This window comes from Falco punctatus (assembly GCF_963210335.1).
Source record: "Falco punctatus genome assembly, chromosome: Z".
NCBI classification, from domain to species: Eukaryota; Metazoa; Chordata; class Aves; order Falconiformes; family Falconidae; genus Falco; species Falco punctatus.
This window is the reverse complement of record NC_137586.1, coordinates 63,059,996-63,126,147: the sequence shown is the minus strand read 5'-3', so window position 1 is coordinate 63,126,147 and position 66,152 is coordinate 63,059,996. Positions and strand designations below refer to the sequence as shown.

At 46.3% G+C, this 66,152-nt stretch overlaps 2 protein-coding genes across 7 annotated transcripts; one reads left to right on the top strand and one right to left on the bottom strand.

The window, feature by feature from the left end:
- Positions 1-10,643: 10,643 nt before the first annotated feature.
- Positions 10,644-42,025, top strand: LOC308056277 (E3 ubiquitin-protein ligase TRIM36-like). 4 transcript variants are annotated; one of them, XM_080371375.1, is made up of 11 exons: positions 10,644-10,791; positions 19,486-19,711; positions 22,836-22,865; positions 27,277-27,620; positions 30,843-30,989; positions 32,039-32,134; positions 33,043-33,296; positions 33,927-34,051; positions 34,584-34,874; positions 35,178-35,475; positions 37,009-42,025. In XM_080371375.1, the coding sequence occupies exons 1-11, from the start codon at positions 10,729-10,731 to the stop codon at positions 37,361-37,363; spliced, it is 2,229 nt and encodes a 742-aa protein (XP_080227501.1). In that variant the 5' UTR covers positions 10,644-10,728; the 3' UTR covers positions 37,364-42,025. The 4 variants fall into 4 exon arrangements, with proteins under 4 accessions (XP_080227501.1, XP_080227503.1, XP_080227500.1 ...); XM_080371377.1 differs by lacking the exon at positions 10,644-10,791 and adding an exon at positions 17,877-18,640; XM_080371374.1 differs by lacking the exon at positions 10,644-10,791 and having other exon boundaries at positions 18,816-19,711.
- A 6,087-nt stretch (positions 42,026-48,112) lies between these two features.
- LOC308056434 (E3 ubiquitin-protein ligase TRIM36-like) lies at positions 48,113-55,575 on the bottom strand. Of its 3 annotated transcripts, XM_080371819.1 has the most exons (5): positions 55,227-55,575; positions 54,472-54,596; positions 53,649-53,939; positions 53,048-53,345; positions 48,113-51,514 (listed from the first exon to the last, which is right to left on the bottom strand). In XM_080371819.1, the coding sequence occupies exons 1-5, from the start codon at positions 55,346-55,348 to the stop codon at positions 51,160-51,162; spliced, it is 1,191 nt and encodes a 396-aa protein (XP_080227945.1). In that variant the 5' UTR covers positions 55,349-55,575; the 3' UTR covers positions 48,113-51,159. The 3 variants fall into 3 exon arrangements, 2 of the variants coding, with proteins under 2 accessions (XP_080227945.1, XP_080227944.1); XM_080371818.1 differs by having other exon boundaries at positions 54,472-55,355; XR_013924833.1 differs by lacking the exon at positions 48,113-51,514 and adding an exon at positions 51,557-52,775 and having other exon boundaries at positions 52,959-53,345; positions 54,472-55,355.
- Between the last annotated feature and the right edge of the window lie 10,577 nt (positions 55,576-66,152).

The window sequence follows — 66,152 nt, the reverse complement described above, 5'->3', positions numbered from 1 at the left end:
GACCAGGAGCTACCTGGTGCACCAGTTAAACCAAGCACCTTGCATGCTTGCATTCGAGGAGACCATGGAGGCTTCCACAAACGTATTTCTGCAAGAGCCATCCTTGGTTTTCCCTCCAGATGTCTCCCCATGTCCCCTTTGCTACAGCACAAGGGATGGCGGCTCTGCCTCACCCTGGGAGGGAGGATCCCACCTTGTCCTTTTGTGTGAAACCTGCAGAAGCACAATTTGACATGAAAAAGTACAGGATCGAAGTCAAGGCACAGCTTCTGTTGTTTGTCACCCTTCCTGAGTGCTTGTGGGAAAGGCGTGGTGCTTTTGCTGCCTAGAAAGCTAAATAAATTCGGTTTATTTAAAGGTTTTGCTAAGCACAGAGCTTAACCTGTCCAGGAGTACTCATTTAGCAACCTTCCTTAAATGATGACCATGCCCTGCTAAAATAGGCTCACTTTACAAAATTACTTTTTGTTCTTGGAGTCAGTCTCCGTACTGCTTACTACACCACTAAAGCCTCCTTTTACTTCAGACTCATTGTGGAGGAGCATCACACCAAAAGGCATCCTCCTTGTAAACCTGCTGCCCAGGGAGCTTTTGTCGGGTGTGCTCTTTCACAGCAGGTTAACTTGGGAATGACATAGGGACAGCTGATCCTGTCTTGGAGCAGTTTGGTGGCGTCTTAAGGACCAACCTGGATTATTTGTTACAGTTCTTTAGTCCTACTTTAAGATTGCAATGTTTTTAATTTCCGCCCCCCCCCCCCCCCCCGGCCCCCTCCCCAGCCCTCGCACTTGTAAATTAAATGAGGGGAGTTGAGCTGGTGGGATGGTTTAATACCGTGCTGATGTGCAAGGTACAGAGATGGGAATGTGTGTGTGTGTGTTTCTATAAAGCATGAAGATACTTCAGAGGAAATCAGAAATCTTAGAAGGACTGGGCATATTTGCACTCTGGTCCGTATGCTTATACTTTACAGACCAGCTGTCCTCGGGTGGTGCTTGCTGGCCAGCACCCTTCTGAAATAGCCTCTGAAATATGCAGCTCTTTGGTGGGGCCAAGGACAGGATTCTGCTAGAGATGTGCCCGGATGAGGCTTTCCAACACAGCCACAGGGCTCTTCTATATTTTTGTATATGGCTTTATATATAACTCCCAGTGTACGACCAGAGTGAGTGTATCCTACGGAGTGGTGATAACACGTGCCCTCTGTGGCCTCCCGGTTGCTATAGATAGCTTCCTATGCAGACCATGCAAACTGCTACTACCACCAAGCTTTTCTGATGGCTCCGTGCCTTGACATTTGTTGTCAGTGTAAATAAACTCCAACCTCAAGCAGCTTCCTTCTGCAAAATGAGGAGCTGCTGGTTAAGAGTGAAGGCTGCGATGGTGGGCATCTCAAGAAAAGACGTAAACCATGTTAAGAAGGTGACCTTCCCTGGCCATATGCCAAGTCCTGTCCCCTTCCCCGCTGCCACCCCAGGCTTATCCTGGTTTTTATTAAATGCAGATACGAGGGAACAGCAGAGGCATGTGTTCTCAGGTCTGCCCAAGATGCACACCCCTCCCTGATGACGGGGGTTCTGGGCTCTGAGGATGAGGGGAATGGCGGCTATCAGCAGGAAAGCTGTTCTCCAGCCCTGTAAGGGCTGCTGGCATGCTGCTGTGCTCAGTGGCCCTCAGCACCAGACCCTGGCAGACACCAGAGCCTGCGCCCTGCCCTGCGGTGCCCCACACACAGCAATAGGTGTTGGCAACAGGTACGTCACTAGCACATTCCTCCTCCTGTTCCTGGGTGGCCCTGACTCTGCACCTCCTTTACCACCTGCCTGTAACCCCTCTGAACTGTTACAGGCTTTCTCACCCCCTGTGACTCCAAGTAATGGGTCCAGGAGCCACGGAACAGGGAGGCTTCACAGGTCTGCCCGAAACAAAGACAAGCCCGCTGCTTTTGGCTGCAGCGGAAACCTGAGCAAACACACAGACCGGCATTTGAGATGTTGCATAGTTTCTGGTCCCCAGGGAGGGCAGTTTTTAAGCTGAGGATTCCACAGGCCATGAAGAGTAACAGTTCCCACGATGTCCCTTCTATAAAAGGAAATTAAGTCTGCAGCAGCTGTTGATCTGATAGCCAGTCTGAATTGGATCCCCCTCCCATGTCCTTGCTGGCTGCCCAACTTACTCCAGCTACCCATGGACAGCTTTTGCTGTCAGAACAAGCTGAGCTTTCTGGTGCTTTTTGATGCTAACCAGATCTAGAGTGAACAGGAACATAAAGGAAGTTGGTGGCATTTTTTTTTTTCTTTCAAAATTAAGTGCTCCAATATCAGCCACTCTGGTGAAGGTCTGTACACTGCAAACGCTGGCAAAGGGACATTCAGACACTTTGGAGGTGCTTTGTTCTGTGGGCTGAGACAGATCTAGGTTACACACTACTGCTCACCTACTGATACCAGTTGGGAACAGATTGGTCTTGATTGCTTTGAACTAATGGTAAAAGGAAAAAAAAAAAAAAACCAAACCAGGCTGAAACATCATTTTGCCAACATAGTTTATTTCACCCACCCCAGCTCTACATGAAAACAGTAAAAAGGTAATAAATAATGCAGTATTCCTAGCTAGTAGTGATTCAAAGAATCTATCGCCAACATTCGAGTGAGCGGAGGTTATCCTTGTTTGGCAGCGCTGGGTGCATGGGGGATCGCTCCTCCAAAGCCATGCACACCGAGGGAAACTTTCAGCCCCCTCTTTATACAAGTCACTCATGTCTATTCATTAACTGTCTGGGAACTCATTAACATGTCTCACACCTGGACAGTTAGCACACTCCCATTTAGTATATCTTCAAGTTAACAACATTAACATATCTTGTGCCTGGACCACTAGCACACTTCCGTTCAAGGATTTAGTGTATCTTCGAGTTAACAACAAGGGTCTCCTCAGATAAACATGAGCACACCGTTCTTTAAATAAATCACATATGGCCCATTTTTCAGTAGGAGAAGGATTTGTCTGGTCTCTAAGCACTCTGAGACCCTTGGCTGGTGAGTTATCTGGGGAGGATGCTGGGAGGAGCCACCCTTGGCAGACCACCATGGATTTGACTTTCCCCTCCTTCACAGCAGAGCAAAGTGAGCCTGCCTCCTGCCTCTGTGAGGTTAGTGTACTACAGCTGCATCACAGGGAAATCTGTTCCACCCAGCAGGGCTGTTCATCAGGGAGGCCCTTTTAAGTATGCCAAGGAGAGGTACTGAAGTTGTCAAGAAGCCTGTAGAAGGCTTCATTCAAAGGAATGAAAAGAAACTTGCATGGAAACCCAGGGAGATCTCCTTCTCTAGACACTTCAGAATAGCGCCTAAGTGCTTGTCTGCCCATGGTAGGGCCCAGACTCCCATCATCAGGGACCATGCCTCTGCACATCACCATGTGGCAAAAGCAACCAAGTTCGTGCAGCAAGGTTTGTACTAGCTCACTGCACGGCAGCGTGTGTGGGGCAGGAACATCTTCAGAGCAACAGCCAAGTGCTCAGGGCTGTAGATCTCTTACACTGCACTCTGTGATGCTCGGCTTGTCCTGCACTGCAAAGCACACAGGGAACCAAACAGAACCTTGATTTGGGGTTTTTGACCCCAAATACTGATGGCCAGCCTTAGCATCCATCTCACATCTGGGACAGATTGCTGCCCCAGATCCTCTCCATGCTCCACACAAAGGAACCAGGGAGCAGGAATGTCACTGTGCCTCACCCTCGGCTTTTTGTTAACACAAGGAACAATTTGCTTTGTGGTGATGTCAGATAAACTCCCCTAAATTACATTTTTTGGCTTTCTGCAGCGAATGAAGAGATGGGACATAGCTTGATGCAAGCAAGATGTTGATGTATTGTACACAATCACGAGTTTATATATGTTTTCAGAAGCTGCGCGCTTTAAACAGATTGGTTCTTTAAGCTAAGCATTGCATACTAGGCAATCCCCGACTGGTGGTTAACTACGAACAAAGGGCGCTTTAAGTAAGTTTTTACAGTCAACAATTAACAGCAACGTGTTACTTGTCCTTGGCACCATCCATTCCTCGTTCCCTTATCTTTTCCCGGCATGACTCATCCCGTTGGTTGTTATCTATTCACATTCCTTGTCCTCCCAGGGTTTGTGGCCTACAAGCTCGAGCACATTCCTTTCAGCTAACTGACTGCCACTTTATGGTCCTGATTTCCAGGCCCCCTCCTGCAGCCTTCTGCTCTGCACTGCACATCCCTTTACATACATAAGTCAACTTGTCTAAGCCAGCGGCTCTTTCAGGGGTCACCAGCACCTCTGCCAGCCTTCAGAGGGGGAAGCAGATGCAGGAACCCTGGCTAGTGGAGTGCTGCCTGCCCATGCTGGCTGTGACAGGCTCCTGCCCTGCTGCAGGAAGGTACTCCAGCAGCATACCTGCCGAGTCCTGATCCCAGCTGGATACTGGTGTTAAAAGCAGGTTATTAGTGTTAAGGGTCTGGAGAGCCTTGGATGCCTGGAGGACACCAGGTGAAGGGGCAGGCTCATTCTGGTGCAGTGGGTTAGCACTTGTCAGGCTCATGCAGAGCATGGTGTGGTCTGCGCTGGCCTTGCTCTGCGCAAATTCAACCCACAGGGATCTTAATCCACTTTCAGTAGGGATTAAAGACTGTATTAACACACGGGTAAACACAGGGGAAGAGCTTTATTGCAGGAAACACAGGGCATGCCATTTTGGAAAGGAAAGTTAACTCAAACCTAATCCTGGTGTAGTTAAGCTGAAAGAAAAGTGCAGGAACCCAGCTGGTGCATTTAAACCTCAAAGGCATAAATTGTACAAGCTTTGTAGAGTGATGTAATAATCTCTGAATGCCAGCTGAGCCTGAAAAGTTTTCATGTCTGTGCTGCTTTCTTCAGAGCCTTTGCTGTTACAGACCTGCCCTTTCTGCCAAACTCACAAAATCACTAAAACATGGGTTTTAGTTGCATGCAGATCTCACCAGATCTCATCTTTCCTTTATCTTTCCCCGATTTGCATGTCTCTGATTTCTTTATTAAGCACATTCTTTTAAGGAAATTAATAGAATCAGTACATTAATAGACACAAGCCTGCTGTGTTTTGCTCTGTTAATATTTGTTAAAACTCTAGATACTCGAAATTCTCTTTATATTGTCAAACTTGATTAACTGTAGTTGCAACAAAAAAAGGCAATTACATTATGTATTCATGGTATGCATCATTACGTACTTTAGCTGATTCCTTATAAATATCTAATAACTCAATACATCAAATATTAATAGTAGTCTGCATACTTAACCCATATTTCTTAAATGAGCTTGTTCTCAGAGGCATGTGATATTGTGCTAGTGTCACATGGGACAGGCTGGGAGGAAATCATACATAAAGATAATTTTTCACATAGCACAGATGCAGTTTTTACCCTATTTTATGTGTGTTTGTGCCTCACAAATACTGAATGAGTATGTTCACTGCATTTGGGCAGAGATCCTTAAACGGAGCAAGACAGCAAACCTAGAGGTAGACAACTGGTGTCAAAAAGGTCTAATCACAATAGAACAAAAAGTCTGGCTCCAAAATATTGTGGATCTGAAATTCACCTTTTATCTTTATTACATTTGCCTTTGCCAGAGGACCTAAAGCCAGAAGTAAGGGAAATGAGAGGTACAGGCTAAGGGCGAAACTCTTTCTTCTGGCTGTTAGCAGAGGATGATGTTGACTTAGCCACAGAGCAGCAGCAGAACTGCTTTAGAATCTCTTGTCGATTGTTGCTGTTTGTTTGCCATATTCAGTGTCATGGGTTTAGTGATCTTTTTGTTTTTGCCAATATATATTAGAACCAAGTATATAAAAATAAATAAAACCCTGTTTCAGTGTGGGGTGATGGGGAGTAAAAAATTGATCATTAAGGAAAGCTAGAGATATTGAGGAGGCAAAAGTCAAATTTTCCAACAGAAAGTGAAGATGTGAATTGGCAGCTGCATCACAGAGAGAGATCTGGAGATCCCAGGGAGTCACAGGCTAAATCTGAATCCTGAGCGCGATTTATTAACACAGCTGTCAGGGAGAAGGTGCAGGCGTTTGTCTGCTTGAGGTGGCCTTGGTGGGGCCTCAGCTGAATGGGGAAGAGAAGCAGAAGCAGATGGTTCCCTGACCCCTCATCAAAGGACTGCAGATGGTTGTGCTCCTTTTTCTTCTTCAGAGCAGCACAGGTGAGAATGGGGAGGTTGGGATGTGGGTGGGCGCGTGGAATCCCCCTGTGGTGCTGAAAGAAATAGAGGGGACAGGGTTTGTTGCAGGGAGAGGTTTACATCTGCATGCAGGTACTTTGAGCTTTGAAATACAGCTTGCTCTCATTTGTCCTGTTTGTAAAACCTTTCCAGCCATCAGAAGGTCTCATCTGTTTTGTGGCAAATTTTTTTTCTGCTAGTGACAATTCCCATATATATATTACTGCCAGTGGAAGGAAGCAGTTTATATAAAATTCATAAACTATTTACATGAATTCTCTTTAGTATTGCTGAAGGTGGATCCAGGCCCTTAAACACTATTAGGAGAATAAAAGCGGGTTGCAATCCTTACCAGAGGCATGCACGCTTGGGTATGCATTTAAGTGGTGTTATTTTTTCATGATTTCAAATAATTGTTCAAATGTACAATTTAACACTGAAGCAATTCATCCTGAATACCGGCACAGTTTCCCCTACCTTTAACATCAGCTTTCTTGCATCTCCATTGCTCTGGCATTGCAATTGTGAATGAGAGCAGAGTCCTCTGAGATGGGATGGAAGTACATCTATACAGATCCATTTCCCCCATGCATACTATAAAATGAAAGCACTTCTTCCTTCCTCCATACTGAATTATTTGTTAGCCCTTCCCATATCAACACCTGCAGCTGGGTTCAAACACTCTTTAAGTAGATTTCCTCAGGTAATGTACGGGTGCACAGTGGGAGAAGGCCCCCCCTCAGGATGCTAAACGGCTGCCAAGGGTCCATGCTTGAGTGGATTTCCTGTATAATGGAAATTATGGAATAAAGGGAAAATGCCTTACTATTCTAGGGGAGCAGAAAGAAAAGAGCATCTGAGCAGGCTTTACTACTCAGATTCAGTTCAGAAGTAGAAATTAAGATGAAGAAGGAGAGCAACCAGAAAATCTAGAGCTGCCACTGCTGTCCTGGGAGAGTCAACATAATTCACAGGTCAGGAAACACAGATTTCCTTTATATTTCAGTTTCTCTACCAATGTGCAAAGACATAGCACTGTGTTGCGTGACATTTCGGCATTGCAATACAGAGCCAGTTTTTACATTGGTATAAAATTATATCAATTAGTTTACATCTGTTGATAATCTGGCCTGGGATCCTTGCTTTTTTGGAGACCTGCTTCACGTTCAGTTGATAGAAAGCAAATAAAATAATTCTACTGATTCATTTTAACATAATATGACATGCTCTGAGATTGATAATTCCATGACAACCAAAGGTTTGAATCCATTTTCAGACATTCTGCTTCCACATAAATGAACTGACCAGAGTGAAGAAACAAACGGAGGAAAAGTGTGAAAAGCAATTGCATGTTTGAGATTTATGTGCAACAGGTGAGTAGCTCCCAGCTATTTCTGACATACAACCTACCTTGGTAAAGGTTGTGTAAAACACAGTGACTGGTTACCAAGAGGGGTGAAAGTCCCTGGCCTACCAGCTGCAACACAAAGCTTCTCCATCTGTCTCCAGCCTTCCAAGTGCACATTCCCCTGTCAGCCTGTAGCCACTCAAGACAAAGGCTGGCACAAACTGACTTCCATCCAAGAGGAGGTAAACAGCAGCCCTCAGAATGGCTGCAGGAATCAATATCTGCTGCAAAGAATAGTCACAAATTCCTAGGTAGTCTGGATCTATGGACATAGCTTGTGTTAATGATACTGAACCAGCCACAAGGCTCTGGCCAGGCTTGCAGAAATACACTCTTCTGCAGGGCTGGTGGCAGAAAGCGCTGTCATACAGGGGCCAGGATTATCCCAGCAGGAGCTGCTTGGGAGGATGCCATTGCTGAGGCTGTGAAATCAATGCAAATGTGTTTTGTGGCATCCTCCTGCTTGCCTATCACTGGCAGCCACCCGAACCTGGAGTGCTAACAGAGCTAACACTGAAACTAAACCACTCCAAGGAAAGAGCATGAAAGAACCATAAGCTGCTTCTGTCTTCTCCTGTATCCCTCTTGCTCTGGCTGACTTCATGACTTGAGCTACATTTACATGTCTTTACATTTACAGAGCACTCTAGCAAGAACCACAGCACTCCCCGATCTGGAGGACAGCACAGCTCAGGTGTGACTGGGGTGTTGATCCATTTATGGATGCAGGGAATGAGGAGATGGAGGGAAGGGAACCAGGAATCATCCTTTCTGTCACACGTTCTTGAACTTCAGTGCAGGCTGGCCATAACCTACAGCATGTAGTAGAAAGGGCAAGAAGAAAAAAAAAAAAAAAAAAAGAATAAAACCCCACCTAGTCACATTGGCGCAGAAAAAAAGGTAATGAGACAGCAGCCAGAAATTCAGAGCACATAGTTCAAAATGCTGGTGTGATCCACGGCCAAAGAATGCAAGGCAAAAGCGCTGATTCAGACCAGGCGTGTGGTGTGTGCACCAGGGGAGAACCTTGTCTCGCAGGCCTTGGGAGATGGTTGTTGGGGTTCATTTAACATGCACATGACAAAGCTGCAGTGAGATTCAGCTGCAAAGGCGCATCCAGCTCAAAGGGTTCCAGTGGAGTAAGGAGCTGCACATTGTCTTCTTGCACTGCAGAGCATGAAGTGTTGTAAATTCCTTGTCTTTTCACAGTCTGTCATCACTGAGCAGTAAGATCAAAGCTATGTTTGCTGGTTATCATTTGGAGATTCACACCAATATCATGGTACAACCTTCCCTGACACGGGGATGCTGCTGTTGCTTAGGCCACCCCCAGCATGTTGTCCCAGCATGGTGTCCTGCAGATGATTGCTGGACTTGAGCAGCTTGGGAGAAGCGAGGCACTCCCTCAGGCCGTTCATCAACCCAGCCTCAGCCAGCCTTGCTCTCTGACAGCCCTTGACACTGACCCAAAGAAATTACAGTAGTAAAAATTTCCTACACAAGTACCATTTGGTGAGCCAGAATTGGATCAGAGAAGGAAAATATCTCACATTGATACATTGTGCATCGAGGACCTCTCAGCTGTGTGGGTGATGACAGCTGACTGTCCCCTGCACCGATGCCCATTGTTTATTCCTGGGCTGTTTGCACAAAAGCAATACGTGGAGTGCTGAAAGCCTGCCTATATCCCAATAACGAGCTATTTGATTAATGAGTCATCTGATATATATAATTGTACAGTGTCTAGTAACAGAAAAGTCTGGTAGCTATTCATGAGTCCCGTTTCCAGAGAAAGAAAGAGTATATTGTTTCAGTGAGTAACCTGTAGAGAGAATCTGGGATAACATTACTACTGTATCAGTACACTTAGGAAATACAGCCTCCAAGGGGATATATTATACTGTTATAAAACACCCTTTGGTATGTTTTCACTACACAAGGGTGATGTGCTCCACGGGCTACCTGATAGTTGCAGCGCAAGGGTGGCTTGTCCCCTTCTGCCTCTCGGTTTGGGAGGGAGCTGGTGAGAGAGCAGCGGACTGGCCACTCACTGGTCCCTCTCCCCCAGGTCTTGGGAGCAGCTGGGACCTTTGGGTTTGGGACAGTTTGAGACCAGAGGAGGAAGAAATGAGCCAAATGCTGGCTGAAGTGACCTGTGGTGCCTCCACCAGAAGCAAGCTATTGCAGTGACATGGAGTGGAGACAGGCATGGAGCAGGGCTGCAATGCCTGCAAGGTCTCAAACACCATTCCCCCAGCTGCCCTGTGGGGTTCCCTTGCCCACCGTGTCTGGGTGGAGTTCCACAGCGCCTCTCCTGCCAGCTGGCCTTCTTGCCTGGTGTGAACACTTCAGAGGGCCCTGCGGGCTGCCTTCCTCAAGCAGAACAAAGTGCTTGACCTGCTGGGACCAGTTTTTCTGCCACAGTTGTTTACAGGCATTTTGTATCCACCTTGAGTGGCAGCATCAGGCCTGCCTGGGATGCAGAAAAACAGATAAAAGGAGGTGTTGGAGTTACCCCGCAGACATGCCACCAGCCGAGTCAGAACACACGAGACAGATCATACATGTGACTACATACATTACATTAGTAAGTGTTCTCTGCAGATGTGTTTAGACAAACTTTGTCATCTAAACAAAAGCTTGGACTACAAGAAAAGCAGGTGGAGCCCGGGGATAAACGTGTCATGGGGTACCTCGGCGTGCATCCCGCTTGAAGCTGTGCTTTCAAGTCCCTTTGAAAAGATGCATGCCCACCTCGGGCGCTCCCCTGGGCAGACCTGGCTGCGGCATCAGCCTCATGCCGCCGCCCCGTGAAGGCCGAGAGCGGTTTGTACGGTAACACTCAGATTTGGCGAGACCACGGTGGGTGTAACCCGCCGGCTCTCACGCAGCTCTCACGGCCGCAGCATCTGAGCAGGGACGGTGCTCCCGGCACCTCGATGCGCGGTGACAGTCCGCCCGCGCTGCTGGTGGCCGACAGGTCCTCACGCGCGCCGTCGGCGGGGCGGGGAGCGAAGCGAGGGCGGGGTTCCCCGCAGCGCCACGGCCCCCCCGGCGCAGAGCGGCGGACGCGGCGGGACCATGGCGGTGGCCGCGGGCGGCGGCCACTTCGGCTACATCTTGGACCTACTGAAGAGGGACAAGGTAGGGACGGCGGGGGCGGGGGATGCCGGCAGGGGTCCCGGCGGCGGCGGGCCGGTGCGTGCCGTGAGGCGGCCCCGGGGTGCCAGGCCGGTGCCGTCGGGGATGCGCCCGGACCGGGGGGGTCGCTTCCCTCCTTAACGTTTTGTTTGGGGGGTACCTGGCGCCGGGTTTAGAGCTGATGCACTTGGGGGCCCCGCCTCGTATCTGCCAGGCGCTTCCAAGGCTGCTGGATGGAAGAGTTAATACATGCGGTGCCCGATGCCACACAGCGCGACACAGCCCGGCCTCCGGCTCCTGCAAGCGGCAGTTGTCCTGCACGGTGCCGTGCCGTGCCGTGCCGTGCCGTGCCGTGCCGTGCCGTGCCGTGCGGTGCCAGCCCGGCACCGGGGGCTTTTCCTGCTACCCAGGGTTGGGTGGGCTGCGGGAGATGCTGGAGTGAGAAGCGCCGACCCCAGGAAATGATGCAGAGTTTGCGGATATTTTGAGGGGAACTAGCATGTTTTTTGTATGTATCCATCAGTAGCTCACAAATACAAGAAGCTGGATTCCCCCCTCCTTTTTCGAGAATCCAACTTCTTGTATTTGTGAGCTACTGATGCTGATACATACTAAAAACAGTGAGTACTTCTGCTCTTACCAAAAACTCCTGTGGTGGTTTAAAAAAAATAATTAGTAGTAGTCATGGTATTTTTAAACTTAAAAATAAGTGTGGCAAACAATGGTGTCGTTGGAAAAGATTGTTCTGAAGGCATCCTGAAGACCTTCCAGCTCATGTCCAGAGGCTGCCTTCACACCCTGGTTTTCTGCCCGCTCTTCCTCCCACTCCCTCTTCTGAAAGTTGTGGATGGACTTTTATAGCTGGTGAGAGAGGAGTTTCCTGGGTGATTTTCTGCTTCTTCTTGCCCAAGAGTAAACATGCCTGGAGCTCCAAAGGAAAATTCATATGGCCGAGTCTAGTTCCTGTCCTTTTTATGCAATACAAAGGGTTTCAGGCAAGAAGCATCTTTTGCCTGTGATTTGTTTGTGAGAGGGCACTTAGGCCTGCCCCTTATCTCAAAGTTAAACAAACAGCCTGTGCTGATAGCTTGAATCAGACACCCTCTGCAAGAGCATATGGCTTGGCAGGCAGATGATTTAGCACAGTAGAGTGAAACATGCATGTTTATGGAAAACAATGCTGGTGTTTATACATAGGGCATCACATTGCCAAGTTCCATCCTCAGAGGCATTTGATGTATCTGAAGAGAGAAGGAGCAGTAGCAGCTGTGTGACCTTCACAGACTTTCGATAATGGTGGTCACTGCTTGAGGCTTTCTCACGTCGAGCTCTGACACCTCTCACTCTCCATGTTTTCCTTTTGCATTTCTTTACCTCTAGGCAGGGGGTTTAGATTACAGCCTCTTTGTAATTTATTGATGCTTCCCAGCATCTTGGAGGTGTTCTGCTGGGATAATTAAGCTGCTTTCTCAGGTGATGTAAATCATGCCAGCAAAAGGACTCTTCTGCATGGTAAACTGTATTTGCTTAGGGCAGGGGTCCTCAAACTTTTTAACCAGGGGGCCGGCACGGATGCAGTGGCAGGCAGCCATCTGCGGCTGCTTGGTTTCCCCCCCCAACCCCCGGTGGGGGGAGGCGGGGGCGGGGGGTTCTGTAAATACCGGGGGCCAGATTGAGGACCCTGGGGGGCCATATCCAGCCCGCGGGCTGTAGCTTGAGGACCCCTGGATTAGGGGCAAGGTATTACTACTTAGAGGCCCCAAGCACCCCAGTTTTCCCTTTCTCCCACATCAATAAAGCTTTTGCAATGAGGCCTGAGAACATTATCATGCTTTGGCTTTACTGTTAAGCACCTGGTTTTCACTGAACGAAGAACTGTTAGAGAAACAGGACGTTAACAACGATACTTTACACTCCCACTCACCTTTCTCTGCATATGATCCCAGCAGGTGTGATACATCAGCTCTTAGACCCTGGGCATGCGACCTCTTTCAGCAGTTGTGCTGTGTTTCCACTCAGCTTCCAGCCTCTGTCAGGCCTCTCAAACAGGGCAAATCATTATATATAATCATTATATATCGCTTTTCCCTGGGGGAATGTCACTTCAAAAACCTGTTATGTCCTTTAATGATCTGTGCTAATTATTCCCCTATGACTCTGTTTCACACACAGACAACTTGCACATCGTACCTGGAACAGAAAGATGCACGTAACACTTTTAGCCCCAATAAAACAGTCCTTGCATAATCCATATACCCACAACATCTGTTTAGATTCACTGCAACACACTGAGATATCCTGGGCCTCTGAGGCACCTGTCAGAAACGTCACAGCAGCATCTGAGCACTCCAATTGTTAATCTGTGAGACAGATTAACAATTCACTGCATTTTATACCAGAGGTACTGAGGCAGAAGGAATTCCATGACCTTCTTTCAGGACTCTGAAATCCCAGTTCAAATCACAGCAAGGATGGACATTCAACACTCAAAATGACATAGTATTCTAGAAATGGTTCCAGGTTTCTTTTTTCCTCTCTCGTCTCCATTGTCTATAAGTTTCCTTTTGCATCAGTCAAACACATGAACATCCCCACAATTGTTCACCCTCACTCCATTCAAAGTTGTTTAACTTGCATAGATATATGCTCTCTTCAATGGAACGCATCTGCTTCTCTTGTATTATTAACTTCAAAGAATTTTTAAATGCTGTCAAGAAATACTTGTGTCTGATGGGTAACTGATACCATTACTTGTAGTCCATTTTGTAGAACCATTTTCAGGCATTTTTCTGTAAGCAGAATAAATTTAATAAACCAATGTGAATTTCAGAGAGAGGCTAGCAGCACTGACACTATGTTTGTGCACCGTTGATTTTGTTGAAATTAAGCTCTTGGCATACTCCATTTTATAATCAATGCCTCACCCTCTGTTTTATTCCCTCACTCATTTCCTTTGTTTTGCCATCTATTCCTACCATCCCCATGGTTTGCAGAAACTGACAGTTTGTGACTCATAAGGAACAGCTTTAAAACCACTTCTCCAGAAAAAAGCATTTAGAGAAAAAGTTACTACTAAACCCAAAATATAAACCTAATATAATGTGAATACAAGAAATAAAAAAAATAATTTGAAGAGCATTTCAAATCCTGCATGCTCTCCACCTGGCTCCTGTATGTGACACCTGCTTTCTGTCCCTCTCTTCTACCTGGTTTCATATAGTGACTGATGTACAATTCTCTCATGGTAGCATTTCAGCTTTTCTGCTGGTGAACGTAAGGGATAGAGCTACACAGGGATTAAAAAACTGAATCACATGAGAAACTGGAGAAAAGAAATATAGTAAAATTTACTAGCAGCTGTGGGGGCTGGTGGGTTTCTCTGGGCTGCCTGACTTAGCTGGAGTTCTGCTCCTCATCCTTTAGAAGATAAAGCTTTACATATTCCTTGCTTATGTGTAGGAAAGAGCTTGTCTGGGTTTTGGGTCCCTGTGAGGAGAATAGACCTTTACTTGAACAACAACTTTCTTCCATTTACCATGTGTCCAGAAGTGTGCCTGATTACGTCTGCATCGTGAGGGGTATTTGCACAAAAAGGTGACTTGGGTTAAAAGAGCATGTAGAAGATAACTTGTCATTCAGTTTCAGGTAACAGCTGGTTAGACGTTTCAGAGGAGCCAGAATCTGAAATTTAGCTGCTAAGAGAAGTTAAAATCCAGTTTGCCTTCACAGTTTTTAATCTGAGTTAATTAGCTGGGTTAGTCAGCCTGTGTGACAAAGGTGTGTTTCCACAGTTTGGGCATGTCCTCATCACTCCAGCAGTGGGTTCTTTGAAGCACCTACCAGAGCATGGGATGTGACACAGCGAGGGTGAGAGGCTAGCCATGCCCTGCGTGCCAGGGGTAGCTAGAATCTGAAGTGAAGGAGAGAAGGCAGCAGGACAGAATAGCAATTCCCTGTGCGCTGTGTGTGTATTGTTCATGGGTTTTGTGCCATATCTTTACAGTGCCAGAAACTGAGCCTGTGGCTGGTCTTCCTGTAAATTTGATTTAATTTTTTTATTTTAATGTAAACCTCTTATATTCCAAATCCTTTTAAAAATAACCGTTTGTGCTAAACAGTAATAATTTGTTCACCGGTATGAATCTTCCCTAGTTCAGAGATGGAGTGTGTTTTCATTTGTCATGTGTTTTTGGGAAACTTTTTCATTATTATTCCTCCCTTTGCTTGGCAAGGGATTTACTTCTGGAGGGAAACAGCAGTGTGGACTGCTGTCTGTAGCTGCTCTTTGGATGCCCTGCAGCTGCTGCTTTCCAGGTGTCCTGAGCGTGAAGCAGAGTGCTGTACACATAGCAGTAAGTAATAAAAGTAAGGATGTACTGAGCCAGCTCAGCACACTTTGAGATGTGCCAGCTACAAATCCTACCCAAAGCTGATTGCAATCCCAATATTATGGCAGTTCAATGAGGACAGTCTTTATTTGCTCAGTGCTCTGTGCACAGCAGTGTCTCATATGACCTTCCAGACTTGTTTGGTCTAGCCGACCAAGTTATGGGCAGATAAACACCAGAATGAAAGGATGAAGGATTAATATTTTTATGACAAGGGATCTTCAATCATAGTTATTTTCATTTTGAAACACCACGGTCTATAGGCCCTTGCTGGCTGTCCAGGGAGATGCAATGAAGGGTAACCCTCAAGAAGACAAAGATCAGCCTGTATTCCTGAGCCAAACCAGACACATTTCTCTCAGGCACCTTAAAGTCTTGCCTTATTGCTGAGCAAACAATGTGTCTTTCAGCCTGCATGACTGAAAAAATCCTGGGGAAAACAGTCATCTTCAAGGTGCAACTTTTCAAGGCTAACTAGAGAAGCAAACTGCATCACTGACGATGTACAGAGACTGGGATGAGGGCTAAAACCCCACTGCATCCATCCTGGCAGAAAATACTTCCATTGCACAGGGAGAAAAGTGTCTGCCTGCTGCCTCAAGTCCCCAAGACAGTCATGTTAGCTCAGAAGCAAATCTCCCTCTTCACCCTCTGTATCTTTGCTGTGGATGCACTGGCTCTCCTCTGATGCAAACCTAGTGCAAGGCAAGTAGCAGTTCAGTTGGAGTGCAGACCAGCAGAGAACAGGCTCACGCTTGAGCCATGGTGGCAAAGGCAGCATGAAAAAAAAAATGCTTTGGAAAGCTTTGGCCTGAGGACCTGACTGCTGAAGGCAGGGGAACTGTTGCCAGAACCTCCAGCGCGCTTTGGGGCAAGGCTGTGTTTCTTCATGCAGCAGGACCCCAGATGCGCTCTATAACAAGCGTGGGATTTCTATAGCTTGTTGAAAGCCGGTGCCACATCCTTCTTTGAATTGTGCTGAGAGTTAATGCAAAGGAGCGCTTGGGAGACTGCTGCATACCAGTGATTAAATTAGCAAGCCCATTTAAACTGAGGTAGGAGGGAAAATAGGATGACAACCCCCACTCACTCCAGTTTCTCTCTTGTGCTGCTCTCTTGGGAGTGCAAGACGTGCCAGCAATGCCTGGTCAGACCCTGCCTGCTGAGGGGGCAGGAGTGAATTATGAAGGATGTGTTGAACTATCTTGACACTTCCCTTGACACTTCCTCATGTACAAGGAGTCCATCATTAGCAGAACAGGTGCCCAGTCAATGCACGAATGTGGTTGGAAACAAAGCAGAAAGGTAGGTCAGACTTCTGTGGCCACGCTGGTCTTGCTGACTCCTGCAGAGGCTAATGACAGGAGTCTCTTCCTATGGTGGTTTGTACTCTTACCTGTTTAATGTACCAGTGATTCCTAACTGTTGTTTTTTTCTCCCAGTACCATAAAGCTAGTGCAAATTTTGGCAGTGCAAATGTAGTAGTCCTAGGCTGGGGGAGGACCAAAAGGCTAGTAAAGTGTGAGTGCTGAAGTGTGGTTTTTCCCTTTGGAGGCCTTTGAGGACCTATTCATCCATGTAACTTCTTAAAGTGGTGGAGGAGGAGGAGGTGGTAATTAAAATCCTGTTCTAAAGTACCCTGAAGCCTGAGCAAACAGGCACACAAACAAGCTAATAATACCTTAATGATCTATTAAGGGATTGAACAAAGAGTCACTCACAAGTCCTGGCAGTAACAGCAGTTGGCACTGTGGTCCATGTGAAGGCTGTGGGAGGACAGGAGGAAAGTGTGTGCTCCAGGTTTGTCCATGCTAGCAACACCCACCTCTGCTGGCACCTACACCTCTGGTATGAAATGCAGAACAGTTTGCATTGCTGTGTCACCAAAAAGAAAATTTCTCCATAGTGTTTCAAAGGCAGCAGTAGAGTGAAAGGGGCTTTGTTCTGGTCTGTGGCCGATAGTTTACTTGGCCCCAGGTCAACCACATCCAGCGTCAGCCACGGGTAGCGTGCAAATGTAGACAAGGGCTTATTAAGTGCTGCATCCTTCAAAGCCTGCCTGTAACATCGGGAAATGTGGGGACAGTAGAGGTGGTTAAGGGATACTATAGTTATTCAGATATTTGCAAATCATTACTCAAAACATAGTTGGAAGACTAACAGTTCATGTCCCTACCAACCCTTTCTCCCCACCTGCTCAGTTAAGTGACATGTTCCAGTTTGAATATACATACTGCACCTTACTGGCTCCAGTTTGAATATACATACTGCGCATTACTGGCGTTACTGGCACCGTTTTGAGCACAGTACTCTGTGTTTTTATGATGGTGGTTTATAAAGTAAATGTAACATCTTCATGTGTTCTCTAGAAAGTTCTTCTTTGTAGTATTAGACATGCGAAAACATCACCTCTGTCTTCATAATTTCCAACTGTCATTTTCTATTCAAATTTCACGTCCAGGCCACCGAAGACCAGATGTAAATAGCGGCCAAAACCCAAATAAGGCATCTCAAGTGTGTTCCTTTTATTGACTCATATGCAGGGTAATTCTGAGGGGGAAAAGGAACTTTTTGTTCTGGTATTAGTCTTTTAAATAGGCAAGTAGGTCAAATTTAGGGTTTATCAAACTGTCGGCATTTCGTCGTCCAGGCAGTCCAGGCTCCATCCGCTGTGTAACGTAAGGAGACGGTACGCTCGCACCCCCGGGTTTCCCAGCCGGCGATTTTCCCCCTGGGGCTGACGCTGCGCTAACTACCGGCGGCGCCGCGCTCGCAGCGGCTGCAGCCGCGCCTCGGCCAAACCCGCCGAGGCTGGGGACGTAAAACGCATCCCCGTTTGCCCGGCGGGCGGTGAGAAGGGCATTTGCTGCGCCTCCTCCAGCGGACACGGGGCGCGGGGGTCCCGCCCTGCCCCTGCCTTCGCGGCCCAGCTGCCGCGCGAGCCGCCCGGTGGCGCCCGCGCTGGGGACGCGGCGGGGCAGCCCAGCCCGCGGGGACCGGCCCGAGTCTGCGCCGCGCCGGGCACCGCAGGCAGTTAACGGCGGCGCCTCGGCGGGGAAAGCACGAAATGCCCCCGCCGCTGGGACGGGCGGCGTGCCCGGTGCCGCTGGGCGGAAGAACACAATGAAATAGTGACACCGGCGGGGCCGGCGGGCGCGGGCGGGGCCGCGCACCCCCGCCCCCCCGGGGCGGCTGGACAGCTCCGTCGGGCCCGCCCGGCGCCGCCCCGCCCCCTGCCGGCCGCCCCGCCCCTGCCGCGGTGGGCGTTGGCCGCCCCGCCCCGCCGGTGCCCGGTGCGGAGCGCGCTCGCCATTGTGCCGTAGGCGACGCCCCTGTCCCCGCCCAGAGGACGGCAGCCCCGCCGGGTCGCCGCCCGTCTGGCCGGCCTAACAGCGCTCCGGCGGGCGGGCAGCCGCTGCCGCGGGGCCGGCGCGGGGATGGAGGGGTGCCAGCTGAAGAGCCCGGTAAGCGCCGGGGGGGAGCCGGGGGGCGCGGCCGGCGGGCCGGGGCTTGTCCTTCCCTCCGCTCTCGCGGCTTGTGCCGCGGGCAGGGCTCGCACGGAGACCTTCGGACGGGGCGCGGTGCAGGGGACGCCGCCGGGGGCACATCGGTACAACCGGCCTGACGCCGGCGAGCCCAGGAGGGGCCGAGCTGGGCGGGCGGTGCCTGCGCCGGCAACTTGATGCTTCGGCGGGGCTCGGCCGGCAGGTGCTGCGGGCGGGGGGCGACCGGAGAGCTGCTGCACCCACCAGGGCTGCGCTTCTGCGCAGTAAATAAATAAATAAATAATGTTCCTGACGCGGAACTGTTAGCCCAATGAAGTCACAGCGGTTCCAGCCCTTAAACGCGAATTACAGGCGGGAAAGCCTGTTGTTTAACCAGTCAGACGCTTAATTTCCCCACCACCCCCCTTGAAAAACGAGTGAACAAGCTGACTTAGACGTATGGCTTCCTATTGTTGAGAAGCACGGTTGCTTTCGTTTCACTAGGTGCCCGAGTAGAATTAAGACTACTCCCCTCCTCTCCTTTCCTCCCCTGCAATGCAGACGTGACCTAAGGATGAACTGGCTTTGCCTGGTGGCAGTGCTCGTTTCAGCTGAAGTCAACGCTGGCAGTGCTTTCGCTAACCTTCATTGAGATGTGTTTGCGGTGTTAGCCAGAGGAGTGCTCCAAACCAGCTAGAGCTGTGTGGAACAATGATTCTACAGAGCTGGGTTTTGGTGACATGCAGACGTACAGCTGTGCCGTAAGTCTTGCTGGCTCATGTTTTCTGCACTTACCCTTGTTTCTCCCTCTTTCTGTCACGAAGGTTACCATTAAGGGGATCGAAAGGGAGCTCATCTGCCCAGCATGCAAGGAATTATTTACCCATCCGCTGATCCTTCCATGCCAGCACAACGTGTGTCATAAATGTGTGAAAGAAATACTCTTTGCATTCGAAGACTCTTCTGGAGGGTCTGAATCCTCTAATCAGAGTAGCCCTCGAATTAGAATCACTGCTAGTGTGGACAGAATTGACAGGATTACTAGATCAGGTATGTATCAGAATTTTTGCACCTTTTCCTAATTTTATGCATTAGATTGATTTATTTGAGCTGAATGGCATCTGCGTTGGTAAAATGCCTTCCCAGTACTCCTGATGTGGTTAGAGAGATGGCTTAGTAATAGTACAAGTCCTGTTCATTCTGTGGCAAGAACAATGGGAATATTTTTAAGAACAATGCACATTATTTCATATATAATAGGTTTGTCTTTGTGGTATCCTGTAAATCTTTGTAACCATTGTGCTTGTTTATTCTTTTATTTCAGTTACATCAAGATGCAATAGCATTACTTTCAGTAGCATTGAGATAGGGATTATCAGCAATTGTATTGCCTGTCAGTAGCGCTTTTGAGGTGGTTCCCTCAGGTCTTGGCCAGCCTAAATTCAGTAATTCTGACTTCCTTCTGAGTGTCTGCAGACTTTGAAAATGATAGTTTTGTCCTACTCATTTTAACGGAGCACAGATGACTGTAAGATGACTGTGCGAACAGTCTCTTTCAGTGAGGTCTGCTCAAAGCTTTCAAGAGTGCTTAGTTGTAAGACTCGGTGCTCTTTGTGACAGCACACCAGAAAGATTCTTACAGCTGTCCATGTAATCCACAGATGAGTTGATCTGCTTTTGCACAGATACATCGAAAGTGCTTTGTGCATCCTATACTGCTTGAAAGAAACCTTGTCTTGGCTTTTAGGCTTCCTTCTGACATAATTATCCACTTTAAAACCACACTCCACTGGTGCTCTGGAAGGGTCACCCATGAGACAAACCCTGAAGCTGTATCTGGCATTTCACATGTTACAAATGTTCATCCTCCCCTTCCCCGTTTTCAAAACTGAAATGTTTCATTTCACCCACTTCTCTTAAAGAACTACTGAGTTGTTAGTAGTGGTACTCTTTCAAATCAGTTTGATAAGTGAATGCTGTGTTTGCTGTGGCTTGGCTGGTTGAGGATTACATGATTTTGAGGGAATCCCCAAGCCAAATGGTCAGTTATCTTCATTACAATCCTGTTTTCTGGACATGGGGTGCACAGCCCCACAGTCACCGTGTAGCTCTGCATATACTTTCTGAGCCCTCTCTAGCTGCAGTGTTACGTAAGTTGGAATGAGAAGGACCCACTGGTGACTGCCTTCTCCCGAATCCAAGCCTGTTCCCTTTTTTCCTCAGTAAGCATAATGTTCTGGCATGGCATTGTATTCATGGATTGAAGTGGTCACCAGTTTTGGGTGCAGCTGTCTGGTTTATGTTTTTACAGCGTGGACATAGGAGTGCCGAGTTGGGTGCCTTGCGGACTGGTGGATGCACTGTGGGCAACCTGACCTTCCTGTGAAAACTGCCTTGGGAAGCGTGGGAGTGTCACACAGCCTGTGCATGGGGAGCAGCTTCCCCCTGCTCTGGCTCCACCACTGCCATCAGCAGTGTAAAGCAAGGAGCTAGTGCTTTATCTCCCATCAAAAGCTTCCCTCCAGCTTGCTCCCCATCAGGCAGTAGAAACAGTGATCTAGCATGATATGGCCTGCACATGGTGCTGTGGCATAGTCTGCCCTGTGCTCAGGAGAGGCAGAGCTCCCTCAGGAACCTGACGCTTAATTACTACTAGATTTGCAGAGTTAAGTTTGCAGTGCCGCCACAGCTCTGCTTGCGTGATTTAGCATTGCTACTTCCTTACGCCCATAACGACAGGGCAAGAAAGACCCGTTCTTGGTACTCCTGCCCCCTGCCCCCAAGGTGTATGCATGGAAATTGTTGCAGCCGTTGTAATCTTTAAATCCACAGTAGTCTGCCACCGTCCCAGTAAACTGATGGGAAGTTATGTGTTTTCTCCTCACCTGACCAGCTAGCAGAGGGAGATGAATGCTTTCCTAAAGACTTCTTACCCGTTTGAGTAGCAAGAGAGGGTTGAGACTTGGAAATAATGGGCTTCCTCCTCTTCCCCTCAAAGAGTGTTGAGCAGATGCACATCACAGGAAGACTATCTCAGACAGTTCAAATCTGCAAAATGAAAAGCATATGGAAGTGTGAGCTTTAAATAATATATTTGGAAATTCAGGTTATACTATCTTCACTTCTAATGTTACAGGCATTATACCTCCATTGCTATGTGGGTGTGATATTTGTTCTCAGATGTTTGGTACCAGTAATGTTTAACCAGCTTGCAATTTACATTTGTACCATTCTCACCCTGCATCTGAAGTGTCCATACTGCACATTGCCTTGCTTAATTAATTGTGTGATCCTTAGGGGAATTTGTAATGAAACAGCTCCGTAAGAGAGAAGAATGTACAAGAAAACATCCCAAGTGGGACCTCACATGTATAACAAAAAACTAATACAGTTTCTGGTAGGCTTGTGCAGGGCATGTCACTGTCCAGACATTATCATTATATTTGAAAATGGACATGATACCTTCCTGCTGCTGTGGGTTTTTTCCTTTTTTTCACTTAAGGAATCCCTGCTATCTCCATGAGGAGTATCAGCTATTTACAATTATTTTGGCATTTAAATTCTTGAGCTGCCAGAAGGAACTGGTCCAGATTCTTGTGTTTGTTGTGCAGATGCAGCTTGCATTTTTAAATACAATTTATCTTAACAGAAAAAGGCCAGAACTGGTAGAACTCTTGATTTTTCAGTTGAAATGGAGTGCATTTGTCTCTTAAAATCTAATGTGTTGGTTTAAAAAATTCCCACTGTTTATATTGTATATAAAAATAATTTTTGATTTAAAAAATCATGTTGCATATAAAATGAAAATAAAGGATATTTCTTCTTGCTAATCTATTTTCTGTAATGTTAGTGTAATTATAGTGTTGGTGTAATTGAAGTATGTAATGTGGTTATGTTGACACCTGTGCAGCAGTGACAGATGATGCAGAAACTGAATGTTTGAAATCTCTCCCTGAGCCCCCCTCCCCATCTATTCTTTCTCCTTTTTTCTGTTCTGCTTAAATACTACAGTTGTTTCATGTGCTAGGAAATAAACATTCTTGCCTTTCAGCCCTGCAGTATTTTAACAGCCACAGGAGAGAAAAGAGTTGATGCTTTTCATTTGAACCATTGTAAACCCAATAGCATATCTAATTTTTTGGTTTCTAAACAGCTTTCTGTTCGTTGTTTGCAGCCTCACAGAGGAAATCTTTTGGGTGGAGAGGTAGAAATGCTTCACTTCTTGTATTGGCTGGAGATAGTCTAGCATTTAGATCTCAAGTTATTGTTGGTCAGCATATAGCTTTTTGTCAGTGGTCAAGTCCACAAAATGGCTTTTGCAGTGAGCAAAGGTACCGCAAAGGACTTCTGTAAGGAAAGCTTTTCATTCTGTTTAACACTGACTTAAAGGTCAACTGGACTGGAATTCAGTTAATATATTGGAATATATTTTTTTCTTGTGTGTACACATGACTGAACATACATTGATGGGTGCAAACACATGTTCTCTCTTCCCTTTAAAATAAAACCCCAACAATCACCCCACCCCAGCCCCTTTTTAATTTTGAAGAGTTTACATGCCCAAGTTTCAGTAAAATTGCTGTCTTGCTGGTAGTGAAGTGCCATTGCTAGATTGATCTTTGTAACATTGAGAGGTCATGGTTGGCCATTGCTTGTAATTGGAAGAAAATACTAGTTCTTCATTCTGTCGGAGCCCACTTAATTTGATAAATAAGCACATTGAAATTCACACCATGTTAACCTGAGTAGGTAGTTCTGGATCTGGCAATTTAGTATGGCACATGAATATATGAGGAAAGCTAAATATTTACGTTTATACACTTGTCATATTTGGCAAGTTTAGTATCACCAGGTTGAAGGATAGCCAGTGTCTTTTTGTCTTAAGTATATCTCATTTCGAAAACTGAGCTAGTCGGATCATCTCAGCCAGTGTGTGGGCTTGTTAACATAAATATTTTTTTTCATGTGATGCTCTGTCAAAAGCGGAACACACTTCCCCCCTGCCCGCCCCCCCAAGCTCAATGTTGTCATAATATTGGCAGTCACATGAGCAATCTGTAGAAACTGTCTTTCAAGAAAGACATGAACTGAGCTAAACACAAATCTGAATTTCACACTCAGTGGAGGACAAAGCGGCTAATCGAAAGGGGAAGTTTAAATTGCTTAGTTGAAGACTGAAAGTATCATAAAACAAAGATACTGCAGGACACTGGCAGACCTCGTGGAAAGCTGTCCTTATCTGCTGTTTTTGCAGAAAGCACCCTTTATTTGGGGAAGATTAAAGTATCTGAAAATGACATTTTGCGGCTACTGACTTACCTCACTTTTTCTTTTCTTTCTTCCTAAAAATCCACCCAAAAGCATTAACTGAGTTTCAGGGGGTGGGGTGTATGGCAATATACCTTTATATTTTTTTTTAAAAAAACTTCTATGAAAATCCAGTTGACTTTTAAAATCTTTATTTTTTCAAACTCTCACACATTTAACTTCCATGTCTTCCATAATCATAAAACTCTGGTGATACTGTTTACTTGGAAAACAGAATTTTACCTTTAAGATGTCCTATCCCTTTGCAAACCATCAGCTGCAGGCTGGGCTTTTCAACGTTTTCAGTGTTGGTACCTCTCCTTGGGGAGAGGACATTTAGACATTATCTTTAAAAGACATAGTGAAGATTGCTCTTTGACTTAAGTCTTTGCAACCTGTATCCTAGTATTTGTGAGTTTGGAATCTTAAGCATAAACATGTTGTACTAATTTTTTAGTTACTGATTGAGGTATTAATTGCAAGTGGAGCAGTCTGTTTACAAATCACAGTGGAAAATTTCTTGTGATGATCCTAATATTTCGCAATTTGTCTGTTGTAAACCAGAGTAGCAAAGTGTGAAAGAGAATATCTGGAGGACCTAAGTTTCTCTGAGATGCACATCTAATATGACTACAAAATCCATGGGTTCTGCTGCTCTGTTTCTTTGTGTGCCTGTGTTTTTTTTTTTTATATATATATATAAATATTTTATATATATATTTAAATATATAAGCAGAACTCAGTTTTAGCAAAGTGGACGCAAGACAGATAGGAGAGATAGTGCTCGAAGTAATTTATCACTTCATCAGTGCTTTCTGTTTTAATATACAAGTGTAGAACTCCTATAAGCAGAAAGCAGAGTAATTCTTGCTCCAAGTTAGCATTTTAACACTCGCAAGGTAAAGAAGAGGATGTTAACATGCTGTAAGTGTTGAAGTGGCAGAGCATGCCGAGAAGCTTAGCAAGTAAACTTCCAGGGTTTAAAATGGGGAAAAAAACAATCCTAGGCTCTTGGAGTACTGTTAGTGAAAAGAGATGAGACATCTGAAGGTGCACAGGGCTTCCTGGATACTGGATTGCTTTCTGAGAGCAGTGTCACCAGTCTTTGCAGAGCATGGCTCATTCATGATGACAATCTCGTTTCGGGCCACCACTGGCAGAATGAAAGGCCTCCACTGGAATGCAGCTGAAGTCACCTTTGAGTTAAACAAACATCCCTTCCACATTTGAGCCACTTGGCCAGACTTCAAAAGCATGCAACTGGATACAAATTTCAGATTTTTAAACTTGACCACTGCACCATGGGTTTTTGTTTTCTTCTTAACCGTGCTTTGTCATTTTTGTCATTGCTTGCTCTCTGCTACAGCATACTGCTTGTAGGCAGTCCCTGGACATTTGACACTATATGATTATCTTCTTAGTTTTAGCAAATCTAAGTACTCCAGATCCCTTTCTGTAGCTGTTGACTGCATGGCACTGCATGTGAAACCGTTTTTGTTTAGGCCATGGTGGAAGTCTGGAAGATGTGTGTTCCTGTGCGCAGTACTAGCTTGGAGCATACTTTGGAAATACAGTTTGTGTTTCACTCCTGTTGCTGTGCATTGCATGTGTGTGTTGCTGTGCATCGAGTTACAGGTACTGCAGGACGTGCAGTCTGGGTAATTAATTCACTTCAAGTAAGTACTAAAAAAAATAAAAAATAATCTCTGCTTCCCTTAGCCAGAGAATTGTATACCAGTGCCTTGTGTGACCCATACTGTTCTGTAAATGCAGTCCAGTTGTTCTGCTCAGAACCTACAGAAAGGCATGAGACCATCTGGGTTTGTGACTGCCAGCTTGTGCACACGTCTGCTCTGATTGTGGCTTCTTAGCTGATGGTCATGCATAACTACCATGGGGCACATTTCAAAGATTATTTTTAAGAGCAATTAGTTCCTTCTGAGAACATTGGTTTTGTTTTGTTTTTTAAGAGACTGAAAAGGGTATGACATGAAGGGAGGTTTTGGATTAGGTAGAGCAGCACAAGGCGGATGTCTTTTGGGTAGAATGAAAGGACGCTTCAAAAACAAATGAAGCATCAGCACTTCTGGTGGAAAGATACTGACTAAATACAGATGAGGACAAATTCCCTTTTCTGAAGAAGAGCCAACTCCAACACTAGGAATTCAGCTGTAAGTCATACCTGCATTACAAATTTGTTAGTTACACCAACATACAGCCCTCAAAGGGATCTTAAAACCATGCTCCAGCTACAGAGGATGTTTTATTATTTCTGTGTAAGGGGAAGCTGAGAGGGCACACATTAAGGCTGAACAGTGGCTTAGCCTCCTTCAGAAATAGATAAAGGATTCTTTGATAGTTGTGCCCGCTGGGTTCATGAGTGAGACATGGGAATGCACTCCTTGTTCCGTAGCCTCAAGAATGTTACCCTGTAAATAGCTTTTGGGTCTGAGTGAGCCATCCCCATGAAAGGCTCCGAAAGCTCCTCCTTACCTTTGTGACCTGACTTAAGCCTTTGATCACTTTATTCTGGAGAGGAGGGGATATTTGTGCATAGCTGTTTGGTAGGAGTGCGGTTTCTTTGCCATCCCATTTTGAAATGAGAAGAGATAGATGTACCCTGTGTAACACTGCAGATTTGTGGCTCCCCAGTTCAGGATAGAGGAATCTCTCAAACACAACAATCTTAGCATCCCCTTTGGTATGCAGTGCTTACTTACTAGTCCTCTTTTATCAAGTCCATTCAGCAAGGGCCAAGTCAGCCTCTGCATGTTTTGACTAAATGATTTGGCTGAGATTTCATATTGGTAATATCTAGTTCTCTTGTTTTCCCTTTAATTTTTTATTTGTCTTTTGAGATGAGCCAGATAAATTTGACTCATCCAAAACAAACTTCGGGGAGCTTGAAGCTGGCTATCTGTGTCTGGGAATAACCTGTCTCATTCTGGGAATAAGCATCTTTTCAGTATGGGCAGCCAGTTAGCCTAAAACTGGTTTCTGGAGGGTTTTGTGTTCAGTGTTTTGAAAGGCAGCAGATTGAGTGCATCCAAAACTAGAAGAAGACAACAGTATTGGAACAGATAAATTCATCTTAACATGGAATTGAGTTTCAGAGTAGTAGTTTGTGGTGTCCCCTGGACTTGGGCATTACACTACCTTGTCATGGCAAATATATTCCCTTTGGCTTGGCAGACTGCATATGCGGATTGTACTGGTTTGGATGATGTGCTACAATAGTTTGGAATGGGTTCATAAATTCCTGTGCTTCTCCCTCTAAACCTCTTCTGTTTATGCTCCTTCTAAATCAGGATTTGGTGTTTATACAGGCAGAAAACACAATTCAGTGACTTCTAGATTGAGTCTATTTCCTTGTCCGGGTTGCCAGAGGAATATTGATCTTGGAGAACGTGGCATCAATGGCTTATTTCGCAACTTTACTTTGGAAACGATCGTGGAAAGATACAGACAGGCAGCCAGGGCAGCCATTGCTATTATGTGTGATTTCTGCAAGCCTCCACCTCAAGAATCCACTAAGAGCTGCATGGACTGCAGTGCAAGCTATTGCAATGAATGTTTCAAAGTACACCATCCTTGGGGAACTGTGAAAGCCCAGCATGAGTATGTAGCACCAACCACCAACTTCAGACCTAAGGTAGGTATAACATACCTTACAGAATTTGGGTTGCAGCATTTGCATATAGCTTCAAACGTATCTGTGCAACAGTAGTTGCTTATTGGGACCATTGTTGCTTTATTGACTCCAGCTGTTATTTATTGAGTGAAACATAAATTTCTGTTCTTGTTGATGCTGAAGTGGTTGTTATTGGAGGGGGCACTGAAAACATGTTTTAAGGTGACACTAAAACCAAGGATGTTTTACTTGCGGGAGTGGATCATGTTATTTGTCATTTTGGTTCTTTTTTTTTTCCTTCTGTTTTTGGAAGAGTAAATAGTCTTGAACATCTAGAATGGCAGTGCTTTTCTCTAAAATTATGGGTAAGGAGGATGCCTACGTGCAGTAAACTTAAAAAACCCAACACAACTGGCCTCCCCTCTGCCCCTTTAAAGCAGGTTTCCTTTAGATGTTTTGTGCTTGAACTTGATCCATCACAAAGCCATCTCCTTTCTTACCTTCTTCTTTGCACCTAGCAATAGCAAAAGGTGGAGTTCAGGTCTCCATTGTTATTACACCCTGTTATTTTTTTTAGCTATAGCAGAGGAGAAGAATGTAATGGCAAGTTTTCTACTTTACGTGCTGCTACTGCTGCACTTGTACAAAACCGAGTGATTGTCAAGTGCTGTTACTGTTGTTTTTCCTGCTAATCATGGTGCAGAACATGGCAGTGCCTTATTGAATTTAAGTTACATGATAGGAGGAATTGTCACAGCTGCCATCTCTCTAACAAGGGACCGCAGTAAGTCTTAATGTCCCAACACTTGCTGCATGCCTGTGGCCAGTGACCTCACTGGAGGTCCAGCAGATAGCAGGAATGCTAATGTTCAAGGAGTCCTGATTAATTTTTATTAAGTTAAGTAAATTTGATGAATGTGCAATGTGTACAAGGCTCTTGCTGGTGGTGTACCTTCTTTCTGAAGCTGGAAAAATTTGAGCCTCAAAGGTTAGCGAGCAGATGATAGTGAATATGCAGAAGTCCACTTACTGCTGTCTTGAGTCTAACACATTCATTCCAGTTAAGAGCAAGCATGTGCTTGATGTGCTTTAAAATGCACTAGCACACACCTGTCTTGTCCCTTTATAGGATAAATGAACAAGGTAAAAGTTTGCATGCTGTCTTCTGGCTCTTGATCTAAAATGCTGTAAAGCTCCTTAAAAAATTTCGTTTTATGGTATCTAAACCCTTAAAATACCAAGGGCATCTTGTGATCCTTGTGTATTCTTAAAGGTACCATATGTTGTTATACTACATGCAGCCTGAATTTGATTTTAAAAGTCAGTAGTTGAATTATCCTGAAGTAGAGCAAAGGAGGGGGAGAAGTGATTTAGACCATCCTGTCCTTGATTTATCACGTGTATCCATGTGTGGGATTTAGCTTTTTTAAATAATGTGTGAAGACAGATGTACTATTTAAAAAAAAAGAACACCCCCCCCCCCCCCCCCCCGAACTATGCTATAGTTAAATTGACTATAGATACATCTACTATGTAGGAAGACTTCCCAACAACAGTAAACTGATGTTTACTGTGCTCTTATAGAGACTTTTTTGAGGACTGCTTGAGCTTAATAGAAAGAAAAAAAGAAAGAAAAGTGCATTTTTCATTGCACTGCATTGTTAAGACCTGAACTGAATGCATGGAGTATTTGCTGGTCTCCTAAACAATGTTCTCAGTCATGACTTTCGTTTAGAACCAGACTGGACAGCACTTTGTAACGTATGTGGTGGGGATGGGAGAAGCACATACTGGGCTGTTTGTTCTTGAATTTTAAGAGAACTAGACAAGGTAATCTGCTGACCTGCCTCTAGCTTGTGTGCTATAATTCTTGCTTATATGAGCTATGCACTGCTGTGGAAAAATTACTGCCACAGACTAACAGCATGACTGCATGACTTTTTGGAGATGTCAGATGTCTACCTGCACAGCTCATTTTCCTGAAAGTTCCCTATTTTTCTTTCCTTTTCTCAAATCCAGCAGTCAATGAAAATGAGATAGCTTATGACATATTCTGCTTAATGATAGTCTTTTGTACCAAGATGGCAGTGAGATTAGTGTCTTTGGGCTTTTCACCATAGCCTAAGATAACATTTGGGGGCTTGAAAGTTGGTTTTGGACGTGGCCTGCTATTTGAGATTAGGGTGCTCATGTTTACGCTACTCACAATTTTCTCCTTCTGTGCCCTTTTCTGTCCTTTTTTGTGTGCGTGTCTGAAAAGGTGATACTTTTAAAACTTGAGTATTGGCACAGCTATCTTGTTCTTCCATATTGGCACACCTGTCTTGTTCTTTTGCTTGATATGCAATGGAAAAGCTTTGTCAAGAGCTCTTCTGTGGTAACAGGGAGTAGATGGACCCAAATCAAATGCTGTCTTTCAGTCCTCTGGAATGAGGCAAAATGTTATTTGTTTGTTTCTTTTTTTTTTTTTTTTTTTTAACAACCTTTCCTCCCATCTTAGATAGGTTTATCTGTTGCTTGAGATTGGAGTTGAGCAGCACTTCCCCCCACTTTGAGGAGTTATTTCAATATGTTCAGTTTTTGAAAGATGATTTTTAGTGAACACCAGCATTTTTGCAATGTTGTTTATGCTGATACTGGAATTAGCGCTCAGCATGAACAACTCGTAATTGGAGTCAGACAGAGAAGCTGAAACACTGGAGCCTTTTGTCTTTAAAATGACCGTGACTGGCGGTGGCTGCATTTCATTTGTTGCTCCAAGAGCAGCGGCTATGTGGCTGGTCAGAGTGTAGCTTAGACTCAAATCATTACAGTATTATGTCAGCTTTTGCTTTAAGAAACAGTTCATGGCTGTTTCAAGAGATGCTGGCATGGACATGGTTAAATTTGACAGGGTGGGTATGTTATATATTGCATTTACAGAACAGGAGTGTAGGGAGCTTGAGGCATGCAAACAGCTTCAGGGATTAGCAAAACAGTTGATTGCAGTATAGATGCTATGTGGTGTGTACGCTGACATTGCCACGTGTTTACTCACTGTTAGACTTCGTCAGACTGTGTGTGTCCATCTGCTGCCTTTCACTGGTGTGGACAAATATAGAAGAGGGAAGATAAACCGAATATAAAAAAATCTACTGATGAAATCAGACACGGCTGTGGGATGCTTGAGAGTTTTGATGATTTGTTAAGCACCTCAGTTTTTAGAAGCACACCTGTGTTCTCTCTGGTCTCTATTTTTTTCAGATTTTGATGTGTCCAGAACATGAAATGGAGGGGGTGAACATGTACTGTGAAATCTGCAGAAGGCCTGTTTGTCACCTTTGTAAACTGGGTGGATATCATGCAAACCATCGAGTAACAACCATGAGCACTGCCTACAAAACCCTTAAGGTAAAAGTAAATATTGTTGGACCTGACCTTAGGAAGGGGAAGAGTAGTGAAGGGCTGGTGTTAAGGGCAAGTTCCCTCTGGCAGGAAGCCAGGATGTGTGTTTAGAGGACACTGAACTAGTCATGAGGCATGCTGTTGTGCAATATCTGTTACTGTGTATATTAGTGTGGCATAGTGTGTGTCTGAGAAACTGTATTTTCCATGAGGTTTGAAACATAACCCCTTAGAAGTGTTTCCACCTTATTTTAGCCAAGTGTACAGCAGTATTGACCAGTGGAGAAGGTTTAAGCAGTTAACATTGAACAATCTAGCTTTCTGAAAATAACTGTCCTTGTGGCTTGGGTTAGCTGATACTTTAGAAGCACCCCTGAAAACTTTGCATCTGAAGTGTCTGTTGGGACCTTATAAATTTCTGAAGTTGCGTAGCTGTTACTTCCCTAAGCACAGTACAGCAGGGAAGACTTGGAAAGATTGCTTTGTTTTTAAAGAATGATTGCTGCTACCTCCTCTTCTTCCTTTTCTTCCTCTCTTCCTCGCAGGGAAAGAAAAAAAAGACCAGACCCGCCTGTCTTGTGCTCTTTGGCCTCCTTGCGAGTTTGCAAGGCTTTTCCTGTACAGCTGTTAACTCTTGCAACTAAGGAAGTGCAGAGACACTCATAAGTTCACGCTTAGAACTACTCATTTTTCTAGCAAATCTTAATAGAAATGACTTAATAACTAACAAGGCTTTTCTGTAAGTTTAAGCCTCATGTTCCTAGCCTTAAGAAAGGGTGACTCCTGTGGCTGGGGAAGAATGAGCCAGGTCAGGCAGTTGCCTCTTGTCTTTAGAGGCTGTGCCCCAAGCTCTGCTCACAGCAGTGGCCTGATGTCCCTGTGCAGCAATGGCAGGTCACCGAGCAATTCTGTGTGGGCTTGCTGCTCCTAACTGGTGGCAGGCTGTTGTCCTTTTAACTAGATCAGCTGAGTGCTACCTGGATGACGTGCCTGTGCTGTTTGTCAGTTTGGGTGAGACACCCTTATTCTGCCAGCTTCCTATTTTTTTTTAATAGGAGAAACTTTCAAAAGATATCAAGTACCTCATCAGTAAGGAGAGCCAGGTGAGAGCTCACATCATGCAGCTGGATCTGCTGCTGAAAGAAACGGAGGTAAGAGTGACTTGTGGGTTGTCTGGGGATGGCCCTTGCAAAGACTTGAACTGTTTTCAGTGAAGTGTTGAAAATCCTTTTTTTTTTTTCAGTTAGCCAGTAGAACAATTTCTGAATGGTTTGTGTTGGTCGTGAATCATACACAATAAGACATAATCCTGACAGTGTGGGAAATCTGGGCAACATACAGAGTGAAGTTAAGTTTTGGGTGCTGCTGTTGAATTGAAATACAGCTTATTTGACACTTTAACCAAAGAGACGTGTTTTACATTTACAGCTCTTGTGTATTAATGGTGCCACGCAGTTTATGCTGTCTGTTTACCTTGAGGATGTTGCAGTGAAATCAGAATTAAGGGAAAAATCCCCCTGCAGAAGAGTCATAGTTGGAAATCACATAGAAGCTGAAAAAGACAATGGCAGAAATTGCAGGAGCTCCTGGACCTGCCTCTGTCTTGATACAGATTGTCTTTCTGTGCTTCTCAGTGCCTTTTGTTCAGGGCACTAGTCAGAGGTAGCACTACAGTTCTGAGGGCATCCGTGAGAAACTGGGCTGGACCTCCGGTTCAGGGTGATGGGGGAAGGTGGAAGAGCACCTAGCTCTTGGGCACAAAGACTTTGAGACTGACCTGCTTGCTTTTCCATGAGCTGTTTAGACAAATGCCATGCATAACTCAAGGCGCAGTCAGAGGAACACTTTCCTGCTCTTGGTTCTCGGTGTTAGGGCACTAAAGGCTAGCTTGGGTGCAGCGCTGATGGCGTTGTCAGTCCCAAAGAGCATAACAGAGCTCATTAGTCTTGTCTGTCAAGCGCCTGACTAGATTGCTGTGATACCTTGAACAACCTTATGTATGTTTCTGTACACAGCCGCAGCTGTGGAATCTGTCTGAGTGTCTTTTGCTCCCTTCTAGTGCAACAGTGAAAGGGCTAAAGAAGAAGCATCTCAGAGTTTTGAGAAATTATTTCATGTCCTGGAAGAGAAGAAGTCTGCAGCCCTTAGGGCAATTGAAGCTTCTAAGACTTTAAGGCTGGAGAAATTGCAAATGCAAGCAGAAGAATACCAGGGGCTCCTGGAAAATAATGGCCTTGTCGGATATGCCCAAGAAGTGCTTAAAGAAACTGATCCATCTTGTTTTGTTCAAACAGCAAAACAACTTCACGTCAGGTATCTGAATTACCTTCTGTTTGAGGGACGGGTACCCTTCCAGGATGTCTGGTCAGCCGTATTGTTTTGACACCTGCTAGCAAAGTACGGAATGTCTTGCAGAGGTTCAGGAGGTGGTCCCGGTACCGTTCAGTAGCAGTAATTAGAGTGTGCGTTCAAAAACAGCACGCAGGAGGGGCCCTGTCCTGTGGCAACACCGAGCCTCCCTCAGTAGGACTGCAGTGGAAGGGTGGCTTGTTCAGCTCACTGCCGCATTCCTTTGCTCAGAGATTGTATCGGGTATTTGCAAGTTAATCAAACATGTCTCTTCCGGCTTTAAACGCTTTCATCTTAATGGCTGCTCTCCGTGAGTGCTTCACACCTATTTTGCTCTTTGAGCATAATGCCTCAAATTGTTAAAATGCTCTGCCAACAGAATTGCCTGTTCCTTACCTTTACACGGTTGTACAAACAGCCTTTAAATGTTGCCTTTGAATTCTGTCTAGAGAGGCAGAACTTTCTGGGAGGTATCAGTAACTATATGAAGATGGAACTTTTTGGAAAGCAAAGCTTAGCAATTTCGTTTAAGGAATGCACACACGTGAATTCCCTTTTCTCTCTTCTGCCATGCCTCTGCTTCTGCGCTGTCAGAATCCAAAAAGCTACCGAATCTCTGAAGAGCTTCCGGCCAGCAGCTGGAGCTACTTTTGAAGACTTTGTGGTGGACATAGCCAAGCAAGAGGAGATCCTTGGTGACTTGTCTTTCCATTCCAATGGTAAGTTGCGAGCGCACCAGCTCATTGCCAAGTTACAGCTTTAAGGGCTGCTCTGAAAGAGGCAAAACTTAGGCAGGGCTGCAGCTGCAGAAGTCAGTCTTGTGACTTGTGTTGTCCTTTCTGTCTCTGTGATCCACAAGGCATTACCTGGCAGCAATGGTAATGAAGCTTCAGCTTTGGTAACGAAGCTAAGACGCCATTGCTTTCAGTGCCAGTTAACACTGGCTTCCAAAATATTGTAGATCAGTAATACTAGGTCTTTGCAGATGCTTTTTGTTGCACGACAAAAAAGAATAGTTTTCATATGCTTTTTTAGCTGCCAGTAGAAACAGTAGAACAATACAACTGTGAAAGCAAAAACAGAAAGCGAAGGTTTTATTTAAGTGCACATCCAGAACCATCCTCATCTGCACTCATGAATTGAGCCAGATTCCCCCCTGCGACTCATGGTGCTGTAGCCACTCAACAAAGGGCTTGTATATGAATTCCAAACCAAGGTGTATCTAAATGTGAGGGTTATCTGTCGTTCCAGGTCTGGAAATACCAGAGATCAATGAAGAGCAAAGCAGAATATACAACAAAGCTCTGATCAGCTGGGAATGCCCTGGGAATGTCGACTCGGCTGATATCTATGTCCTTGAATATCGTAAGCTTAATAGAGAAGATGAGACTGAGATGTGGCAGGTCGAAGTTTGCAGCAAGAGCAAAGTAATATCTGATCTTGATGATGACAGCAGCTATGCCTTTAGAGTTCGCGGATATAAAGGCTCCATCTGTAGCCCTTGGAGCCGAGAAGTTGTTTTGCGTACTCCTCCAGCTCCAGGTATGGGGTTTTCTTATTTCCGCAAGGTGCTGGATCTGTGTCTGTCGGTGTTGAGAGCTGTATGTACGTAGTTCCAGTAGCTCCCAGACTTTGACTATACAGTTACTAGTTGCATAAATGTTTAGAAGCACTGTTAATGGGTTAAGCAGGTAGCATGCTGAGACTGTGTTAAATTGCATGATGTTCCTGGTAGCCTTCAAAAGTGAGAAATCCCAGTGCCAGTGTATATGCAAATGTAGTTTATAAGCACAGGAGGCCAAATACCTAACTAAGAGGAAAATTTTTTGGGATACTGTTTTTCAGTTTTCAGTTTTCTTTTTGATGACAAATGTGGGTACAACAGTGAACATCTCCTGCTGAACCCAGGAAGAACCTCTGTGGAGAGCAGGGCTGGATTTCCTCTGCTGTTGGGATCTGAGCGTCTGCAGGTCGGATGCTACACAACCTTGGATTACATCATTGGTGACACTGGGATTGCCAAAGGGAAGCACTTCTGGGCTTTTCACGTGGAAGCTTATTCATACCTGGTGAAAGTGGGAGTTGTTTCTAGCCACCAGATAAATAAATTGTTCCATAATAGCCACGACGTGACCAGCCCAAGGTAAATTGCATACTCTTGCTTAATACATGTTTTATAGAAGGAGATGTCTTTTTAAAAATACAAATAAAGAGCGGTTCTGGCCTCCATTAGTACACAAGGTGAACCTAACCAGTGCAAAGTAGCTTGAAGGATATGGTGTAAGCAGGTTGTCCTGTTCATCGTCTACAGTTAGCGGGGAAAATGTGCTCGTTACCCAGAGTCCTATTTTCTTTCTTTTGAGGGTAGAAATCAGGTTTCTATAGATGTCAAGATATGTCACTTAAAGCAAGAAGGTAAAAAATACAAATATTGCAAGATTGAAGCAATGCTTAATTGTCAGTAGTAAGACTCCGCCTTCATTCCTTAAGCATGCCAAGTTTGGCAGCCGTTCAGAGGTACGATGTTCACTGTGCACATCTGTGTATCTTTGCTGTAGCTTGTGTCACGGTGGATTCCAAGCCACTGGCTTATCCCAGGCTGTGTGCTTGCGTGTGGTACTGGAGTGCTAACTGAGGAGAAGCTCAGTGGACAGTGGACAAACGAGCAAAAAGATTTCCAGCTCTCAATTACAGTTGTACTAAGCCTGGACGTGCCTAAGAACTGCAGGCTGGGAGGCTGTCTGCTGGGGACTCTGAACTTTTCCAGGAATCTGACAAATGTATTGGCTTCCTCCTGGAAGTGTAAGAAAGCCAATGTCTTGAGCTGCTTAAAGTCAGATGGAGCCTTTTTGCAAAGTGAGGACTTAGGTCCTGATTTCCTGATTTCTTTTTCCGTATCCACACAAATATCTGGAAGAGTTGAGCTGACACACATCCAGCCTCCCACCAGAAACGCAAATCTAGGTAGGAATTGTCTGCACAGAAGAATGTCTGCTTCTGCAGTCTGACTTCTTCTGGGGACAGAAGCAGGGGGAAAAGCATGTAGACTGAACAAAGCTGGCTACAAACTTTTCCCCAGTAACCAGCTGGGAAACAGGGGTTCGGGGAAGCCTCCAGGCAGTGCCCTTTAAAAGCAACAAACAAAGTGGCAAGCCAAACAAACCAGATGCACCAATACCCTAAGCCTACCGTGTTGTGTTGTGAATTTTAAAAGGCAATGTAATACAGCAGTGGTGTGGAAAACTCATAGAACAACCGTAATGTTAAACGCATTTACTGGTGTCGCTTAACATTATGTAAATAAAGTTAAATGTATCTTGTCTGTAATGGTTAGTCATTTTCGCTAAATTACTTCTCAAGTTAACTAATTTACTGTTCCTGTAGGTTCATTAATGATTGCCTAGCATGAGTACACTCAGATACACCTGTTCCTTAGTAAAGCCTTCTATGGTCTCATCCGTATTAGTGTTTAGCTGTTATTGTTTGAAGTGGCCCATGTGAGTGTCCTCCACCTACGACAGGCATCTTCCCTCCTGGCTTAGGTAGATTTTTACCCCACAAGGTTTTCCAGGTAGTTGTGTAGTGTTACGTATCTTATGGAAGTGTTTTCTCCACTTCACATCACTGCTCCCACTGTGGAATTTGACAAAAGCAAACAGTTGTTTTTCTGTTCCAGATACGAGCAAGACAGTGGTCATGACAGTGGGAGTGAAGATACCTTCTTTGACTCATCGAAGCCTTGCACCCTGGTCACTTTAGGCATGAAGAAGTTCTTCATCCCCACGACACCTGCTGCCCCCAAGGATCCAGCAAGCAGAATCCTTCCCCTGCCATCGTGCTTGGGCATCTGCCTTGATTGTGACAATGGCAAGGTGGAGTTTTACGATGCAGACTGTATGAAATGCCTTTATGAGTGCAAGGTGAACTGCTCTAGCATGATGTACCCAATGTTTGCCTTAATGGGTGGCGCAGCCGTTCACCTTGAGGAAGCTGTCACAGCGAAGTATGAGGAGCATGACGACAACGTTTAGTGCGGTAACCTCTTTCTATTGCTGCTCTGAGATGGAGAATGACGGCGGAAGAGCTCTACCTTGTCCCGATTAATTATGTTCTACATATATGTTGTTCACAAGTCTCTCTGTCATGTCTTTTTTTAAACACGTTGTCCAGACGCTTCCCACACCAGTGTGAACTGTTCTGGGAACTCTCCTGCCTTTCTCGTGATCTGTGTGATGCTGTTCTCTACGGACTTTCTTGGCAGGAGGAAGCAGGAAAGAAGTTTAACTAGCAACCAAAATCACTCCTCATGGGTAGAAATCTGCCTTCTATGTAACTTAAATTCTTACGTAGTCAGTTTTGCACTTAATGAACAAAGCTGACAGCGTGTGAGTGCTGTTCTCCTTTTAAGAGATCTGCCTGAAATGCCTCTGAGGGATCAAACGCCTTCCAAATAACCCCAGAGCACCGGGGTTGGGCCTTTCAGCACGAAAAATTATACACCAGACAGCAGTCGGAACTGCATATGAACGTTTAGCTTGTATTTGGAAAGAGAAGGGTAAACTAGAATGCGATTGCATGTCATATACCTTTGATGTGGCTGTAAGCTAGAACTCTGACACCTGGTGTCATGCAGTTGGTGGCATAATGATAAGTTTCTTTACTCTTCTGGGCTTTTACTATAGGCTGCAAACAATAGAGTGCAATTCTACTTGAAGTACAGAATTCAATGTCCAAAATCAAAGGTGTTTGCATGTGTGAGTAGTTGTACCTGGTAGTTAGGCAAAAGCAAATGAGTTCTTGACGTCAGTTGTAATATGTGAACGTTAAATAATCAGGTATTTCTTAATTTTTTTTATCTAGTAGCAGCTTGTTTTTCTAGTAAGAATGTAAAAAAATGCACTGATTAAGTTATGAGACCCTATTTCTGCCTTAAAGGATGTCTCCCCTCAAATTTCTGTTCCCGTCATGTTAAAAACTATCCCACGGTAGTTTTTCATAGAAACACAGAACTACAGATCGGTTTGGGTTGGAAAAGACCTTTCAAAATCATCTAGTACAACCCCCTGCCATGGGCAGGGGTATCTTTCACTAGATGAAGTTGTTCAAAGCTCTCTTCAACCTGACGTTGAGCACTTCCAGGGATGGGACATCCACAGCTGCTCTGGGCAGCCCGTTCCAGGGTCTTCCCACCCTCAGTGTTAGAAATGTCTTCCTTAAATCTGATCTAAACACACCCTTGTTACATTTAAAACTGTTGCCCCTGGTCCTGGCTTTACCAAGGCCTGTAGAAAGTTTCTCTCCATCATTCTTGCAAGCCCTCCTTATCTATGGAAAGGCCACAGTGAAGTCTCCCTGGGGCCTTCCCTTCTCCAGGCTGAGTAAGGCCAACTCTCTCAGCCTTTCCAGGGTGTTCCAGCCTTCTGATCGTTTCTGTGGGCCTCCCCTGGACCTGCTTCATGCTGGGGGCCTCAGAGCCAGATGCAATACTCCGCGTGGGGTCTTAGGAGAGCAGAGTGGGAGAATCCACTCCCTTGCCCCTCTGGCCACCCAGCAGCCCAGGATGCAATTGGCTTTCTGGGCTGTGGGTGCGCATCGCTGGTACAAGTTCGATTTTTCTCCCACCGGGATGTCCAAGTCCTTCTCTGCAGGGCTGCTCTCCATCCCCGGTCTGTATTGATACCAGGAGGTTGCCCCGACCCGGGTGCAGGACCTTGCGCTTGGCCTTGGTGAACCTCATGAGGTTCACATGGGCACACTTCTCAAGCCTGTCAAGGTCCCTCTGGCGACTGAACTGCTCAGCTTGGTGTCAACTGCAGACTTGGTAAGGGTGCACCAAATCCCATTGTCTGCTCTTAGTGGAGGTACTACCAGTGCCAGTAGAAACCCCTCCCTGAGGGACACCACTTGTTCCTGGTTTCCACTTGCATGCTGAGCTGTTGACTATAAAACTCTTTGCCCATGGCCACCCAGGCAGTTCCTGCTCCATCCATCAAGCCCATCCCTCTCAAATTTAGAGGGAAGAATGTTGTGGGGGATCATATCAAAGGCCTGACAGCAGTCCAGGTATATGACATCGGTAGCTCTTCCCTTGTCTGCTGATGCAGCCACTCCACCACAGAGGGCCACTAGGGGAGTCAGGCACAATTTGCCTGTGGTGAACCCTTGCTGGCTGTCGCTAATCACCTCCCTGTCTTCCGTGGGTTTTGAGATGCCTTCCAGGAGGATCCATCATGTGCTCTTACTGGCCACGGCGGTGGACTGCATCTGTCGATAGAAATCTCTGTGAAAAAACATGGGGGTTACTTGCACTGTTAACTTGTGGTGTGGAAAAATCAGGATCTAAAGTGACGGATGTTTCTAATACATACTCGGTGCTTTCTAATTTGGGGATATGCTTTCTAATTTGGGGATAGTGTTGCGTCTTGATGAGTGTGTGTGAGAAGTATGCTTACTAAGTACATGTATACAGCTGTAGAGCTACGAAATGGGACCTGAAAAATCACAACACACTTAGAAGAATGTAGCTCATAATGCAAAACCTTTGTGCCCTTTGCTGTCTGAACTGTCGCACTGACCTGACCCAGAGCCCACCCCTCCCAGTGTCCTCTCTCCCAGGCCTCTGCCTGGCGGCCCCTGTCACCTCTAATTGGCAGGAACGGTATCTGGCCAAAATGCCATCCGTGCCAAGGTGAGCACGACAGCCCTGTCGGGGCTAGAAAGGCCCAGCAAGGGCACCTTCTTGTTGGGGTCTCACCCGCAAATGTTTCTGCCTTAGTGAGGCTGTGTGGAAGCCTGCTGCACAGCTTTGTTGTGTGCTTGTATGAGAAGCACTTGGGCCTCCCAGGCAGCAGCGGGGAAGCAGTGGGTATCTCCTGGAACTTTCTCCTGCAGGAGAAATGGCAAATTGTCCCTCGTTACTTATCCTGTGAGTCATTGATTTTTGTAAAAGGTGGTTATCGTAGCCTTTCTTTCCCACTATGCCCTCCCCTTCACATTTCCTCCTGCTGTACTGGTAACCATCCTGCAACACCTCGTTTCTCCTCTCACCTTCTGAGGCTGACTAAAGGAGTCTTCCATACATGCACTCAGGCAAAGTCAAGGATGGCGCAATTATGTGTTTTCCTTCTTTTCATAGTCCTGAAACTGTATTTGCCCTTTTGTTCGATACTGAATATTAAGCTGACATTCACAAAGGTGGTTGCTGCAGTATTTTCCACACAGTCCTGTGGTCTAGTTGTACGTAAGCCGTGCAGATAAGGGTTTCCCCACCTTGTGTGAATTCTGCATTTGTTAATGTTGAGTTTCCTCTGCTCGTTTACCTGATCACTTAGTCCTGAGGCTCTCCTGCAGCTCTTCATTCACTCCTAGACTTGAATGTTCCCGAGTAGCTTCATAGGTAACACAAATGTGATCCTTTTTTGTTTGCTTGCTTTTCCAGATTTTGCAAAGTTGTAAGTGAGAGTCAGAAAATCTCTTTCTGCTGTTAAAATTGGTTGTTCCTTCCACTTTTTTCCCTCTCGTTTAATAAACCGTGACTGGCTGGGCAAGCACTGAAAACCTTTACACGTTACTACGCTGTGTTGAGTAGGTGGCTGACGTTCTTGTGTGTGTGAGCCCAGCAGTCAAACAGACCCAGGAGACAGGATTCTCTCTTCAGTAGCTGTGATTCTCCCATTGCACAGTCACCATTTGCCTGTTGATCTATGAAACCCAGTGTCAGCTGAAGGCTGTAGATCACAGCGTTGAATTTTCCAGGTGTTGTTCCCAGGCTAGATCTCCTTCCACAGACAAATGCATCATTCTTGGTTCCTCTGTTTCAGAAACTGGTCTAAACTAGAGGTTTTGCGTCATGGTTAGCACTGCCCAGTTCCACATTTGGATGCACCTGGACCAATACCGTGGGGCTGCAGCGTTTTGTTAGTTCATAGAAAGATGCATAATCTGGAACACTCCATCTTGGACACGAAGACGGTCTCTCAGACTCATTTATTAAAAGATAAATTGAGATTTACTGGTTTGAGAATATAGAAGTAAGATATAAAAAATTTGTCCCGTCATCCGCCCCCCCCCCCCATTAGCTTTATCTAGCTTTATCTTACTTTCATTTAAGATTTGCTGTGCTATGCAATTACTTACTCTACTGGACAGAGCCTGATACTATTTTAAACATTTATCTGCCTTTTGGTATGTCTGCTTGTATTTATCTCATTCTGAGTTTAGAAATGGATTTGGCTTTTGGTATTACTTGAATACTTAGGATGCATTCATGACAGTACTCTGTGGTGCTGACTCCACCTTATTAAATGAGCCCCCCCCCACTGTCAGAGGCACTGACAACTCACTGTCAGAGTTGTTCGGCTACAATGGAAGCGTCACGTTTCAGAACTACAGTTCAGCAGTACTCGGCTATCCAGATACTTATTTTTCCAGAACAATTTTCTTCCTACGGAACAGCACTTTACAATGTAGACTAAGCTAAGAATGGTGTGGTATTGTGTGGATCTTTGTGCAATATAGCTGTTTGGTGACTACTGTGTGATTTGCAAAGCTCCATGCAGGATTGAATCATGTAGACACTTTTTAGATATCTAAAGCTTTAAAAAAACAGCCTTGTTTAAAAATATCCTGAAATGTAAACATGATGTGTGTGGTTCTTATTCTTTTTTTTTTTTTGAATAAAAGCTGAAAATACAGTAGCTGGGTCGTTCCCATTATTACATTGCAGCTCTGCAGTACCCTGGCTGGAATTGTATTTCTTACAATCGATGGCAACAGGTGACTTGCAGGGAAAAAGTTCTCAAGCGTGCCCATAAACCAGTCGCTCTAATTTGAGGAGAGGCTAAAGAATCTAGTTTGTCCTAATTGCCACATCAGGCTTTTACTTAAGCTGCTCTTTAGGAACTTGGCTGCCTGAGGGTCCCTCCCAGGGAGGGGAGGACTATGTGTGTGCAGAAGAGTGTTGGCTCTTGGTCCTTTTCAAGGGAACCCACCCTTTCCCTAACGGAGGCAGAAGATGGCCCTTAGCTCTGCAGCTGAGCAGCCCAGCCAAGAGACCTGAGTGCGGTTGGACGGAGCTGCCTTTCTCTGCAGTTCTGCAAATTGGTGCCAGTGCTGGAATCTGCGTTTATTTGAAAGTATGGTGTTTCCATTTGTCAACGCTGCTGCTTTCGGGATGCTTTTAAGTTCCAGCTTATGGTGGCAGCTGCCTTCAGGCCTGCTGTATGTGCACCGGCGAGTGCTGGAGGCTGTATTCACAGTGAGTGTCCTGTGACCTGTGCTGGTGTGGTTAAAGCAGCCGCAGAGCTGATATACGTACGTGTATGCTCTGGGACAGCAGGGCTGGAGCTCCTGGGGAAGCAGGAGTGTTGAAACCAAGGGCAGTATTCTGCTGCATTTTCTCAGCTTTCCTGTTTGACTGCCATCCTCACGTACGTGGTTCAAGGACACAAAAGACATGTTCATTGCTTGAAGTGGATAAAACCACAAGAGAGAAGGGTGGCTGAGGAAGCGCAGGAAGCAATATTCCTGGCACCATGTCAGCAAATGAATGCAGAGCTGGCGGGCACTTAGAGCCATAGAATCATTGGGGTTGGAAAATATCTTTGAGATCATCATGTCCAACCGTTAACGCAGGACTGCCATGTCCATCAGTAAACCGTGTGGCTAAGCACCGCATCTATGTGTTTTTGAAACAGCTCCAGGGCTGGTGATTCCACCATGTCCCTGGGCAGCCTGTTCAATGCTTGGCCACCCTTTCAGTGAAGAAATTTTTCCCAATACCCAATCTAAAGGTCCCCTGGCATAGCTTGAGGCTGTTTCCTCTTGTCCTGTCACTTGTTATCTGGGAGAAGAGACCAACCCCCACCTGCCTACAGCCTCCTGTCAGGGAGCTGCAGAGAGCAATAAGGTCCCCCCTGAGCATCCTCCTCTCCAGACTGAACACCCGCAGTTCCCTCAGCCAGTGCTCATACAGCTTGTGCTCCAGCCCCTTCCCCAGCCCCGCTGCCCGTCTCTGGACACGCTGCAGCCCCTCAATGTCCCCCTTGCAGAGAGGGGCCCAGACCTGAACACAGGGTTCAAGGGGCGGCCTCAGCAGTGCCCAGTGCAGGGGGACGGTCACTGCCCTGGTCCTGCTGGCCACCCTGCTGGGGACACAGGCCAGGGTGCTGCTGGCCGCCTGGGCCCCCTGGGCACACTGCTGGCTCCTGCCCAGCCGGCCGTCACCCAGCACCCCCAGGCCCTTTCCCACCAGGCCCTTTCCAGCCGCTCTGCCCCAGCCTGTAGCGCTGCGTGGGGCTGGTGTGACCCACGGGCAGGACCCGGCACTGAGCCCTGCTGAACCTCACACCACTGGCCTGGGCCCATCGCTCCAGCCTGCCCAGGTCCCTCTGCAGAGCCTCCTGCCCTCAGGCGGGTCAGTACTCCCCCCAGGTTGGTGTCATCTGCAAACTGACTGAGGGTGCACTCGATCCCCTCATGCAGATCGTCAATGAAGATGTTAAAGAGGACGGGACCCAGTACTGACCCCACCAGCTGGATGTAACTCCAGTCACCACCACTCTCCGGACTTGGCTGTCCAGCCAGCTTTCATCAAGTGAGAGGTAGATCTGTCCAAGCCATGAGCAGCCAGTTTCTCCAGGAGAATGCTGTGGGTGATGGTGTCAAAGGCTTTACTAAGTTTCAGGTAGTCAACATGCACGGCCTTTCCCTCATCCATCAGGTGGGTCATCTTGTCATAGAAGGAGATCAGGTTTGTCAAGCAGGACCTGCCTGTCATAACCCCCTGCTGGCTGGGCCTGATCCCCTGGTTCTCCTGCACATGCTGCATGATGTAGCTCAGAATGATCTGCTCCATAACCTTCCCCAGCACTGAGGTCAGGCTGACATGTCTGTAGTTTCCCACATCCTCCTTCCCGCCCTTCTTGTAGATGGGCATCACACTGGATAACCTCCAGTTAACTGGTACCTTCCCAGTTTGCCAGGACTGTTGATAAATGATGGAGAGTGGTATGGTCAGTTCCTCCACCAGCACCCTCAGCACACTTGGGTGGATCCCATCCAGCCCTATAGACTTCTGGACATCTAATTGGAGCAGCAGGTCACTAACTGTTTCATCCAGGACTGTGCAGACTTCATTCTACTCCTCTTCATCCCTGGCTTCCAGCTCAGGGGGCTGAGTACCCAGAGAAGAAATGGTCTTACTATTAAAGACTGAGGCAAAGAAAGCATTAAGTATCTCAGCCTTTTCCTCATCCTTTGTGACAATGTTCCCTGCTGCATCCAGTAAAGGATGGAGATTCTCCTCGGACCTCCTTTTGCTTCTAATATATTTGTAAAAACATGGCAATGGCCAGTCTGAGCTATAACTGGGCTTTCACCTCTCTAATCTTTACCCTGCATAACCTGACAACTTCCTTAGTCCCCCAGAGCTGCCTGCCCCTTCTTCCAAAGGTGGGAAACTCTCCTTTTCCCCCTGAGGTCCAGCCAAAGCTCTCTGTTCAGCCAGGCCAGCCTTCTGCCACATCAGCTCATCTTTTGGCACATGGGGACGGCTCGCTCCTGCACCTTTAAGACTGCCTTCTGGAGCAGTGTCCAGCCTTCCTGGACCCTTGGCCCTTCAGGAATGTCTTCTAAGGGACTCTGTCAACCACACTTCTAAACAGGCCAAAGTCAGCCCTCCAGAAGTCCAAGGTAATGGTCCTGCTGACCCCCTCCTTACTTCTCCGAGAAATGAAAACACTATCATCTTGTGTTTGCTGTGCCCAAGATCTCCTCTGACCACCACATCACCCACCAGTCCTTCCCTGTTTGTAAACACCAGGCCCAGTGGGGCATCTCCCCTGGCTGGGCAATGACCACCTGTGTCAGGCAGGTATCTTCCACACGCTCTAGGAACATCCTGAACTGTTTCCTCTCTGCTGTGTTGCATTTCCAGCAAATGCCCAGTAACTTGAAGTCTCCCACAAGAACAAAGGTAGTGATTGTGAGACTTCTAGCTGCTTGTACGTTTCGTCCACCTCTTCATGCTGGTTGGGTGGTCTGTAACAGGCCCACCAGGATATCCCCCCTGTTGGCCCTCCCCCTGCTTTTTACCCATAAACATCCAACCCTGTTGTCACCATCATTCAGCTCTAGGCAGTCAAAACACTCCCTGACATACAGAGCTAGCCCACCACCTCTCCTTCCTTGCTTATCCCTAAAGAGTTTGTAGCTAGCCATTGCAGCGCTCCAGTTATACAAGTTATCCAACGATGTTTCTGTGATGGTGACTATGTCAGTCTCCCTGCTGCATGGTGGCTTCCAGCTCCTCCTGTTTGTTGCCCATGCTTCAGACATTGGCATAGAGGCACTTCAGCTGTGCTGTCCATCTCACATCAAACACTGGTATGCCACTCTGAGGCTCATCTCTGATGATGATTAACAATTTTGTTTTATTCTCTTCACCCTTCCAAACTTTCTCAATGAGCTCTGTGAACTCCTGACCTGGGATCCTTTTCCCACTTTCAGATAGGTGAACCCTATCAGCTGCCATGTAAACTGACCCATGACCAAACCCCCCAAAATTTAGCTGGTGACACCAGGCTCAGAGCCAGGTATTGATCTGTGTGACCTGATCAGATGCCCCACAGTTCCCTGCAACTGGCAGGATAGAATAGAACCCTACTTGTGCTCCTGATCCCTCAGCCATTGCCCCAAGGCCCATAGGTCTCTCTTGATTGCCCTCAGACTTCTCATTTGGACTTCATCATTGTCTGCTTGGGGATTTTCTATTAACATCCCCACCCCAGGCCCCAGGGAGGCAGCAGGCTTCCCTGTGGGTTGTGTCCAGCCAGCGCATTGGGCCCTCCGTTCCTCTCAGAGCAGAGCAGAGCCGAGCCGCCAATGACAACCACCTTTCTACTCCTCCTAGCAGAGCTGGTCGTGAAGCCTGGGGGTGACCGACTTTCCCTAGGCAGCTCCTCCACCCGGGATAAATTTTCATTCACATCATCATTTTACTGGCCCTCAGGTTCCAGAGCTGCATACCTATTGTGTAGGGGCAACAGGTGAATCACCTCCCGGCCTACTTCACCTTCCCAGGTACCCGAAGGAAGGAGTTTCATTCCTTCTCAGCTCTTAGGAGCACCCCTTCTGCCTGGTGGTGAGAGGGTAGGGCAGCCTCCGCTTCTTGTGGTGTGCCCATGCAGTGCATTTACCTCAGTGACAGCAGAGAGCAGCTCCGCCAGTCTCTCTCCCTCTCTACTCCTTAAACCTTTCTGCTTCACCTTTCAGCTCTGCCACCGGGCTGAGCAGATAGCCCACCTGCTCTCATCTCACGCAGGTGTTACCCCTGCTGCCCTCCGCTAGCAGCGGCAGGCTCAGGCAGCCCTGTGGCTGGGACAGCTACATGTTTGCCTGGAGCCCTGTCTGGGTTGCCACGTGGCTTCTGGCACTGGCTTTTGGCTGAGTGGAAACCATGGCTAGGTTTCTTCTGGGGGCGGGGGGCAATGGCCACTACCAGGCCTCACCCCCTGGAGCCATCGGGAGGACAGCCACACCATGGTCCCTTGGGGCTGCTTTTGCACATGTGAGGTTTGGCCGCCTGCACTCCTGCGTTCATGGTTTCACCGGTTCACAGAAAGCTCCCCACAGCCCCTTGGCGTGCAATGCTCTGCTTTGGAGCACCTCTGCAGCAGTAGCACGTCTCAGAGGCTTCCTGAGATGCTTGCTGCCAGGAAAGACTGAGATGGTGCGTGGTCTTTGGCTCAGCTCCTATTCAATAACAGCTCTCTGACAGCTTATTTCGAGGCTCAGAAAAACAAACAGTGCATCTGTGTGAGAAAGAGCTCCAGTTTGCACTGGAGCCTCAAATTAGAAAGAAACAGCTTTGACTTGGCCTGAAGGATATTTCTAGCTCCTTGGCTAAATAATAAGGCTTTTTGTGTATTTATTGCCCAACTATAAACATTGCACTGGGAAAATCCAACTTCGTATGAAAGGATCCATTTGTTTTAGCGAGCCTGCCTGGTTTGACCAGCCTAGTCCTTGTTGTTAACCCTTTTATTCCTTCTGCCTCCTATCTCCCATAAGACATTTGTGAGGGAGGAATGGGAGATTCAAACACTATAAAAAATTGTTTCTGTCAAAAATTTATCTTTTCCTGCCCCTTTATTAAATTCTGCCTCCTCTTCGCTCCAGCACACTCATATCAGCTCAGCTTTGGTGAATTTATTTGATTTCCTGCTCTTTTCTCAGACCTGGAAAAAACTATAGCAGCAGTAATCCTCTGCTTCCTCAGGCACTATAACTGATATAGGAAGGAGGAAAAAAATGAGGGAGCTATCCTTAAACCTATCAGAATGAGATGGAGAGAAAGTTCCTTAGGTAGACAGAAATTTCACCTAGGGAAAAAAATAGCTTTAGAGGAGAGGAGAAATAATTATTTTCTTCCTTGGGATCCATCACTGACTGAATATTCTGCATGGTGGTCGAGCAGGGCAGGGAGCCAGGCAGACAGAGGAGGTTCCCACCAGTGCTGCTAAAACATGCACAACCCGCATCACAACTAGGCATGTGTCGAGAAATGGCTCTTTCTGGGGCTGGTAACCCATTGTGACCTGGTGGGCTAAAAGAAGGGTAATCTCAGTGCATTCCCCCAAGTTCCTTTGGATATGGCCCAATGTGAAAATTACTTGGTTTCTGCCTGAGCTTAAGTAAAAAGATTATATTTGGCCTCTGCAGGTGCCAGTTGACTTAAAAAATGTCCAGCTCCAACTCATCTGAATATCTATCCATCCTTTCTTAAAAAGCGAAGTTCAATCAGCCTCAGAAGGTGAGAGGAGAAAGGGGGGTTGCAGGATGGTTACCAGTACAGCAGGAGGAAATGTGAAGGGGAGGGCATAGTGGGAAAGAAAGGCTACGATAACCACCTTTTACAAAAATCAATGACTCACAGGATAAGTAACGAGGGACAATTTGCCATTTCTCCTGCAGGAGAAAGTTCCAGGAGATACCCACTGCTTCCCCGCTGCTGCCTGGGAGGCCCAAGTGCTTCTCATACAAGCACACAACAAAGCTGTGCAGCAGGCTTCCACACAGCCTCACTAAGGCAGAAACATTTGCGGGTGAGACCCCAACAAGAAGGTGCCCTTGCTGGGCCTTTCTAGCCCCGACAGGGCTGTCGTGCTCACCTTGGCACGGATGGCATTTTGGCCAGATACCGTTCCTGCCAATTAGAGGTGACAGGGGCCGCCAGGCAGAGGCCTGGGAGAGAGGACACTGGGAGGGGTGGGCTCTGGGTCAGGTCAGTGCGACAGTTCAGACAGCAAAGGGCACAAAGGTTTTGCATTATGAGCTACATTCTTCTAAGTGTGTTGTGATTTTTCAGGTCCCATTTCGTAGCTCTACAGCTGTATACATGTACTTAGTAAGCATACTTCTCACACACACTCATCAAGACGCAACACTATCCCCAAATTAGAAAGCATATCCCCAAATTAGAAAGCACCGAGTATGTATTAGAAACATCCGTCACTTTAGATCCTGATTTTTCCACACCACAAGTTAACAGTGCAAGTAACCCCCATGTTTTTTCACAGAGATTTCTATCGACAGATGCAGTCCACCGCCGTGGCCAGTAAGAGCACATGATGGATCCTCCTGGAAGGCATCTCAAAACCCACGGAAGACAGGGAGGTGATTAGCGACAGCCAGCAAGGGTTCACCACAGGCAAATTGTGCCTGACTCCCCTAGTGGCCCTCTGTGGTGGAGTGGCTGCATCAGCAGACAAGGGAAGAGCTACCGATGTCATATACCTGGACTGCTGTCAGGCCTTTGATATGATCCCCCACAACATTCTTCCCTCTAAATTTGAGAGGGATGGGCTTGATGGATGGAGCAGGAACTGCCTGGGTGGCCATGGGCAAAGAGTTTTATAGTCAACAGCTCAGCATGCAAGTGGAAACCAGGAACAAGTGGTGTCCCTCAGGGAGGGGTTTCTACTGGCACTGGTAGTACCTCCACTAAGAGCAGACAATGGGATTTGGTGCACCCTTACCAAGTCTGCAGTTGACACCAAGCTGAGCAGTTCAGTCGCCAGAGGGACCTTGACAGGCTTGAGAAGTGTGCCCATGTGAACCTCATGAGGTTCACCAAGGCCAAGCGCAAGGTCCTGCACCCGGGTCGGGGCAACCTCCTGGTATCAATACAGACCGGGGATGGAGAGCAGCCCTGCAGAGAAGGACTTGGACATCCCGGTGGGAGAAAAATCGAACTTGTACCAGCGATGCGCACCCACAGCCCAGAAAGCCAATTGCATCCTGGGCTGCTGGGTGGCCAGAGGGGCAAGGGAGTGGATTCTCCCACTCTGCTCTCCTAAGACCCCACGCGGAGTATTGCATCTGGCTCTGAGGCCCCCAGCATGAAGCAGGTCCAGGGGAGGCCCACAGAAACGATCAGAAGGCTGGAACACCCTGGAAAGGCTGAGAGAGTTGGCCTTACTCAGCCTGGAGAAGGGAAGGCCCCAGGGAGACTTCACTGTGGCCTTTCCATAGATAAGGAGGGCTTGCAAGAATGATGGAGAGAAACTTTCTACAGGCCTTGGTAAAGCCAGGACCAGGGGCAACAGTTTTAAATGTAACAAGGGTGTGTTTAGATCAGATTTAAGGAAGACATTTCTAACACTGAGGGTGGGAAGACCCTGGAACGGGCTGCCCAGAGCAGCTGTGGATGTCCCATCCCTGGAAGTGCTCAACGTCAGGTTGAAGAGAGCTTTGAACAACTTCATCTAGTGAAAGATACCCCTGCCCATGGCAGGGGGTTGTACTAGATGATTTTGAAAGGTCTTTTCCAACCCAAACCGATCTGTAGTTCTGTGTTTCTATGAAAAACTACCGTGGGATAGTTTTTAACATGACGGGAACAGAAATTTGAGGGGAGACATCCTTTAAGGCAGAAATAGGGTCTCATAACTTAATCAGTGCATTTTTTTACATTCTTACTAGAAAAACAAGCTGCTACTAGATAAAAAAAATTAAGAAATACCTGATTATTTAACGTTCACATATTACAACTGACGTCAAGAACTCATTTGCTTTTGCCTAACTACCAGGTACAACTACTCACACATGCAAACACCTTTGATTTTGGACATTGAATTCTGTACTTCAAGTAGAATTGCACTCTATTGTTTGCAGCCTATAGTAAAAGCCCAGAAGAGTAAAGAAACTTATCATTATGCCACCAACTGCATGACACCAGGTGTCAGAGTTCTAGCTTACAGCCACATCAAAGGTATATGACATGCAATCGCATTCTAGTTTACCCTTCTCTTTCCAAATACAAGCTAAACGTTCATATGCAGTTCCGACTGCTGTCTGGTGTATAATTTTTCGTGCTGAAAGGCCCAACCCCGGTGCTCTGGGGTTATTTGGAAGGCGTTTGATCCCTCAGAGGCATTTCAGGCAGATCTCTTAAAAGGAGAACAGCACTCACACGCTGTCAGCTTTGTTCATTAAGTGCAAAACTGACTACGTAAGAATTTAAGTTACATAGAAGGCAGATTTCTACCCATGAGGAGTGATTTTGGTTGCTAGTTAAACTTCTTTCCTGCTTCCTCCTGCCAAGAAAGTCCGTAGAGAACAGCATCACACAGATCACGAGAAAGGCAGGAGAGTTCCCAGAACAGTTCACACTGGTGTGGGAAGCGTCTGGACAACGTGTTTAAAAAAAGACATGACAGAGAGACTTGTGAACAACATATATGTAGAACATAATTAATCGGGACAAGGTAGAGCTCTTCCGCCGTCATTCTCCATCTCAGAGCAGCAATAGAAAGAGGTTACCGCACTAAACGTTGTCGTCATGCTCCTCATACTTCGCTGTGACAGCTTCCTCAAGGTGAACGGCTGCGCCACCCATTAAGGCAAACATTGGGTACATCATGCTAGAGCAGTTCACCTTGCACTCATAAAGGCATTTCATACAGTCTGCATCGTAAAACTCCACCTTGCCATTGTCACAATCAAGGCAGATGCCCAAGCACGATGGCAGGGGAAGGATTCTGCTTGCTGGATCCTTGGGGGCAGCAGGTGTCGTGGGGATGAAGAACTTCTTCATGCCTAAAGTGACCAGGGTGCAAGGCTTCGATGAGTCAAAGAAGGTATCTTCACTCCCACTGTCATGACCACTGTCTTGCTCGTATCTGGAACAGAAAAACAACTGTTTGCTTTTGTCAAATTCCACAGTGGGAGCAGTGATGTGAAGTGGAGAAAACACTTCCATAAGATACGTAACACTACACAACTACCTGGAAAACCTTGTGGGGTAAAAATCTACCTAAGCCAGGAGGGAAGATGCCTGTCGTAGGTGGAGGACACTCACATGGGCCACTTCAAACAATAACAGCTAAACACTAATACGGATGAGACCATAGAAGGCTTTACTAAGGAACAGGTGTATCTGAGTGTACTCATGCTAGGCAATCATTAATGAACCTACAGGAACAGTAAATTAGTTAACTTGAGAAGTAATTTAGCGAAAATGACTAACCATTACAGACAAGATACATTTAACTTTATTTACATAATGTTAAGCGACACCAGTAAATGCGTTTAACATTACGGTTGTTCTATGAGTTTTCCACACCACTGCTGTATTACATTGCCTTTTAAAATTCACAACACAACACGGTAGGCTTAGGGTATTGGTGCATCTGGTTTGTTTGGCTTGCCACTTTGTTTGTTGCTTTTAAAGGGCACTGCCTGGAGGCTTCCCCGAACCCCTGTTTCCCAGCTGGTTACTGGGGAAAAGTTTGTAGCCAGCTTTGTTCAGTCTACATGCTTTTCCCCCTGCTTCTGTCCCCAGAAGAAGTCAGACTGCAGAAGCAGACATTCTTCTGTGCAGACAATTCCTACCTAGATTTGCGTTTCTGGTGGGAGGCTGGATGTGTGTCAGCTCAACTCTTCCAGATATTTGTGTGGATACGGAAAAAGAAATCAGGAAATCAGGACCTAAGTCCTCACTTTGCAAAAAGGCTCCATCTGACTTTAAGCAGCTCAAGACATTGGCTTTCTTACACTTCCAGGAGGAAGCCAATACATTTGTCAGATTCCTGGAAAAGTTCAGAGTCCCCAGCAGACAGCCTCCCAGCCTGCAGTTCTTAGGCACGTCCAGGCTTAGTACAACTGTAATTGAGAGCTGGAAATCTTTTTGCTCGTTTGTCCACTGTCCACTGAGCTTCTCCTCAGTTAGCACTCCAGTACCACACGCAAGCACACAGCCTGGGATAAGCCAGTGGCTTGGAATCCACCGTGACACAAGCTACAGCAAAGATACACAGATGTGCACAGTGAACATCGTACCTCTGAACGGCTGCCAAACTTGGCATGCTTAAGGAATGAAGGCGGAGTCTTACTACTGACAATTAAGCATTGCTTCAATCTTGCAATATTTGTATTTTTTACCTTCTTGCTTTAAGTGACATATCTTGACATCTATAGAAACCTGATTTCTACCCTCAAAAGAAAGAAAATAGGACTCTGGGTAACGAGCACATTTTCCCCGCTAACTGTAGACGATGAACAGGACAACCTGCTTACACCGTATCCTTCAAGCTACTTTGCACTGGTTAGGTTCACCTTGTGTACTAATGGAGGCCAGAACCGCTCTTTATTTGTATTTTTAAAAAGACATCTCCTTCTATAAAACATGTATTAAGCAAGAGTATGCAATTTACCTTGGGCTGGTCACGTCGTGGCTATTATGGAACAATTTATTTATCTGGTGGCTAGAAACAACTCCCACTTTCACCAGGTATGAATAAGCTTCCACGTGAAAAGCCCAGAAGTGCTTCCCTTTGGCAATCCCAGTGTCACCAATGATGTAATCCAAGGTTGTGTAGCATCCGACCTGCAGACGCTCAGATCCCAACAGCAGAGGAAATCCAGCCCTGCTCTCCACAGAGGTTCTTCCTGGGTTCAGCAGGAGATGTTCACTGTTGTACCCACATTTGTCATCAAAAAGAAAACTGAAAACTGAAAAACAGTATCCCAAAAAATTTTCCTCTTAGTTAGGTATTTGGCCTCCTGTGCTTATAAACTACATTTGCATATACACTGGCACTGGGATTTCTCACTTTTGAAGGCTACCAGGAACATCATGCAATTTAACACAGTCTCAGCATGCTACCTGCTTAACCCATTAACAGTGCTTCTAAACATTTATGCAACTAGTAACTGTATAGTCAAAGTCTGGGAGCTACTGGAACTACGTACATACAGCTCTCAACACCGACAGACACAGATCCAGCACCTTGCGGAAATAAGAAAACCCCATACCTGGAGCTGGAGGAGTACGCAAAACAACTTCTCGGCTCCAAGGGCTACAGATGGAGCCTTTATATCCGCGAACTCTAAAGGCATAGCTGCTGTCATCATCAAGATCAGATATTACTTTGCTCTTGCTGCAAACTTCGACCTGCCACATCTCAGTCTCATCTTCTCTATTAAGCTTACGATATTCAAGGACATAGATATCAGCCGAGTCGACATTCCCAGGGCATTCCCAGCTGATCAGAGCTTTGTTGTATATTCTGCTTTGCTCTTCATTGATCTCTGGTATTTCCAGACCTGGAACGACAGATAACCCTCACATTTAGATACACCTTGGTTTGGAATTCATATACAAGCCCTTTGTTGAGTGGCTACAGCACCATGAGTCGCAGGGGGGAATCTGGCTCAATTCATGAGTGCAGATGAGGATGGTTCTGGATGTGCACTTAAATAAAACCTTCGCTTTCTGTTTTTGCTTTCACAGTTGTATTGTTCTACTGTTTCTACTGGCAGCTAAAAAAGCATATGAAAACTATTCTTTTTTGTCGTGCAACAAAAAGCATCTGCAAAGACCTAGTATTACTGATCTACAATATTTTGGAAGCCAGTGTTAACTGGCACTGAAAGCAATGGCGTCTTAGCTTCGTTACCAAAGCTGAAGCTTCATTACCATTGCTGCCAGGTAATGCCTTGTGGATCACAGAGACAGAAAGGACAACACAAGTCACAAGACTGACTTCTGCAGCTGCAGCCCTGCCTAAGTTTTGCCTCTTTCAGAGCAGCCCTTAAAGCTGTAACTTGGCAATGAGCTGGTGCGCTCGCAACTTACCATTGGAATGGAAAGACAAGTCACCAAGGATCTCCTCTTGCTTGGCTATGTCCACCACAAAGTCTTCAAAAGTAGCTCCAGCTGCTGGCCGGAAGCTCTTCAGAGATTCGGTAGCTTTTTGGATTCTGACAGCGCAGAAGCAGAGGCATGGCAGAAGAGAGAAAAGGGAATTCACGTGTGTGCATTCCTTAAACGAAATTGCTAAGCTTTGCTTTCCAAAAAGTTCCATCTTCATATAGTTACTGATACCTCCCAGAAAGTTCTGCCTCTCTAGACAGAATTCAAAGGCAACATTTAAAGGCTGTTTGTACAACCGTGTAAAGGTAAGGAACAGGCAATTCTGTTGGCAGAGCATTTTAACAATTTGAGGCATTATGCTCAAAGAGCAAAATAGGTGTGAAGCACTCACGGAGAGCAGCCATTAAGATGAAAGCGTTTAAAGCCGGAAGAGACATGTTTGATTAACTTGCAAATACCCGATACAATCTCTGAGCAAAGGAATGCGGCAGTGAGCTGAACAAGCCACCCTTCCACTGCAGTCCTACTGAGGGAGGCTCGGTGTTGCCACAGGACAGGGCCCCTCCTGCGTGCTGTTTTTGAACGCACACTCTAATTACTGCTACTGAACGGTACCGGGACCACCTCCTGAACCTCTGCAAGACATTCCGTACTTTGCTAGCAGGTGTCAAAACAATACGGCTGACCAGACATCCTGGAAGGGTACCCGTCCCTCAAACAGAAGGTAATTCAGATACCTGACGTGAAGTTGTTTTGCTGTTTGAACAAAACAAGATGGATCAGTTTCTTTAAGCACTTCTTGGGCATATCCGACAAGGCCATTATTTTCCAGGAGCCCCTGGTATTCTTCTGCTTGCATTTGCAATTTCTCCAGCCTTAAAGTCTTAGAAGCTTCAATTGCCCTAAGGGCTGCAGACTTCTTCTCTTCCAGGACATGAAATAATTTCTCAAAACTCTGAGATGCTTCTTCTTTAGCCCTTTCACTGTTGCACTAGAAGGGAGCAAAAGACACTCAGACAGATTCCACAGCTGCGGCTGTGTACAGAAACATACATAAGGTTGTTCAAGGTATCACAGCAATCTAGTCAGGTGCTTGACAGACAAGACTAATGAGCTCTGTTATGCTCTTTGGGACTGACAACGCCATCAGCGCTGCACCCAAGCTAGCCTTTAGTGCCCTAACACCGAGAACCAAGAGCAGGAAAGTGTTCCTCTGACTGCGCCTTGAGTTATGCATGGCATTTGTCTAAACAGCTCATGGAAAAGCAAGCAGGTCAGTCTCAAAGTCTTTGTGCCCAAGAGCTAGGTGCTCTTCCACCTTCCCCCATCACCCTGAACCGGAGGTCCAGCCCAGTTTCTCACGGATGCCCTCAGAACTGTAGTGCTACCTCTGACTAGTGCCCTGAACAAAAGGCACTGAGAAGCACTAAGACACTCATGAGTTCTGTGTTTTCCTTCTTTTCATAGTCCTGAAACTGTATTTGCCCTTTTGGTCGATTACTGAATATTCACAAAGGTGGTTGCTGCAGTATTTTCCACACAGTCCTGTGGTCTAGTTGTGCGTAAGCCGTGCAGATAAGGGTTTCCCCACCTTGTGTGAATTCTGCATTTGTTAATGTTGAGTTTCCTCTGCTCGTTTACCTGATCACTTAGTCCTGAGGCTCTCCTGCAGCTCTTCATTCACTCCTAGACTTGAATGTTCCCGAGTAGCTTCATAGGTAACACAAATGTGATCCTTTTTTGTTTGCTTGCTTTTCCAGATCTTGCAAAGTTGTGAGAGTCAGAAAATCTCTTTCTGCTGCTAAAATTGGTTGTTCCTTCCACTTTTTTTCCTTCTCGTTTAATAAACCGTGACTGGCTGGGCAAGCACTGAAAACCTTTACACGTTACTACGCTGTGTTGAGTAGGTGGCTGACGTTCTTGTGTGTGTGAGCCCAGCAGTCAAACAGACCCAGGAGACAGGATTCTCCCTTCAGTAGCTGTGATTCTCCCATTGCACAGTCACCATTTGCCTGTTGATCTATGAAACCCAGTGTCAGCTGAAGGCTGTAGATCACAGCGTTGAATTTTCCAGGTGTTGTTCCCAGGCTAGATCTCCTTCCACAGACAAATGCATCATTCTTGGTTCCTCTGTTTCAGAAACTGGTCTAAACTAGAGGTTTTGCGTCATGGTTAGCACTGCCCAGTTCCACATTTGGATGCACCTGGACCAATACCGTGGGGCTGCAGCGTTTTGTTAGTTCATAGAAAGATGCATAATCTGGAACACTCCATCTTGGACACGAAGACGGTCTCTCAGACTCATTTATTAAAAGATAAATTGAGATTTACTGGTTTGAGAATATAGAAGTAAGATATAAAAAATTTGTCCCGTCATCCGCCCCCCCCCCCCATTAGCTTTATCTAGCTTTATCTTACTTTCATTTAAGATTTGCTGTGCTATGCAATTACTTACTCTACTGGACAGAGCCTGATACTATTTTAAACATTTATCTGCCTTTTGGTATGTCTGCTTGTATTTATCTCATTCTGAGTTTAGAAATGGATTTGGCTTTTGGTATTACTTGAATACTTAGGATGCATTCATGACAGTACTCTGTGGTGCTGACTCCACCTTATTAAATGAGCCCCCCCCCACTGTCAGAGGCACTGACAACTCACTGTCAGAGTTGTTCGGCTACAATGGAAGCGTCACGTTTCAGAACTACAGTTCAGCAGTACTCGGCTATCCAGATACTTATTTTTCCAGAACAATTTTCTTCCTACGGAACAGCACTTTACAATGTAGACTAAGCTAAGAATGGTGTGGTATTGTGTGGATCTTTGTGCAATATAGCTGTTTGGTGACTACTGTGTGATTTGCAAAGCTCCATGCAGGATTGAATCATGTAGACACTTTTTAGATATCTAAAGCTTTAAAAAAACAGCCTTGTTTAAAAATATCCTGAAATGTAAACATGATGTGTGTGGTTCTTATTCTTTTTTTTTTTTTGAATAAAAGCTGAAAATACAGTAGCTGGGTCGTTCCCATTATTACATTGCAGCTCTGCAGTACCCTGGCTGGAATTGTATTTCTTACAATCGATGGCAACAGGTGACTTGCAGGGAAAAAGTTCTCAAGCGTGCCCATAAACCAGTCGCTCTAATTTGAGGAGAGGCTAAAGAATCTAGTTTGTCCTAATTGCCACATCAGGCTTTTACTTAAGCTGCTCTTTAGGAACTTGGCTGCCTGAGGGTCCCTCCCAGGGAGGGGAGGACTATGTGTGTGCAGAAGAGTGTTGGCTCTTGGTCCTTTTCAAGGGAACCCACCCTTTCCCTAACGGAGGCAGAAGATGGCCCTTAGCTCTGCAGCTGAGCAGCCCAGCCAAGAGACCTGAGTGCGGTTGGACGGAGCTGCCTTTCTCTGCAGTTCTGCAAATTGGTGCCAGTGCTGGAATCTGCGTTTATTTGAAAGTATGGTGTTTCCATTTGTCAACGCTGCTGCTTTCGGGATGCTTTTAAGTTCCAGCTTATGGTGGCAGCTGCCTTCAGGCCTGCTGTATGTGCACCGGCGAGTGCTGGAGGCTGTATTCACAGTGAGTGTCCTGTGACCTGTGCTGGTGTGGTTAAAGCAGCCGCAGAGCTGATATACGTACGTGTATGCTCTGGGACAGCAGGGCTGGAGCTCCTGGGGAAGCAGGAGTGTTGAAACCAAGGGCAGTATTCTGCTGCATTTTCTCAGCTTTCCTGTTTGACTGCCATCCTCACGTACGTGGTTCAAGGACACAAAAGACATGTTCATTGCTTGAAGTGGATAAAACCACAAGAGAGAAGGGTGGCTGAGGAAGCGCAGGAAGCAATATTCCTGGCACCATGTCAGCAAATGAATGCAGAGCTGGCGGGCACTTAGAGCCATAGAATCATTGGGGTTGGAAAATATCTTTGAGATCATCATGTCCAACCGTTAACGCAGGACTGCCATGTCCATCAGTAAACCGTGTGGCTAAGCACCGCATCTATGTGTTTTTGAAACAGCTCCAGGGCTGGTGATTCCACCATGTCCCTGGGCAGCCTGTTCAATGCTTGGCCACCCTTTCAGTGAAGAAATTTTTCCCAATACCCAATCTAAAGGTCCCCTGGCATAGCTTGAGGCTGTTTCCTCTTGTCCTGTCACTTGTTATCTGGGAGAAGAGACCAACCCCCACCTGCCTACAGCCTCCTGTCAGGGAGCTGCAGAGAGCAATAAGGTCCCCCCTGAGCATCCTCCTCTCCAGACTGAACACCCGCAGTTCCCTCAGCCAGTGCTCATACAGCTTGTGCTCCAGCCCCTTCCCCAGCCCCGCTGCCCGTCTCTGGACACGCTGCAGCCCCTCAATGTCCCCCTTGCAGAGAGGGGCCCAGACCTGAACACAGGGTTCAAGGGGCGGCCTCAGCAGTGCCCAGTGCAGGGGGACGGTCACTGCCCTGGTCCTGCTGGCCACCCTGCTGGGGACACAGGCCAGGGTGCTGCTGGCCGCCTGGGCCCCCTGGGCACACTGCTGGCTCCTGCCCAGCCGGCCGTCACCCAGCACCCCCAGGCCCTTTCCCACCAGGCCCTTTCCAGCCGCTCTGCCCCAGCCTGTAGCGCTGCGTGGGGCTGGTGTGACCCACGGGCAGGACCCGGCACTGAGCCCTGCTGAACCTCACACCACTGGCCTGGGCCCATCGCTCCAGCCTGCCCAGGTCCCTCTGCAGAGCCTCCTGCCCTCAGGCGGGTCAGTACTCCCCCCAGGTTGGTGTCATCTGCAAACTGACTGAGGGTGCACTCGATCCCCTCATGCAGATCGTCAATGAAGATGTTAAAGAGGACGGGACCCAGTACTGACCCCACCAGCTGGATGTAACTCCAGTCACCACCACTCTCCGGACTTGGCTGTCCAGCCAGCTTTCATCAAGTGAGAGGTAGATCTGTCCAAGCCATGAGCAGCCAGTTTCTCCAGGAGAATGCTGTGGGTGATGGTGTCAAAGGCTTTACTAAGTTTCAGGTAGTCAACATGCACGGCCTTTCCCTCATCCATCAGGTGGGTCATCTTGTCATAGAAGGAGATCAGGTTTGTCAAGCAGGACCTGCCTGTCATAACCCCCTGCTGGCTGGGCCTGATCCCCTGGTTCTCCTGCACATGCTGCATGATGTAGCTCAGAATGATCTGCTTCCCTGGCACTGTGGTCAGGCTGACAGGCCTTTAGTTTCCCATATGCTTCCTGCCCTTCCTTTAGATGGGCTAACCTCCAGTTAACTGGGACTTCCCCAGTTTGCCAGGACTGTTGATAATTGATGGAACGTGGTTTGGTGAGTTTCTCCTGTCACTTCTTCCCTTATTTAGAAAGTGCCATGTATCAGGCATCCCCTGATACTTCAGGGTGTTTATGCAGGGGTGAAGTCATTCATGCAGGTTTTATTAAAATTTTTTCATGCCTCACAGGGGAACAGCCACACCATTACTGAAATTAAATCTCAAATTGTTAATTGGTGGGTTTTTTTTTTTCAAATGACAATAGAGTCTATTTTAAAGAACTTCTGAGACAGAAATATAAAGATGAAGAAGGGTAAGACTAGGACTTTTTATGAGAAAAAAGTCATGTAAAATACCAGGTTTGTACTATTTTAATTTTATTTCAGTGCACTTTGTTTCTTTCAAACATAAAATTTATGAAAAAATAATTTTCAAGACACTAGCAAGGAAACATTGTACCGGTAAGATTTCTCTCTGCAAATCCTGTTTCTTCTCTGGACACCTTAATTCACAGCTTTTTTTAAAGATTTTTTTTGTGTAGCTTGTATTTTGTCAGGCTCCATGGAGGCAAGCTGTCATTGCTCTGAGCCCCATCCAGTTCCCCATGCACCAGGCAGGTCCTGGCAGTCACATCACCCAGACTGGTGTGCTACTACTGTAATTAAATAGCAGTAACATAGAGCATGCGGTTTTGCAGTGCAAATATATTCAAGTGCATTTAAACATTAGTTTGTCTTTCATCACCTTTTTTTTATCTTGTCATGAGAGCAGCCAGTACAACAGGACACATGCATGGGCTTGGGGGGGCCTTTCCTCAGGGTTTTTCCATCATTTTTTGTTCATCCCAGTTGCTGGTTTTTGAGCTGAATGAGCAGAGCTGAGCATGTGGGTAAGCTCTGATTTCATTGACTTTCTAGTGTCTCACCTTTTATTTAGTTTTTCCTTCTCAAGTTCTTCTGCCTAGCTAGTTTCTGGATTTCTAGTGTGAATGCAAGCAGAAGAGTTTTTTTAGAGAAGCAGTGCAAAGAACGTGCCCTTGGAGACCATGTAATCACTCGTGAAGTTATTATATATAATAAGGAGAAAATACTAATATTCACTGGTTTAGTGTATTGACATACAACCCATTTTAGTATTTTATTATTTACAGTGATTTTTTTAAAAAAGACTGCTTTATGAGCTTGATTACTTTTTAACTTTAAAAAAGACCTTTCACTACTATTTTTCAAAGTGTAGTCAACATTGTTTAAGAAATACTAATTTCTTAGTTGTGATTTTGTGGTTCTGGTCCAACCATTGACTGTGCCTGTTTTCTTTTCAAAAAGGGGGCAACAGCAACGAGCATTAGCACCAGCTCTGAGCTCAAGCTCGTGCTGCAGTGTTGTGCGTCCCCTTGACTCACCCCCTGCTCACCCTTGGGGAGATCTTTCCTCACAGGACCTTTAGCTCCAGGATCACCCTAATAAGACCAGTTGCATCCATGGGTGTGACTGGAACATGTAGCAGGGCAGCAAGGAAGAAACGCTGAAATATTTTTAGGGACATCTGATCAAAGCATATTGGCTGATAAGTAGAAACGAGAATAGGAGAGGTGGGCTGTGTGGTTGCACACCAGCCATTGGCAGTATTTCCTGGGAGACAGGCTGAGCCTGCTTTGTTCAGCTCATGTATAGCCAGTGTGTGCTTTGCTTTATACACTCTGCAGTCTCACAAGTGCTCATTTACTTCTCAAGGGAGAGGCACAAGATTTGAGATTGTGTGAAGTGCCCTTTGACACGGGACCAACCCAGGCCTTAATATATTTTCCAGTGCTGCTGGTAGCGTTGGGCTGTCCTCCACAGAGCATAGAAGAAATGCAAAGGCACAAGGGCTGGCTGCTTTGAAGTAAGTCTAGAAAATGTTTCTTCTGCTTTGAAGTGCAAACCTGATGGCAAGCCACTGCTCCAGTGGCTACCATTACTTTTGATATGGCACATACAATGCAAATGAATGCTGGCAAGTGACAATCAAAAGGCTTTGAGAAACAGAGGACCAGAGAAAACTTATTCTTACTTTCCACAGCTGTTATGCTAAAGAATACTCAACATGTTGAAATAGAGTTAAGCAAGTAGGTCTGCAGAGACCAGCTTGTTGGAAATAAAGTTAAAAGCTTGCATCTCCCCAGTGTGACTCAACGGATGATTACACTATGTTTCACTGTTGAGATCAGCATTGCTCACATTTGCAACGTGTTTGTAATGAGAAATCTGCCAGAAGTTCTTAAGTTGTCATTAGGGTGAACTCTGAATTAAGAAGAATATTCTTTATCAATATGAAAAAGATTTCTTAGTCATCAAGTTGACATTTTTTCCTGTTGTGGATTTACCAAAATGTAAATTCCTTACACTTGGTTATTTCTTTTTAAAATGATACAAAACTTTTTTTCCCCTATGGTTCTATTGTTTGCTAATGATACAAAAAGAAAAAGCAAGTTCTACTGAGAAAAAAAACCCAAACAAACACTTGTTTCTAATTTAATAACTATATTAAATTTTATTAAAAAAAATGAAAAGTCTAAGAAGTGACCACAATATCCTATGGTTTGCATCTTCCTGAACTGAGACATCACTAAGAAGGTAGATGTCTGATACAGGTATAATTACTTGTCCTTTTCAGTGGAGACAGCATTTTAACCATGTTCTTCAACCCAGCATAGCTATCTTTATGGTCTGGATTTATCCAGTTTACAAAGCAAGCCTGGGCTTCATTCACACCTGTTTACATCAGGTGTGAATAAGCCCAAACATGCTTAGTCCCAAACTGGTTAAGTTATGAAGTGCGCTCTGTTCCAAGGCTTGCCAAAACAAATAAGACATAAAAGGAAAGCAGTTTTAATTCAAGATACTGGCAAAGAAAAAAGGATATGATAATAAACTGTGCAGAAAATGTAGGAAGTGTACAACCTTGTCATACTGGAGCCTGCCAATGTTTGCTTCTCTCATCCATAACTGAGTTACTGACCAGAGAGTTACTGACCAGAACATTTATATCTCCCTGCCCTTCCCTTTCTTATAGTAGGTTTAGTCTAAATGCTTGCAGAATATTGTGTATGTTGACATAAATAGTGGCAGAAATATTTAACACAATTAATTTTACGTTGTTTTGTTTAACAGCTGGGGCTTTTTATCTTATCAAAGCGATAAGACTTCAATATTGCAAGTTATCAAGCTATTTGTTGAAAAGGAAGGAAAACACTGTTCTACACCTTCATTAATAAGTGCTGATTTTATCCTTGGGTAGTTATAATTTGTTAACATTAATGTTACAGTTAACGTTAACAAGCTTCAAATTCTTCAAGTTTTGTGCTATTTTTTTCACATCTAATTATTAAAACCTATTTCTGGATTCAACAGAAGAGACAAAATATGTGTTGAGCCTCAATCAGAAGGTATTAAGTAATATTTCTTATTTTGAAGCATAGCTAAAATTGTCCTGGCTTCAGCTGGGATAGAATTAATTTTCTTCTTAGTAGCTGGTGCAGTGCTGTGTTTTGGATTTGATGTGAGAACAATGTTGGTAGGACACTGTTTTTAGTTGTTGCTGGGTGTTGTTTATACTAAATCAAGGACTTTTCAGTTCCTTGGGCCCTGCCAGCCAGAGGGCTGGAGGGACATGGGGAATTGGGAGGGGACATAGCCAGGACAGGTGACCCAAGCTACCTAAAGGGATATTGCATACCACATAACATCATGCTGAGTATATAAACTGGGGGAAGAAGGAAGGGGGGGACATGTGGCATTATGGTGTTTGTCTTCCTGAGTAACCATCACACGGGATGGAGCCCGGCTGTCCTGGGGATGGCTGAGCACCTGCCTGCCCGTGGGAAGCGGTGAATGAATTCCTTGCTCTGCTTGTGTGCACGGCTTTTGCTTTACCTATTAAATTGTTCTTATCTCAGCCCTTGTTTTACATTCTTTTCCGATTCTCCTCCCCATCCCTCTAGGTGGGTGGGAGTGAGCAAGTGGCTGCCTGGGGCTTGGTTGCTGGCTGGGGTTAAACCACCACAGTCAATGCAAGCAAATATAAATTGGCTACTATAAATGAAGAGTTTCTAAATGTCAGTGAGGAAAAAAAAAAAAAAGGAACAAAGACTGAAGGCTAGCGGTGTCTGAGCTGCCTGTTCCAAAGGGTATCTGTTCTCAAGCACTCGCAGTGACAACGATTTAAAAACTGTTGCTTCAAAGGATATGACACTTGCTTTGACTTCAGCTTCAGTGTGTCTGGCCATCCGTTTGAGATAGGTAGTTTTTTTTTTTTTTTTTAGGAATGTGACCCTCCCGATGGCTTTGAAATGAGTCAAGCAAACAAAGCATGTATAAGTGTGGCCCAAAACGGCTTTCGCTGCGGCACACCCGAAGTGAAATCCCGCCGCGTTCAGAGCCAGCTTTTCCGAATTGTGATTCAAGAGACCCAGCCAAAGACCGGGAAAGCCCAGCGGCAAGCTTGTCAGTGTAGCGGGACTTTCTGCCCAGCAGCCAGCCGGGGCAGCCCTACCGCTCGGACCTTGTTAAAACCAGTCCCGGCGCTCCCCGGAACGCGGCGCACAGCGCCGGGCCCCGCTCCGCGCCTGGCCGTGGGCAAAGCGCCGGCCCGGCCGCCGTGCGCTGTGCCGCGGCGCTGCCGGCAGGGGGCGGCCCTGCGCCGAGCCGCTGCCGCCGGGACCGGGGGCGCCGCGGGGACCGGGGCGCAGCGCGGCGGCCGCGGCCCTTGGTCGGTGTGTGCGGGGGAACGGGGATGCAAGCGTGGGGGCGGCGCTGGGCTGCTGCTAAAGCAGCCCGACGTGTGTCGTGGCGGAAACCCAGGGGGGTGTCACAAAGCTGTTGTGCCAGGGTTCAAATAGGTTCCTCCACCTCCCAGGGATAAAATCGGGCCACCCCCTGGGCCGTGTCCGAAGAGCAGCTGCAGGGCTAACGAACGGACACCGAGGCACTGGCTCGCAGAGTCTTGCTTGTGTCTTTGCCGGGTCCCCGGTGGGGTGCCCAGCCCCATGCGAAGCACCTGGGAGTGCTGCAGCCCCTCCAAGAGCTGAAGCGCAGCCGAGAAATGGCTTTGCCGGCAGGTTTCCACCAGGAGCAGAGGCAGCGAGGGCAAAGCCGCCCCTGGCCTGCCGAACAGCTGCTGAGGCTGTGCTTACCCGCAAAAGTCTCCCACACAAAAGGGCGACAGCTGAACCCCTGCGCTACATCGCTGCCAGCACTGAGCACCGTGCTGCCTGGCGTCAGTGGGCCGTCTAGATGTGGTAGAGGACACGGGACTGCAGACCCCGCACCCTGTCGCCTTTTGTTGCACTAGTGCTAAGAACTGGTTCAAAGTGCAAGAACAAATTGCAGGATGTATACACTAGGTGTACATTAGGTATTAGGCAGGCTACACACATATATGTTTATAGGGGTAAAAATTCTGCTTGTGCCCTTGTCCATTTAATTAAGATAGATTTCAAAGGCTACCCAGCAGGTAAACATAAGATGGATGCAGTGAAGACAGATATAATGGAGGAAAAGCATGTTTGTTCATTTGGCAGTGCCAAGGAGCAGGCCTTTTGACAGAAAAAAAAAGATTTCTGCCTGAATTTGTTTAATGCATCTAGCAAACACACTTCAGGCCCACAGTTCAGCTCTCTTTAGAAATGCCACAAGCACTCAGCTTCGTGCCACCATAAGCAGGAGTGACCAAAACAGGGTGCTGCACTGTGCAGTAGGTCTGCTTGCTCCACTGCTGGATCAGCAGGTGATTGAGGGTTGCTTGTGTGAGTGCACAAGCCAAATAAAAAGGATATACACCTCGTAATTTGCTGAAAGAGTTCTGGGTTCTGAGCATGCTTTTGAAATCCCATTTTTTTTCCACTTAAAAGTAAAGTTGAACACATACCAACTTTCTTCCCTTCTGCATCCCTCCCACGTTCATAGTCCAGAGGCAGTGTCCTGTTTACAGTGCCAACACTTCCTGCAGCGCCTATGCACTGCCTTTACTCCCCCAGTCCCGTGCCTGCCAAACACAGAGGGAACAATATGGTCTGTGGGCAGTAAGCCACCCCAGGTGAGACAATGTGTGACCTTCCTCTGGCTCAGCAAGCAGGGACTGTGCTCCGGTGGTGTCAGGTGGAAGACATTCTTGGCATATGTCCATTACGTTTCTAGAACACACAGCTTGTTCTAATACCAAACATTCAGTTTACAGTCACTGTGTGTCTGAGACAATAAACAATTGCAAACCCAAAGAGCCTGGAGAAGACCTTTTCTTAAATTGCAAATGAAAGTACAAGAGGGACACAACAGCCATTTACACTGCAGGCTTCTGAGTTAGGAGGACAATTTCTAAATTTGTTGTCTGGATGGGCCTACAGCCATCTTAAGCAGTTCCTTGGGTATCTGA

What these genes read in the sequence shown, in the direction of transcription:
- LOC308056277 (XM_080371374.1), top strand. Translation starts at nt 19,402, where the DNA reads ATGCAGACGTACAGCTGTGCCGTAAGTCTTGCTGGCTCATGTTTTCTG. An exon ending in GAAATCTTTTGGGTGGAGAG is followed by an intron (nt 22,866 to 27,276) that starts GTAGAAATGCTT and finishes CTTCTAAATCAG; the next exon opens with GATTTGGTGTTTATACAGGC. An exon ending in TGCTGCTGAAAGAAACGGAG is followed by an intron (nt 32,135 to 33,042) that starts GTAAGAGTGACT and finishes GCTCCCTTCTAG; the next exon opens with TGCAACAGTGAAAGGGCTAA.
- LOC308056434 (XM_080371818.1), bottom strand. Translation starts at nt 54,844, where the DNA reads ATGCCTCAAATTGTTAAAATGCTCTGCCAACAGAATTGCCTGTTCCTT. An exon ending in GCGTACTCCTCCAGCTCCAG is followed by an intron (nt 53,346 to 53,648) that starts GTATGGGGTTTT and finishes ACTGTTTTTCAG; the next exon opens with TTTTCAGTTTTCTTTTTGAT. An exon ending in CACGACGTGACCAGCCCAAG is followed by an intron (nt 51,515 to 53,047) that starts GTAAATTGCATA and finishes TTTCTGTTCCAG; the next exon opens with ATACGAGCAAGACAGTGGTC.